This window comes from Odocoileus virginianus, unplaced genomic scaffold (genome assembly GCF_023699985.2).
Source record: "Odocoileus virginianus isolate 20LAN1187 ecotype Illinois unplaced genomic scaffold, Ovbor_1.2 Unplaced_Scaffold_19, whole genome shotgun sequence".
NCBI classification, from domain to species: domain Eukaryota; kingdom Metazoa; phylum Chordata; class Mammalia; order Artiodactyla; family Cervidae; genus Odocoileus; species Odocoileus virginianus.
The window spans coordinates 720,657-792,745 of NW_027224281.1; the positions used below are offsets into that span (position 1 = coordinate 720,657).

General features: G+C 40.5%; 4 protein-coding genes and 1 pseudogene across 6 annotated transcripts; 3 read left to right on the forward strand and 2 right to left on the reverse strand.

The window, feature by feature from the left end:
• Positions 1–4,316: 4,316 nt before the first annotated feature.
• Positions 4,317–5,252, reverse strand: LOC110151974 (olfactory receptor 10D1B). The gene has a single exon (XM_020915450.2). It carries the CDS (start codon positions 5,250–5,252, stop codon positions 4,317–4,319), a length of 936 nt encoding a protein of 311 aa, XP_020771109.2.
• Positions 5,253–14,511: 9,259 nt separating this feature from the next.
• Positions 14,512–40,928, reverse strand: VWA5A (von Willebrand factor A domain containing 5A). 3 transcript variants are annotated; one of them, XM_020915453.2, is made up of 20 exons: positions 40,842–40,928; positions 39,825–39,869; positions 37,956–38,038; positions 37,668–37,725; positions 37,362–37,564; positions 36,593–36,815; positions 36,294–36,469; positions 35,897–36,011; positions 31,196–31,365; positions 30,851–30,939; positions 30,035–30,179; positions 29,282–29,361; positions 24,671–24,785; positions 23,752–23,916; positions 23,374–23,474; positions 22,852–23,120; positions 20,378–20,491; positions 18,019–18,149; positions 16,339–16,465; positions 14,512–15,818 (listed from the first exon to the last, which is right to left on the reverse strand). In XM_020915453.2, the coding sequence occupies exons 4-20, from the start codon at positions 37,708–37,710 to the stop codon at positions 15,739–15,741; spliced, it is 2,346 nt and encodes a 781-aa protein (XP_020771112.2). In that variant the 5' UTR covers positions 37,711–37,725; positions 37,956–38,038; positions 39,825–39,869; positions 40,842–40,928; the 3' UTR covers positions 14,512–15,738. The 3 variants fall into 3 exon arrangements, with proteins under 3 accessions (XP_020771112.2, XP_020771111.2, XP_020771113.2); XM_020915452.2 differs by lacking the exon at positions 37,956–38,038; XM_020915454.2 differs by lacking the exons at positions 37,956–38,038; positions 39,825–39,869 and having other exon boundaries at positions 40,842–40,927.
• Positions 40,929–57,501: 16,573 nt separating this feature from the next.
• Positions 57,502–60,116, forward strand: TMEM225 (transmembrane protein 225). Its single transcript, XM_070463000.1, is given in 4 exon segments — positions 57,502–57,679; positions 58,269–58,415; positions 58,686–58,820; positions 59,736–60,116. Coding segments are annotated over 4 exon segments (702 nt in total). The 3' UTR covers positions 59,978–60,116.
• Positions 60,117–62,932: 2,816 nt separating this feature from the next.
• On the forward strand, positions 62,933–63,877 carry LOC139033578 (olfactory receptor 8B3-like; annotated as a pseudogene).
• Positions 63,878–70,878: 7,001 nt separating this feature from the next.
• On the forward strand, positions 70,879–71,811 carry LOC110148306 (olfactory receptor 8B8-like). The gene has a single exon (XM_070462983.1). It carries the CDS (start codon positions 70,879–70,881, stop codon positions 71,809–71,811), a length of 933 nt encoding a protein of 310 aa, XP_070319084.1.
• Positions 71,812–72,089: the final 278 nt, after the last annotated feature.

The window sequence follows — 72,089 nt, forward strand, 5'->3', positions numbered from 1 at the left end:
CTGCATTGGAGAACAGAGTCCCTAACTTTTTTCTCACTTGTTCCATGTCATTTTATGTATGTTGTTTAGGCTCTCTGGATTCAATTGCCTCACCATATATAAAATGAAATCATTGCTTTATATGATCTTTAAGGTCTCGTAAATTTCTATCTTCCTATGTCTTACAGGACTTAAGAATGTAGCTCTTTGTTTTCATAGAAATGGTTTGTTTATTGGCTTCCCTAAAGGACTTTTATATTCACTTTAAAAATAATGAATTTTATTCTGTTGGTGTATTAACAGAATTATTACCAGTCCCATTGATTATATCATGTGTGTGTGTGTGTATGGGTTGTGTGTGTGTGTGTGTGTGTGTGTGTGTGTGTATTTAAGGAAACTAAATATTCCTTAGTGCTCTCAAAATATCTGAGAATGTAAAATACTTCTAAATTTTGGGTATCAAAATTGCAGGGGATAGCATGAGATACAAATTTTCACAGCACCTACAGATGGAAAGAATTAGCAAGTATCGGATTAATTTAAGCCATGAGAAGTATCAGGGTTGATAAACTGAACCTTCTGCATTCCCTCTTAAAATTCATTCTGAGTGTCAGATTGCTCACCCTGGCCCTCTGTTTGATCTAACTGCTTTGCTTTAATTCTGCTTTTTATTAGGCGCTGGGCAAAGCCAGCTCTGAGCACTGGAATGTGATTGAAAGATTCCAGTGGTGCTTCTTTAAGAAGATTCCATATCCAGAATATGTAGCCATTTGAAACCTGGAATTATTTTAACTGTTTTGCCTAGACCATTTAATTGCATCATAACTGGCAAGTGACATTTTTATCACTAACTCTCACAAAAAGGTAATATCATAGAATCCCTCTCTTTTAATGCAATAATTTAGGAAGAAATCAGTCTTACCTTGGAAACGCTAGAAAAACTGAGGTGAATGAAATTTTGCCTGAGCGTGTGTGTGGAAAGTAGGCTGTATGTTAGTGTGTGTGTGTGTGTGTGTGTGTGTGTGTGTGTGCATGTGCACATATACACATTTGTGTCACACTCACACTTAGTTCTTCCCTGGAATATTAATTGCAGAGAAAACCCAGACCATAAAACTTTAACAAGCCTTCTTGTACTTCCAGTATCAACTCCCAGCCTTATTAATCCACTTGGCCCTGATATGCAGCTCAGAAGTGAGAATTAAAAATTAGAGGGCAAAAATAAAAGCCAAAGTCATAATGAGCAGGAAAAGCATCTCATAAGAGTGGGTACCTTTGAGACCAATTAACTAGAGAATTCTCTTCACAATGACTCCCTTAGAGAAATCTTACAGCTTGGTGAAGTGGTAAGAAAAGTTTTGTAAATGTGTTTCTTATCTGGAACTTTCCATTACCTCCTTTGGGAAAGAAGGACCATTTCTAAGTCTCAAACAGTGATGTTTATAGGGATGAACATAGAAAATGCATACTGTTATCAGCAGCACAAATCATACATTGGATATGGGAGGCATTACAACAGATCTGGGCTTGGAAGTCTCAGTTTTCTAGGACTATGGGGACAAAATACTGTAGCACAAATTGGGTTGCATAAACAACAGACATCTATTTTCTCACAGTTCTGGAGTCTAGGAGTCTAGAATCAAGGAGACAAAAGGGTTGGTTTCCTCTGGGAGGACAAGGGGCCCATTTCAGGCTCTGTCCTTGATGACTTGCCGACCGTCACCCTCTTGCTCGTCCTCATGCCAACATTCCTCCGACTGTATCCCTAGTGTCTCTTTGTGTCTGCAGATTACCTTTCTTATAAGGACATCAGTCATGTTGAATTGGGGTCCACCCTAAGAGCCTCATTTTAATTTAATTACTGCTTTAAAGGTCCTATCTCCAAATTACATCCACAATCTGAGGTATGGGGTCTGGTGGGGGACAGTTAAGACTCCAATATGTGAATGTGGGGGGAAAACACAATTCAGTCTATAACAGAGAGTAAGACAAACATAGGGCCGAATGGCAGCCAAGGTACACAGACATGTATGATTTTGAACAAGTTTCTCATGCTCAATCTCATGTTTCTAAACTGTGAAATACAAAAATATAGTAATAATAAGTATTTAGCTCATAGGGTCATTAAGTGAGTGAAAGTTGTTCAGTCGTGTCTGACTCTTTGGGACCCCATGGACCATACAGTCCATGGAATTCTCCAGGCCAGAATACTGGAGTGGGTAGCCTTTCCCTTCTCCAGGGAATCTTCCCAACCTAGGGATCGAACCCAGGTCTCCCACATTGCAGGCAGATTCTTTACCAACTGAGCTATCAGGGAAGCCTCTCTTTCTCCAGGGGATCTTCCCAACCAGGGGTCGAACCCAGGTCTCCCACATTGCAGGTGGATTCTTTACCAGTTGAGCCACTAAGGAAGCCCAAGAATACTGGAGTGGGTGGCCTACCCCTTTTCCAGGGGATCTTTCCGACCCAGGAACTGAACCAGGGTCTCCTGCATTGCAGGCAGATAGGATCATTATGAGAATAAAATGATATAAGAATGCAAGCAAACTAGTATTAGTGCTTAGTACATGATAAATGCTCTATAAATCTCCATTTATCACATTTTCTTGGTCTCTCCATACCTGGTGGTAGCTTCAGTTTATCTTTTTCTGTCTACAGTTATAATTTAACTATTGTATGTCTGTTTTCTCCAGCAGGCTATGACATCATTCAGGTAAGATCATCTGTGTCTTCTTTATCTTTGCCTTGCCCACTCCTAGCAGAGTTATCTATCAAATGACATCTGAATGAGTGAAAATGAAAAGGAATTGGATTCCATCTTTTATTATTACAAATTGTGCTAAGTTGACCCTCTGAGTTCTTACAACCAGGAAGCTGAGGATTGGGAAGAGATCATGTAGACTCAAAGAGGTTTAGAAGGGTTTGTGTATGTATGTGTGTGTGCTTAGTCATGTCCACCTCTTTGTGAGCCTATGGACTGTAGTCCACCAGGCTCCTCTGTCCATGGAATTCTCCAGACAAGAATACTGGAGTGGGTTGCCACTTTCCTACCCTCCTCCAGGTGATCTTCCTGACCCAGGGATCAAACCCACATCTCTTATGTCTCCTGCATTGGCAGGCAGATTCTTTACCACTGCACCACCTGGAAAGATTTAGGATATATTAAATTTAGAGTCATTTGAAGTGTATTTGAAACTTCCCCTTTAGACTCTTGTTTACTGAGCAACAAAAAAATAAAAAAGGTTTTTAAGAGTTTAAGAGACGAGACCGACAAGAGTCTGTCTCTGATCCAGGAGTGATTTCTAGCTCACACCAGTGCCTGGAGGTACAGACACAACTGTGCTGGTCTGGCCTGGAAGTTTCCATGGCTGCTCTCTGATTATGAGAAGTACAGAGACAGGAATAAAGACTGGTCTCTGTCTCTGCTCCCTTCTCATCCATCACCCTCTTTCCAGTGTCCTTTCATCTCTACATCTCTGTTAGAATAAACTCCATAGTCACCAGATTCCCCAAGTGTGATAGTAACGCTCTATGAGTTCAGCTGTGAAAACAAACTGTACTGAAATAGCACATTTTTCAACTTTCCCATATTTCAGCCAAAGCAAAAAGAAATGTAGGCATGGGGACCAAACGCAAATGCTTTCCATAAACAGAGAAGTCAAAGGTACAAAACAATGACATCTAGGATGTCACATTGCCTCCTGGCTGTGCTGAGGAATACAAAGTCAAGTTCAGATTTTCTGAAACAGCTTCATAGTGCAGTCACGGCTCTGTGGATTCTCCCCATCTGCCCTTCCCACATTCCTCTTCACATGCTACACATTTCCAGCAAAAAGTGACCTCTCTCCTTCCCTTATCAGCAGCATGATAATACACATGTCCCAGGGTCAGAAAGCCAGCCCTCAAGTCTTCTTTCTGCCATTCACTCTTTATGTGTCCTTACATACGTGCATGCATGCTAAGTCGCTTCAGTGTGTCCAACTCTTTATGACCCCATGGACTGCAACCCACCAGGCTCCTCTGTCCATGGGATTCTCCAGGCAAGAATATTGGAGTGGGTTGCCATGCCCTTCTTCAGGGGATCTTCCTGACCCAAGGATTGAACTCTCATCTCTTATATCTCCTGTATTGACTGGCAGGTTCTTTACTACTACTGCTGCCTGGAAGCCCTATGTGTCCTTAACAAGCCATTTTCTCTCTTCCAGTCTTAGTCCTCACATCACAAAATGGATGTAATCATAATAGTACCTGTCCTCCCAAAGATGTTTGTGAATATTACTGTACAGTAATATTCCATAAACTATGAGGTGCAGTTGAAGTAGTAGCTACTGATTTCTCTACCTCTGCTCAGGAAGGAAGTCCAGCTGATATAGGACCTTCCTCAGAGATGACTTCACCTCCTTATTCCTGAGGCTGTAGATCAGGGGGTTGAGCATGGGGGTGACCAGGTTATTCAGGATCTGAACAGTTGCATCCATCCAGGGGCTTGGGGTTGGCCGTAGGTAGATGAGGACCACTGGCATGTAGAAAAGCAGGATGGCGGTGAGGTGGGCGCTGCAAGTGGAGAAGGCGTGCTTCCGGCCGGCTGCAGAGCGGATCTGCAAGATGGAGCAGATGATGCGGCTGTAGGAGGTGAGGATGAGAAGGAAGCAGCTGAGGGGCATGAGACCCACACTGATGAACCCCACCATCTCCAGGGCCGAGGTGTCTGCACAAGCCAGCTTCAGCATGACCGGGATATCACAGAAGAAATAGTCCACCTCATTGGGGCCACAGTAGGGCAATTGGAAGGTGAGCGTAGTTAGAAAGGTGGCCTGAATACAGCCAAAAAACGAGGTGCCCATGGCCAGGATGGCACACGCTCTGTGACTCATGATTATTGTGTAGCGCAGAGGGTAACATATGGCAACAAAGCGGTCATAGGCCATTACCGTGTACAGGAAACACTCCGTGCAACCCAGGAAGTGGTAGAAGAAGAGCTGGGACACGCAGCCTGCGTAGGAGATGGCTCGGCTGTTCCCTGAGAGGTAGAAGAGCATCTTGGGGGAACTCACAGAGGGAAAAAATATGTCACACACAGACAGTTTACACAGGAAGAAGTACATGGGAGTGTGCAGCCGAGCGGAGGAGACAATCGCCAGTAGGATGAGCAGGTTCCCCATAAGGGTGAAGATGTAGAAGGACAGAAACAGGACAAAGAGCATGGTCTCTAGGTCCTCGGTGTGCGGGATGCCCAGCAGAATAAACTCAGTCACCACCGAGGCGTTCCTCATAGCTGTGATGAAGTCAGACCTTGAAAGGGGATCAGGAACACTGAAGTCTGAACACCAATATCAAATAATTAAACTTTTTGCCGATGAGCACATTGGCTGTGTTTTTAACTAGCAACAACCCACCTTCCTATGAATGGCAGGTTCCATATTAAAAATATCATGTATTAAGAAAAGAATATTTTACAGCCAGTCTATCCATCTCTTGGAGGGAATGTCTTGAGAGGCTGATGGTTGTTTATGACAAGACCAGAAGTTTTGAGATCTATTCAAATCATTCTCAGGTCAAGTTAGAAACCACTTTACAGTTGTTTAATTCATGGATTCACTCTTTTCAGGCACATTTATATTTTGAAATCTCACAATAGCTTTGAGAAGCAAACTCCAACTATGTATTACCCTCTGAAAAATAATCAGGAAAAAATTGTGTTAGGAATCAGAACATTTAATATTATTTCTGGCTTTGCCACTTATTAGCTACAGTAGTTCAAACAATTTATACAATACCTTCCATAGACATAGTTTTGTCATACACAAAATGAAAATAATAATTACCTTAGCAAAAACATCAACAACAAAGATACCCTGGTGTCATAGTAAAGTTAATGAAATTTCTATGAAAGTATCTTGGAAAAACATAAATCCTAATGAAAAGCATATTTTTATGTTTCTTAAATATGTGTTTAAATACCTTTCTTCAGTGTTGGCATTCTAAAATTATTTGCAAATACATGTTTTATGAAATGACATTATTAAATAGATTTACATCACATCCTCTTCAGGTTACATCCTTCCAGACTTTGTAGGTACAATGTCGCCAACTCTATCAGGAGATGCTGCTCTGGTTCTTCTGGTCCTCTTAACATTTTCTGAGTGGACTTAGAAGTATTAAGTCCTAAGGTGACTTGAATATTAAGTAAAAGAAGGAATAGCAGCAAGTAGAGTACCAAATACTACTATAACCTGTGGTTCTATAATATTGTTTCATTTTTAAAATCCATTTCAGGAAAAAGAAGCCTCAAGGACCAGGAAGGTCCCTTTGTGTGGCCCCAAGTGTGTGGGGGGCAGAAGTTAAGGATAAGATGCGGGCATAGGCAGAGTTTGAAACACTCACATTCCACCTGAGAATGCAGTCACATTTCCCAGTGTTATAACAAGACCTCATGTTTGGGGCTGCTGAGCAGAGAACAGAGTGCTCCAGCCAAACACACCTTAATTCTCCTACTTATAAAGAATTGAGTCCCTTAGGGTTTGTGCATTTGAGACCTGTACACACTCCTGCTTCCAGGAGTGCTTCCTTCGAAGTGGATTCAGATCCCCTGAAGCCCTATTTGGGAATGAGTGATAGCTCTGAGGGAGCAATCAGTTTGTTGACCTTCATCATCCAGCTATGAAATAATAGTAGTGAGATCATTAGTAAGGAATGCTCTGAAGTGGGAAATAGCTGTTGTTCCTCCAAGAGTATTTGCATGGTAGAATAAGTTCCAGTTCTAACCTTAGATCACCTGCAATGCTATCTCTTTTTTGGTTGTCTTCTACACCTTCAAACTTTTCCTTGTGATATCATTTGCCTACTGTTTTTGAAATTATCGATACATCCATGCAACTACACAGTTCTCTCTAATAAACATCACTTTTCCAGGTAGAAACTTCATCAGTTATTATTTGCTTTATATCTACTATCATTATTTGTCCTTCTGGTCAATACTCCTAAAGACAAATACACACTCATGGAGGGTGATCAGTGTAAATAAAGGGGTTGGCTGCAAACCTTCTCTAAAAGAAAATGATTGACTAAATAGCTAATGTTCAGTTAAAAATTCACAGTAAACATTTGCCACATGCTAAAGAAAAGTGAAAGTGTTAGTTGCTCAGTCATGTCTGACTCTTTGCACCCCATGAACTGTAGCCTGCCAGGCTCCTCTGTCCATGGAATTCTCCAGGCAAGAATACTGGAGTGGGCTACCATTTCCTTCTCCAGGAGGTCTTCCTGACCTAGGGATTGAACCCAGGTCTCCTGCATTGACAGGCAAATTTACTGTCTGAGCCATCATGTAAGCTCTGACACATTCTAAGTGTTATGCTAATTCTTAAAATTTATTATTACATTTAATATCCCAAAGAAACCATAAAACCATATAAAGAAACTGAAAAGCAGATTAAATAACTGATCACACAAGTAGAAACTAATTGCACTGAGACTGTAATTTTATTTTATTTTATTTTGAGACTGTAATTTTAAAGCCAGTGTTTTTAAGCTCAACACTATGATGAATTCCAGAGATTTGAATTTTGTACCCAGACATATAATGTGATTTTTCAAAGGCTTCCAGGGCTGATAGATAAACTTTGTATGCACCCTTCCATGTGATGATTCAGGAATCATGGGCATATTTGGTAGAAAGACAGATTTATTTTCAATGCAGAAAGTTTGATTATTAGAAATTATACATCAATGAAGTAAGTAATCCTTATGATATAGTTATTTCCTTGTCTGGAAATATCCAAGAAAAATGTAAAACAAATAATCTTTCAGGTATGCCATTAAGGCTTTTCTCAATTTGAATGAATAACTTGAGTTCAAGTTCTTACTAATTTTTGAATTATTTTATTTAAACTGGAAAGTTTATGTCCATTGAGTTGGTGATGTTATCTAACCATCTCATCCTCTGCTGCCCTCTTCTCCTTTTGCCTCTCAGTCTTTCCCAGCATCAGGGTCTTTTCCAATGAGTCAACTCTTTGCATCAGTAGCCAAAGTATTGGAGCTTCAATTTCAGAATCCATCCTTCCAATGAATATTAAGAGTTGATTTCCTTTAGGAAGGACTGGTTTGAATTCCTTACTGTCCAAGGGACTGTCAAAAGTCTTCTTCAGCACCACAATTCAAAATCATCGATTCTTTGGCACTCAGCCATCTTGATGATCCAACTCTCATATCCATACATGACTACTGGAAAGACCATAGCTTTGACTATATGGACTTTTATCAGCAAAATAATGTCTCTGCTTTTTAATATGCTGTCTAGGTTTGCCATAGCTTTCCTTCCAAGAATCAATGATCTTCTAATTTCATTGCTTCTGTCACCAGCCATGATTTTGTAGCTTCCACACCCCGAGAAAAGAAAATCTGTCACTGCTTCAACCTTTTCCTCTTCTATTTGTCATGAAGTGATGGGACTGGAGGCCCTGATCTTAGTTTTCTGGATGTTGAGTTTTAAGCCAGCTTTTCACTCTCCTCTTTTACCCTCATCAAGGCTCTTTAGTTCCTTTGTGAATATACGACAGTTTTAATAATAACTAATATTTATTGTGCATTTCCTACATGCCAGAATTCTGCTGAGTGCTCTCCATTAAGTAGGCAATATTATTTCCCTCATTTCTAGTAGAAACTTTAGTCTCAAAGAGTTTAAGCAACTTACCTAATGTAATCGAGTCAATTAATGGATCCAGAATGATATGACTCTTCCCTTTGAGTTGTAAAGAAAAAAATAATTCAATCCTAAAGGAAATCCTTCCTGAATATTCACTAGAAGGACTGATGCTGTTGAAGCTCCAGTACTTTGGCCACCTGATGTGAAGAGCTGACTCATTAGAAAAGACCCTGATGCTGGAAAAGATTGAAGGCAGGAAGAGAAGGGGATGATAGAGGATGAGATGGTTGGATGGCATCACCAACTCAATGGATATGAGTTTGAGCAAGCTCTGGGAGATGGTGAAGGACATCACCATCTCCTCGCGTGCTGCAGTCCATGGGGTCACAGAGAGTCAAACAGGACTGAGGGACTGAACAATCAACTCTGATTTTTATAACTAATATCACCTTATATTTGTGGTGGGTGAGTTTTTCAATGCAATTTCATGTTTTTAATTTTCTCAATAACTATGTAAGGTAGTTCTTATCAACTGCATTTTACAAGTAAAGCCATTGGACTCAGAGCAACTGTGGTTTTCCTAAAGTTAGACAGCAGAATGCAGTCATCTCCAAGCTTAGCCCTCTTTCACTACATCATCACTGCTTCCCAAAATGACCCCATACAGAAAGCAGCTGGCCCTGTGTGAGAGAATTATTAATAGATTCACTTGAGGGTTTTGGAGGAGGGTTGTGTATGCCCTTAGTGTATGCCTTATTACCATTTTTATCATGTATTCCATGGCAAGATTATATGAGAGAGAGAAAGAGAAGAGAACCTGTTCAGAATATGTCTTGTTTCATAGGAATTGAGTCTCAGAAATTTCAGTAGGTATTTCTCAAGGGAGCTGTCTTGCTACAATTTATTTGTAGGAAATTTTGCATTATTTGCATCACTCTTGTTTTAATCAGAAAAAAAAGGCCCTGACTTGTTTAATGCCTTTTTTCCTCTACTCCGAAATTCAAGTAAGTCACTAGCATATTCTTGCAACTGATTTCTCAACTAATCATTCAGCAGAACTATCTGATTATAAATAGCAGGGCTAAGTCCAGGCGTTCTTGGTCCAGTGACAGGTGCTTTATTGTTTGTTGGTAGGGCTGGGGTCTGGCATGAGTAACCAAGTAAGAGTTTCTTCTTTCATCTGCAAAATCTCAGCAGTGAAGAAGTGAACCGTGAGCCAAAACGCAAGAGTAAGATATGGCTACTTACTGGGTCATAAATTTCTTAATCAGTTTTCCCCCTCCCTTTCTTTTTCTCTTTTTCCTTCTGGCAAGAAAGTGTTCAGCTGCTTTACTGGGCTTCCTAACAATTTAATGGTTTCTGTGGAAGAGGTGGAATCCAGTTAATGGAGGAATTAAGTTAATAAATATAGGAATGAAACATACTTTCTGCATTTTTGTTGGGGAGAGATGGGTATGACAGAAATATCAGGGACTTGAATCCTAGGAAACTCTCGAGTGGCTTGGTGTCTAGTTATTACCAGTTCCTAAGCGATTCCTCGCATTTCTTTGTGGTCCCCATTCCCATGATGAGAGCCGGTCAACTGCTGGGATATGGTTCAAGTACTCTCAGCAGTCTACAGTACTGAAACAGCCCCTGTGTGTGATGGAGCAGAAAGATGACTGATCTAGCAGGTTTGAGATATAGCCCAGTCTGTCAAGCAAACTACAATATCCAGTTTCCATGGCACAAGCAGACAAGTAGGTCATGGTTCAGAAAGAACAAAACTTTTAGTAACAACAGCTATCCTGAAAGATAGAGTAGAGCATTCTTACAAAAGAAAAAAAAAATGTATAATAAAGATGCATCTTTGTGTCACATATATGTAAGTATATATGTGTGTGTGTGTAACTATATATATTCAGGGTTCAATTGCTAAGCTTTTTATGATTATATTCATTCCTGTTTTGCTCTCTTTCATTCTAACAATATTAAATCCTGTCTTCACTCACATATTTATATTTCTAGCCCAGATTTCCCCCCTTGAATTCTAGACTTGTTACTCAATATCTCCATGTAGGGGTCTGGATGTTAGGCATCTCAAACTCACTGTAACCGAAGAGGCACTCTTGTTTTTCCATTCCAAGCTTTCCCACAACTAGCTCTAGCTTAGTAAATAAAACGTTACAAAAAACAAAAACAGAGAAAATCTTGAAAAAAGTCAGAGTCAAGCAACACACTTTATCCACGAAGGAAAAAGGATAAGAATTACAGCACATTTCTTGCCAAAAATTATATAACCAAGGAAAAAGTGGCATGAGATGTTTAAAGTGTTGAAATAGTCAAGCACAGAATATTTAATTCAATAGCCAGTGAAATTATCCTTCAGAAGTGAAGGAGAAATAAATACTCTCAGACAAACAAAATCTGAGGAAATCTATTTCCAGGAGAACTATTCTGCAAGAAATGCTAAAAGGAATTCTTCAGAAAGAAGGAAAATAACATAGGTCAGAAACTCAGATATACATAAACAGAGTGTCAGAGAAGGAATAAATAAACGTAAAATAAATATTTTATTTTTCTTAATCTAAAAGGTAAAATTTTAAAGTAATATTAATGCATTGGATAGTTATAATTATAAAGAAATGAACAACAATGCCACAATGAATGGGATGAAAGAATTATGAAAACTCTCTAACTCACCAAGGTCCCTGAACTACATGTAAAGTAAGACAATGCTATTTGAAGGTGGACCTGATTCGTTTTAAATATATATTGCAAATTCTAGGGAAACAACTAAAAAATACATATAAAGAAATATAATTGATATGTTGAGAGTGGAGATAAAATGAAATCACATATACTGCTTAATTTAAACCAAAAAGGAAAATGTTTAAAAACATATGTAAGAAATAGAAAGCAAACTTAGTAAATATTAAGCCAATTAAATCACTGATTACAAAATGTGCTAACTAAAACTCAAAGATGGTCAGAGTAGCTAAAAACAAAAGTGAAGTGAAGTCAGCTCAGTCTTGTCTGACTCTTTGCGACCCCATGGACTGTAGCCTACCAGACTCCTCTGTCCATGAGATTTTCCAGGCAGGAATACTGGAGTGGGTTGCCAGTGGTTAAGACTCCATGCTCCTAATGCCGAGGGCACAGGTTCAATCCCTAGTTGGGATACTAAGATCCTTCATGCCATACAGTGTGGCTAAAAAAAGTGTGTGTGTTTGTGTGTGTGTGTGTGTGTGTACCACTAGAAACCCAATTCAATTATAAAAACTTATGTTAAAAGTAAAGGAATAGAGAAAGTTATATATCAGGCTAACATTAATCAAAAGAAAGCTGAACTAACTATATTCATTTTAGACCAAGCAGATTTCAGAAAAAGGAAAATAATCAGAGATAAAGGTGCTTATTACAACATAATCATTATGTATCATTATGTACATAACGTACATCATTACATAATGATAAAGGGTGCATATTACATAATGATAAAATCTAAAATGTGTATGTGCCTAATAAGAGAACATCAAAATGCATGAGGTAAAAACTGATAGAACTGAAAGGAAAAACAATATATGGGGCATTGCATGGAGTTTTTCTTCTTGTCAACCAAGTACGTCAAGCAGATGGACTGATTTTAAGGGAGCCATGGCTTAGTTGGGAAAGAAACGGCAGATGCTAAATAATCTCCAACATGACTGTGTTAGCCTTGAGGAAAACATGCCACATGCTAAGTCACTTCAGTCATGTCCGGCTCTTGTGACCCCATGAACTGCAGCCCACCAGGCTCCTCTGTCCGTGGGATTTTCCAGGCAGGAGTACTGGAGTGGGTTGCCATTGCCTTCTCCAAGAGGATCTTCCTGACCCAGGGATCCATCCTGGGTCTCCTGCATTGGCAGGAGGATTCTTTACCATCTGAGCCACCAGGGAAGCCCCTGGTGAAAATAGCAATGGGTTGACTAATAAGTCTCTGTAGAACAGCATACCCTGCCCTGAAGGCACTGGGCTCAGTCTGAGTGGGAGAATCTTGAGGCCGTGTTATCTGCCTTCCTTCTGGCCAAGTCTGCAGCAGCCAGGAAACAACTACAGGAAGAGGGTGAGGAAAACCAATATGAGAGCAGCTTCCTTCGCAGGCTCCTTGCCCAGATCATCAGTTCCTGAAAGCACAGATGGTGTTTGACATTGTTCTAAAGCGTGAAGCACCAGCCTTGAAAGTGGGCTTCAGAGCAGGTGATAAAATATCTTTGTTGGTTCTGAAGATCTGAAGAATTGTTGTTTGGATCTGAAGAATTTATAGTTGGGACAACATTCTATTACACAAGAGCACAACTAGAAAAATAAAAGCATGGGCATTTATAGTTTATACTTTAAAATGGGAGTTGATTCTGCAATTTAAAGAAAACATAAGTAAGATTGTCCTTTGTTTTGTTTTTTGGTTTTTGCTCAGTTGCAGTCCTGGCTGACTCTTTGTAACCCCATGGACTATATATAGCCCACCAGGCTCCTCTGTCCATGGGATTTTTCAGACAAGAATACTGGAGTGGGTTGCCATTTCCTTCTCCTGTTTTTTGTTTTAGAAGTTCCTAAGTCTCAAGTCTGGAAGCTAAGGGTGAGCAAAGGAAAGATGAACAATGAATGGAATAGCCAACGTCCTGCACGATAAATGTAAAGGACTGTCGTTTTGTGGGAGAGTAATTGTGCAAGTGTCATGGTCCTTAAGAACCTGTTTTTTCTGTCATTACATTGATAGAGACTATCTAGATCAGGGGTCTTCAGCTTCTGGGATCTAATGCTTGATGATCTGAGATGGGGCTGATATAATAATAATAGAAGTAAAGTACACAATAAATGTGCTTGAATTATCCTGAAACCAACTATCCCTGTACCCACACCCCAGGTCCATGGAAAAATTCTTCCACAAAACTGGTCCCTGGTGCCCAAAAGTTGGGGGACCTCTGATCTAGATGACAAACTTGAATGCAAGCTTATTTTATGAAAAGACTAAGCCCTTATTTCTCTAAGTTCAATGTGTGTACAAATCAGCTGGTGAACTTGTGAAAATGCAGATTTTGATACTGTAGTTTCTGGGGTTGCCTAAAATTCTGCATCTCTAGCAAGCTTCTCGGTGATGTCAGAACCATACTGCATGGGTTGCACTCAGCTGTAGTAAACTTGGAAGAAAGTCTTGGGAGGTGAGCCACCACTGTGCAAGTCGGGCAAATCTTCCCAATGCCAGTTCATGCAAGAGCCAAACAGGACTCAGCTCTGGGCCATTCTCCACCTAAGTGAACAGATATTGTGGTCTTGCTCAGAATGCTTGAATATTCAAGTTGAAAGTAATAGTAGAATTCTAGTTTAATCCCTTAGTTGTAGGATGGGAATTCTAAGATCCTGAAGGTAAACTCCTCACATGACTGTTTAAATGTATGGTCAGGATTCCAACAGTGGTTTTCTGGCCAGAACTCTTTACCTGCTTCATATAAGACAGGAAGCCAGGAACTTCCCTGGTGGTCCAGTGGTTAAGAATCTGCCTTGCAGTGCAGGGGACACAGGTTCAATCCCTGGTCAGAGAACTAAGATCCCATATGCCTCAGGGCAACTGAGCCCATGCCCCACAACTAGAAAGTCCACGTGCTGCAACAAAGATTACATATGACACAGTAAAGACCTTCATACCACAACTAAGACACAATGCAACCAAAAAAAAAATATATATATATATATACATATATATTTCTCATTAAAAAAATGACAGGAAACCAGCCTACAACAGAAGATAGGAGGAAAGGACACAGTGTGAACAGTAGAGGCACCAGAAAAGTTGGCTGGAAAAAACAAGGGATAATAAAAACTGATGCAGATTCAGTGAGTAACTCTATAAATAAAGACCAAATACAACAAAGTGCAGGGTAGAGATGGCCATTTTAATATTGATATGATATCATTTTAGGAGGCAACACATCAAAAAAGGTCATTTCCACCAGGATAGAGTATATGGGACATAAGTTTCAGAAACATGAGGAGCTCCTTCTTCCTCATGAGGTGAGCGGTCTAGGTCGAGGTCTCAGGGGAAGTTGCCCTTCAACTTGTTTTTTCCTCTATTATATGAGGTCAGATCTGGACTTAGAAGCCTCATGAGTTCAGACTAGGACTAAAGAGTCCATTAGTGCTTTCTTACTAAGATGTTTAAGGATTAAGGAAAAACAGGTCTCTATCGGACATAACTCAACCTACGTCACCAAGGCAGTGGGAGGAAACGCATGTAGCAGAGGCCAGCAAAGCCCAAGCAGGATTAATCAAGAAAGTCCCCAAGAAATAAAGCGTGGGATGAATTGGGAGAGGAGCATTGAAATATACATACTACCATATGTAAAACCGATAGCTAGTGGGAAGTTGCTATACAACGCATGCAGTTCACCCCGGTACTCTGGGATAAGCTAGTGGGGTGGGATGGGGTGGGGGTAGAAAGGAGGTTCAAGAGGGAGGGGCCATATGTATACTTATGGCTGACTCACATTGCTGTATGACAGAAACCAACACAACACTGTAAAGCAATTATTCTCCAAATTTAAAAAAACAACATTTTTAAAAGAAAGAAGCTCCCCAAGTGCCAGACCTCACAGTGGACCCCTGAGTCTCCCTCTTTGTGATCTTAAGCTTATATTCATCCCAGTGTTGGCTTTCTACCTCCCCTCCAGCTCTTCTTCCTATCTAAAAATAGAAAAGTGCATAGTTCACCAGTCTGGTCCTGATAAGTACCTAAGAACAAAAATAAACAGAAAAAAAGTGCAGAGAATTCTCTAATTCAAGCATTCCCTGAACATCAACGCTACAATCTTTAGTCTGGAGTCCACATCACCTGTGTTTCATGTGGTCATTCTGGAAAATTGAGGAAGAACATTATAGCCTGGGAATGCTTTGAATTCCTCCAAGAAAGGGAAGAGATTCCGGGACCCGTGACACATTTGAAGAGAAGCTGGCACCATGAGGCTGGAGGGTGTGGGAGCCCACTGCTCGTACAATAGGAAGCTGACAGGATAGGTATAAACTACAGAAACATCAAAGCAGAAGAGAGGGTGAAGGCAAGGACTGTAGCATGGCAGAGGCACTTGGTCTTCTGGACGGTCTCCTCAGGGGCCGAAGATGGCAGGATCCTCAGACGATTTTGTGAAAGCAATTGCAGCTTTCACAAGCTCATGCCTGACGGACCCTGGTGGAAGGAGGAAACACACATGAAGGCTGAGGGACAGTGATGAGAGGACAGGCTCTCCTACCAGGCTCCCCAAAGCTCTTCAGCATCTTCCCTGAGCCCTACTTAGCTGTCTTCAATACCCCTGACTTTTTCTCCCTACTGCCCAGGCTCCCTTTAATCTTCTCCAGCCCCAGAAATATTCAGCAGCAGTGAAACGATAAATACCCAAGGAATAAGGGCCCCACGTCCTGTCCTACACTCAATACAGCACATTTTCACTTCACGTCCTTCTCACAGCTCACACTCCCCACCCATGTCCCCTTCCCTCTACACCCACCTCCTCCACTCCCCCAATTTCAGATCGCACCCTCATCCAACTAGTTGGGGCATCAGGAAAGGTCTGAACCAGGATGGTCGGGGAGGAAATATGGGAACCCTATCTTGGTAACCCTCTATCAGGCTTGGAGGCTCAATGCCTGGGATGATGGCTAGCTTCCTAAACATGGGGAAAGATGGGGTCTTAGGACTGGGTTCCTACCTGCATGGAGGTGAATCCAGGTCACTGCCTTCCTTTCCAGAAGCTCCCACTCACATTCCATGTCCTTAGCGTTGTCATGCAGCCAGAGCACCGCCAGGACTGTGGCCCAGCTTGAAGAATTCGCATCCTATACCACAGAGAAAGACTTCCCTGAGGCTCCCAGGTTAAGTTCAGGGACTCTCCTGGTGGCCCAGTGGTTAAGAATCTGCCTTCCAATGCAGGGACATGGGTTCGATCCCTGGTCAGGGAACTAAGATCACACGTGCTGCAGGGCAACTAAGCCCCCGCACACTGCAGCTAGAGTCTGTGCACTGCAACAAAAGATCCCTCATAATGCAACTAAGACCCGACACAGTCAAACAAATATTTTTAAAAATTCAGATTCCTTATTGAAGGACTCTTCATTCCCCTGACTTATTGATCCAGTTACCATGAGAAGGAAGGAAATGTTAGTCGGACATGTCTTGCTCTCAAGGAAACCAAGTTAGAACTTCATGATTCTCATATCTTCTTCCACTTATTTGTAAATTATCCCTTTAATTATTTGTTTTAGAATAATTATCTCAACAGAAATATAATGCTAGACACATATATAACTTTAAATGCAGCCACATGTAAAAATAAAGAAGTACAATTATTTAATATATTGCATTTAACTTAATATATTCAAAATATTATTTTAACACATAATCAATTTAAAAATAATTATCAAGAATGGTTCACATTTTTATGTTGTCTTTGAAATCAGTTTGTCTTTCACAACTATAGCACATTTCAATTCAATGGAAAATTTAATTTCTCATTTGCATTTGTCACATTTCAAGCTCTTAGAGGCCACAGGTAACTAGTGGATACTATATTAGATGAGGCAATTATAGCATATTTAAAATTTATTTAATCACCTTACACATTTTGAAAATTCAGAATGATGGGTGTACTTCAAATTTTTGGCATTTGTCTCATATGTCTCATTTGGTGTATATCTCAATATTCAACAATTTCTCAATTAGAAGATTCAGTAAGTTACCTTGAAATTCTTGAATGTCATTTGTCCTCATCAGCATACTTGAACACATTTGAAATAACTAAGTTGTCCCTATTGATACTTCACCTATCCTAACTTTAGTGAAATTCTGTTAATTTCTGGACCACCCTGTTTACGAGAAAGAACATAGATTCTGAAGACAGATAGTCCTAGACTGAATCCAGCTCTGCCTGAATCTAGCTGAGTACACTCAAAGATATTATCATACTTCTTTGAACCCTGGTTTATTCATCTATTAAGCACAGCATGAGTAGGATTTACCATATTTAATTGATTGATGAATAAATAAGGTCACGAAGGGAAGTGCAATGCACAGTGGTTGGCACAGAGTAATTGCTCAATAAATATAAGTAATTATAACTAAGATGAGTGGCAGAAAATGTAGTTAAAGAGGATTTTTGCTTTCCCTCTGTCATCCATCAACTCTAAACCATCAACTTCTACTAGCAGATTAATTTCTTGTTCTTTCTGCTCCAACACAGCCAGAAAGATCATCAACTTCTATTTATCAGAAATTAATTCAGTCCATGACCTCTTGTATTCTTGCTCAGGTGAGTCATGATTCACCCGAATTCTTATCATTCACCTCAACCTCACAAAAATATACACACTCTCTTTTCTTCTCTGAATCTCACCTTGTCAGGAAGTGCAGCCTGTATGTCTTCCAACTTCATACCCAGGACCAAGGCCAGACCTTCATTCAGATCCCAGGAACCATCTGCCTTTTGAAGGGAAATCAACTCTACAAGACGATTATCTTCAACGACTGTGGGGCAAGAGAAAAGAGAGGATGGGAAATTATGGCGCTAATGGCCCCTGAGCGTCCTGAGAGACAGGTCTGAATTCAGGGACAGGATGGAGTGAGAGCCCAGCACTAAACAGATACCACAAGATCCTCATTTTAGTCTTGTCCCCTAGGACACATGCCCTCTCTCTGTGACAATGCAGGCCACTCAGGTGACATACGGACTGCACTGAAGCATTCAGTAACAAGGGAAAGATACAGGTCACTAAAGAACCCATACGGTGGTGCTGTTTAAGTCTGACCCAGTCCTGTTTATTTTATTTTTATTTTTTAAATTAATTTTTATTGGAGGTTAGTTGCTTTACAATGTCATGTTAGTTTCTACTCTTCAGCAAAATAAACAGGACTGGGTAAGACTTAAACAGCACCATCATGTGGGTTCTTTAATGATCTGTATCTTTCCCTTGTTAAATTTTGAATCTCCTTCCCATTTAGGTCACCACAGAGCATTGACTAGAGTTCCCTGGGCTATACAGTAGGTTCTCACTAGTTATCTATTTTATACACAGTATCAGTCATGTTTAAATGGGCCTTAAAACTTTAGGAATATTAAAAAAAAATTGTAGACAAATGTAACTTGGGTTTCAATTATCAAAATTTCCAAAGAAAGCAGATATAATGGGAGCTGTCATCAGTCTATCTCAAAGAATGGCCTAGTGTCCAATCCTGGTGGTATGAAAATTGCTTAAAGGCCACAAAATTTTCATAGAAAATATCTCGCATCTGGCTATCTCAATCCTATGAGATGATGTACTTACAGCAACTTAGAAAATTAGTAGGTAAGAAAAACTGTAACCAGAGAAACAGTTCCACCCCAATTGGTGGGGGGTGGGGAATACCTAAGGCTCTGATTTCAACAGTCTTAGTTGGAATCTCAGTACCGTTAACACTCAGAATGTAACTGTTCTTTAACAGGAATCTCAGCCTTCTCTGTAAATTCAAGACAATAGAGCCTAACACACGACAAAGAATGTAAAGTACTTGGAAGGCCACGAATTAGCTCTCTACAAATAGTAATTGCTAATTAATTCATAAAAACCAGTAGCTTATTCTTCTGGGTAATTTTTCTTTCTACTTTGGTAAAAGGATTCATAAGTGAAAAAGCTTAGAGTGGGGATATTCTAAGTTACTGAGGTAGTAGGACACTATAGACAACCAACACAAACTATTGATTTGTCCAAAAAGTTTTCCATAACATCTTATGGAAAAACCCGAATGAACTTTTTGGCCAACCCAAGAAGGTACTTTTGACAACCCAGGGAAGTGAGGAGCTGTGCAGATGAGCGAGCTAAGGTGCTAATAAGTGAACTAATTTGCCTAAAACTCCACAGAAACTTGGAGTACAGAGCTCTGAATCTACCTGAGACCCTGTGATAATCTAATGAGAATGAGTGCCAAATAAGATTTTAAACAATGAAATAATTGTACAGCACAAACTCTGGCTACAAAACTGGAGAGACTAGAAAGAAATGTCCTGCAAATCTATTTTAATAGAAAAAGACATCCCTTCATGGTGAAATGTTCTTAGATTCCATTTGTTAGGTACATGAAAAGCCAGCTACTTGAAACAAAAGGCAGTGACCAAGGAACACTCTTTGGGGACAGACGATCATCAGACAGTATCAGGAAGACCCATTTGTAAACCCAGCCTGTACAAGAATGGCAGTGTAGCAGGGACCCACACATGCTGAGTTGTGCGGGAGGAGGGCCCCAGCTTATAGGCAAGGAGTGTGAGCAGAGATGGCAACGTGGTTTATTTATCTAGGGCTCAACTCAGACTCTACTGGGCAGGTTTCAGGGTCATAAGCTGACCCTGGCAAATACAGGGACTGGACAAATCTCAACCTCTGCCTGCTGCTTTTCAAATAGGTAACTTCCTGGGTAGAGACAGTCACAGGGTTCCCCTGGTGGTTCAGGGGCAAAGAATCCGCCTGCTGATGCTGGTGACACAGGTTCAATCCCTGGGTCGGGAAGATTCCCTGGAAAAGGAAATGGCAACCTGCTCTAAAATTCTTGCCTGGGAAATCCCATGGACAGAGGAGCCCGGCAGGCTACAGTGCAAGGGATCACAAAGAGTCAGACACAACTGAGCAACTAAACAACAACAAAGAAAGCCACAAGATAGCAGAGAATTGAAGATCAGTTCTCAGTTCCCATAGAGAAGAGGATAAGACTGAGGCCCATCTCACCTGGACCGTGAGTTTCCACATTGGTCTTTTTGGCAGAAGCACAAGGCTTTGGCTTCTCAAGGCAGCCCTCTGGTAAGGATGTGCATTTCTTCTCTCGTCTGTGACGTCTTAGTCCTATACAGGTGGTAGACAAACACTGGTCAGAAAAAGTCCCTGGAAAGATGCTCACATAGAGAGCTGTTTAATCACAGGCTTAAAAGGATCAGGATCACTATTCTGCTGGTGGGACACCCCTCAGTAATGAGTGATTATCAGGGAGCCGAGAAGGAGGACGGAAGTGGGACAAGGCCTCTGAATGAGCTGAAAAACACCAGTGTAGAGATAGAGACCAAGGCGCCCTCTATGCTCAGGTGGAGCCAAAGGCCCTGGATAATTTGAGACCCTCCTATCCAGATCAGTTCAGCCACTGTTTCTATTGTGCATTTCTTTCTTCTACGATGAGCCCACTTCCAGCACACAGTGTCACCCTCTGAGCGCTTTGTACTTTGTCTTCTGGAACTCTTGACACAGGACCATGACCTCTTCTGCATCTTGAGTTTCATCACGAGAGGCTTCTTCCGACTATTTATCTTAACTCCAAACTGTTAAAACCTGTTTTTGCCCTACCCCCTCAAATTGCTCGAGGTGCCATATCCCAAGCCCCCAGGTTTGGGAGGTGTGGGTGGAAACCACTTCAGTCCCAGTGGCTGCAGCCAGGTCACCAGTCTGCCAGTCTCACCTGGGTTACCCTCCTCATATCCTTGCTGCTGTCAACCTCCAACTTCTCTGTCACTTCCCGTCACCCACTGCAGTGTCTGAAAGATCACAGCCTTGCACTTCATTGCCGGCTGCATCATCTAGAGATGTCAACAGCTATGCAGGTAACCTGTCCAACACCCTAATGTAAAACTTCTTGACTTCTTCAATTAAACGGCTTCAGCACCCCCTCTACTTCACCACTCCCTCCCAAGTCAGAATCTTATTATCAAGCAAATTGTTCCACCTATACAAAATAAACTTTTAAAACATTCTACTTTTAAAATACAGGATCCAGTTCTTCCAGTTTCTTTTCTTTTTTTATTGATTGTGTTTTTTAATTGGAGAATAATTGCTTTACAATGATGTGTTGGTTCCTGCTGTACAATTCAATTCAGTTGTAACTGTGTGTGTATATGTATATATCTCCATCTGGAGCCTCCCTCACCCACTATTCCACCCCTCTAGGTCATCACAGGGCACCAGGCTGGGTTCCCTGTGCTAGGCAGCAGCCAGCTATTTTACATACATGGTAGTGTATATATGGCAATGCTACTCTCTCAATTGGATTCACTCTCTCCTACCCTTCCTGTGTCCACATGTCCGTTCTCTACGTCTGCGTCTCTATTCCTGCCCTGCAAATAGGTCCATCAGTACCATTTTTCTAGATTCCACATATATGCATTAACAGTGATATCTGTTTTTCTGACTTACTCCACTCTGTATGACAGGCTCTATGTCTTTGACCTCATCTGGATTCTAAATCTGTTTTCTCTATCTTTTTTTTTCTATGTAACAACTTCCTTCCATCTTTACTTTCTTCCCTATTTAGCCTAAATCTCGGATCCAACACTATACCACTCTTATCAATATCAATTCTATGTCCCTAATTTCCTTTTCATCACACCCATCTGACAAAACCCCCACCTCAGTATTAAGCCAACACTCTACCTGCTTCATTCTTATACCAAAGCTCCTGATTCCTTTTAGTAGTTCGGTGCCACTACAAAAGTCAAGGAATCAAAACTAAACTGGACTTTCAACACTGTGCTGGGTCTTCATTGCTGTGTGCAGGTTTTCTCTAGTTGCAGCAAGCAGGCTTCTCATTGCAGTGGTTTCTCTTGTTGTGGATTCCAGGATGAGCAGGCCTCAGCACCTGGGCTCAGTAGTTGCAGCTCCTGAGTTCGAGAGCACAGGTTCAGTAGTTGTGGCTCACAGGCTTAGCTGCTTCACAGCATGTGTGACCTTCCTGGACCTGGGATCAAACCTGCGTCTCATACACTGGCACATGGATTCTTAACCACTGAGTCATCAGAGGAGCCTCACTTATACCCTTTGTCATCCTGTAATATGGATTGTTTCCTGATCCAAGCCAATAAAACTGTTTTTCATTAGATTGGCAAGGGCGTCTTTGATATTTATCCAGTAGCTGTTTTTCAGCTTTTACCTTGACTTTTCTGCAGTATCTAATATTTTGATGACCCCATCTGAATATCCTTTGTTTTGAATACACATTCACTTATTGTCTTCCCACTTCATTTCCTCTTAATCTCACTTGGAAAATCCTTTGCCATCTATCCCTAGATACTTGGGATACCTACTCCATAGGATTGCAAAGAATCAGACATGTCTCAGTGATGAACAACAACAAGAACCTTTCCCAAACTTTTTCTTTAAATGCTGTGTTCAGATGTCCAGAGGCCCTTCTTTTGCATGAGTTTGAATGGGGTAAAACTTACTCCATTGTCCATACTTCTGTTGGGGGAAGGATTGCACCACTGGGGCAGCACGCAGCATCATTGGCCTTGGAACATCCCGAGGAGACAGTGGCCCCTGAATTGGCCTGTTGAGATCTTTGTTGACAGCAACGAAAGCTGTGTGGGAGCTTATGACTCCACACTCCATGCTGACTTTCAACACATCTTTTTTATCACCTGCTGTAGTCTCCCTGAGGCCCATGTCCTTGATCTGGAGAAAGGACTTGGCTGCAAGTCGGTGAATGGTGAGGCTAAAAGAAAAAAAAAAATTCTGTGATTTAGGGACAAGCACACAAAAGTCAGTTATACAGGACCTTCAAAAGTTAAGGATGAAAAGGAGGGGGAAAACAGATTAGGGGGAAGAAAAAGAGATAAATAGGTTAGAAAGGAGAAGTGATGGTAGGGCCACTACTGAACCCCCGAATAAGAGAAGGAAATCACCTGAAGGATGGCAGAGACCAAACAAGAAAGAAAGAAAATAGCAAAGGAATACTGAATTCTCACTTGGCATCAAGCTTGGGTTGTAGGGAAAATGTCACTTTATTCTCCAGGCTCTCTCCTTGGAGTGTGTACTTGAGGCTAACTTCTCCTGTTGCCTCTGCTGGCTACAAATTAGAGAAGGGTAAAAATGACAGAGGAAGAGATTACCAAAAGAAAGGATAGAACTGGGGCAGCTCCCCAACCCAACCCATTAAATTTCTGACAGGGAACCAGGCAACTCAAGAAATCAGAGACTTGAAATGATAGAAGAGGGCCGGGCTGACTCTACCTGTCAAGAGAAATCTCTTGATGAGACTCTACCAGCTTTCATGGAATTGCCCAGAGCAGAGTTTAGGACAATCGCTACTCTGACTAGAGGAACAGACAAGAATGAGAACTCACCGGCATTGTCCCAGTCAACTGGGCATAGAGGATTAATCTCTGACCCCTAAAGAGGACAGTCTGTTCTGGGGAAAGCATTTTAGCAGACAGACCATCAGGCAAATCCCATCTCAGAGAAATATCGTCTACCACGGGCTGCAGAGAACGTTTCAGGGCTCTAAGTGCCTGGTGAAGGATAAAGACCAGAATAAGCACAAAACAGTAACAGCAACAATACCACTACTAACTGAATATCACATACCAAGTGTTATGCAATGTAATGCATGGTACACCTATTCCTTAATGCTATCTACACCAGGACATGAGCATTATTACTCTTCTTTACAAATGAGGAAACTAACATTGAGAGATTGAATGACATAATTATGAAGGAAGGAAGGAAATGTCTAGGAAAGGAGACCCAGGAGAGGTAGGAATTAGATAAGAGATCTGGGAAAGAGGAATTTAGAAATATAACCAGAGGTGGAAGATGCCTTCCCTTCTGTATATGAAGCAAATGGACTATCAATCTACCACCTCTTCCAATCTACCAGACCTATTACTGCTTGCTGTGCCTTCATCTTTACTTTGTAGTATTTGCACAGAGGATGAGGTACAGTACCAAAAGAGGCCCTAAAGCAAACACCTAGAATCTCAATCATGACATTCAAAATTCAGTTTCTCTGTTTCGGGTCTTAAACCCAAAGCCCTAACCTATTCCAGCATCTTGGCTCTGGGCTTCCAACTACTAGAACCAGACACCATTTCTTCCAAAACTATATATTGGGCTCCTTCTGCATAAGGATGATAGTAGTCCCATTACGTATATAGCCCAAGTCCTTGGGGATATAAGTAAATGAATGCTGGCATGGAGTTGTTGTCCCACTCTGCTCCACACTCTCTTATATTGCCACCTCTAGACACAAGGCCTGTCCCTCACCTTGGCCTGCATTCTCTCCTTGCCTGTGATAAATTCTGAAGTGCCCCGTGACACCCGGGCAATGCTTTTTATTAGGCTGGTGGAGACTCCTTCACCAATACCAAATGAAAAACATCTGGAATTATAAAAGAAGATGTTAGAGACAGGCACTAAAAAGTGAATTTACAAAATTAACACAAAATGATCAAAAGTACATAAAAAAATAGTTTTCTTCCTTGACCAAAAGTAAGAGCTACCATTTATTGAGCATATTTCAGGGGACCAGATGCCTTAAATCAATGATGCAATTTAATCATCACAAGGTTCCTAAGAGATAGGATAATATCTCATTTTTGCAGGTAAGGAGCTAAGGCCCAAAGAACTTAAAAAAATATGTCCAAGATCACATAGCTACAAAAAAGCAGAAGTTACATTTGAGCACTAGTCTGACCATAAGATGCCCCTGGCAAATCATTATATGTTACACTGATTCTAGAAGCAGAAAAAAACCAAACTAACAGGACTGCATCCTCATCAATTATTTTAATAATCAATCCAAAGAATTAATCAGAAATGAGAAGTTAGCAAAAACAGACACTGCTATCAGTGTTTGACTAACACTGTACCGAAAGCACATCTGCCCTCAAAAGGCTAGTCTTACGAAAAGTGCAAGTGTCAGTTGTTTAGTCATGTCTGACTCTTTGCAACCCCATGGATCATAGCCCGCCAGGCTCCTCTGTCCATGGAATTCTCCAGGCAAGAATACTGGAGTGGTTTGCCATTCCCTTCTCCAGGGGATCTTCCTGACCCAGGGATCAAACCCTGGTCTCCTGCATTGCAGGCAGATTCTCTACCATCTGAGCCACCAGACAAAAGTGCCTCCTGCTCTTCTAACTGGAGGGTCCTCTCCCCACCCTTGTCAATGTGCACCAAATAGCTTCTAAACCACAAACAGATTCCCAAATAAGACTGTCTATAAACAGAGATAATACAAATACAAGCATTTTTTAAGGGCATAACAAAAATAGTTTTCATTATATGAAAATAATACACTGTAATTTTGGCCTATATATCCATCTCTTTTTTATTGGGTTAACGTGAGTCATCATCCCCATATCTAGTGATATCAACCTCAGGATTAATGCTCTAAACATGGAGAGCTAAGAACCCGACATCCAACTACAGGAACCTAACTGTGATCAAGCCCTCCGGAGACCACAGCCTGCCAGCATACTGGTATTATCTTCTTCAAATTCTCAACAAGATCTCTAAATTGTTTTTTGTTTTTTGAGTCTTTTTGTAAGAAAGAACATATTCATAAACCAGAGACGTGTGAAAAAAGACACAGGAGCAAGTTAAAAGGGCTTCCACTGACCAAACCTAGAAATTCTGGGAATCTAAATAGACAATGAGAGCAATGAATCTTTAAAAAAGGAAAAATAATAGAAGAATCCAAAAGTACACATTGATACTACAACAACAAAAAAGGTGGGGGGAGGGGCACAGAGGTAGTCAGGAAGAGAAAATTCTTCTTTACAGCAGGATGCCAAGCAACAAATATGGAAAAGTTGACAGAACTGAAAAAATCACCATTTTGTAACCACTAACAGCAATCTGGGCAATAATCATTAGTGAATGCTAAAACTACTGGGTAAACATTGGCCGAAAACAAGATGTTTACAAAAATGTCAAAGTTATATGTCAGATAGCACCTTTAACTAAGTGACAAAATTCACAGCCAGGCCCAAATTCACTTTGGAATATTTTTTACAAAAATATTTAATATTAATCTAATCATAAACTTAAATAGTCAAACAAACATAATTGAAATTTTCCAAAAATAACTAGCTAGTACTCTTTTAAAAAGTCAGTGTCATTAAAGATAGTGAAAAGCCAAGAACCTACTCTAGAGGAAAAGAAATTAAAGAGGCATAATAACTACATAAAATACTTATTATTGAATTTCCTCCTGAACAAAAATCAAAAACAAACAAAATTCTATATGACATTATTAAAAAATTGGCAAAATGACCTATTTTTAAATAATGTTTTATATAAAAATTAAATATCCTGAATTGAGCATTTGGTTTTTTTATTTGCTAATTTATTTTTGGCTGTGCTGTCTTTGCTGCCGTGTGTACTTTCCTCTAGCTGCAGTGAGAGGGGGCCACTCTCCAGCTGTGGTGCGTGGGCTCCCCATTGGGGCGGCTTCTTTTGGGGAGCACAGGCCCTAGGGCACACGGGCTTCAGGAGTTGCGGCATGTGCTCGCAGTAGTTGTGGCTCTAGAGCCCAGGCTCTGCAGCGTAGTCTCAATAGTTGTGGCCCGTGGGCTTAGTTGCTCTGTGGCATGTGGGATCTTCTCGGATCAGGGATTGAACCCATGTCTCCTGCACTGGCAGGTGATTCTTTACCACTGAGACACCAAGGAAGCCCAAGTAGTTTTATTCTGACTATTTGTCAGATATTCTCGGTTCTTAGAAGATGAACGCAAAATGATATGCATATGAAAGGTCATGGCATCTGTGGCTTGCTTTCAACTATTTCAGACCAAAAAAATTAAGTGAAATCAATATGTTAAAACGTTGAAAACTGGTGGACCTGGGTGAATAGTATATGAACATCTATTGCTTTATTCTTGCAACTATTTGCTAGGTTTGGTAAATCTTTCAAAGCAATATATAGGAAACACATATTTAGAAAAAATGAAGAAAGACCCAAATGAAAAGAAGGACATATTATGTATATAGAAATGTTTTATACAACAAATACTAAAGTTTTCCCAAAACCGACATAAAGAGAATACAATTCTAGTCAATATCCAAACATGTTTCCTCTTTTGATTAAAAACTGACAAGCTAATTATAAAATACAAAAAGTCCAAGAATGACTAAGTCTTGAAAAAGAACAAAGCTGAGGACTTACTCTACTGGAAATGAAAATTTATCAGAAAGTAACACTAATTTATACAGAGTATTGCTGGCACATATCCAGATAAACAGATCAACAGAATGCAACAGAGGATCCAGAAACAAGCCACACGTGTATAGATGCTTATTTGTGTCCAAATGGCTCTGTACATCACTGAGGAAAGGACAAACTTTAAATAAAAGATAAAAGGTCAACATGATATCCACATGAAAAAAAAAAAAGAGAGAGAGAGAGAAAGAGAGAAAAGAACCCTGACCCCTAACTCATACAATTCACAAAAATAAATTTCAGATCAACTGTGATTCTAACTGTGAAAGAAAATACAATAAATCTTCTAGAAAATGACAAAGGCAAGTAGCTTCAAGACCTTGGATAATGGAAGACTTTTTAACAGAATACAAAAAATACTAACCATAAAGCCAATGACTAAAAGAAACCTATATCAAATTAAGAACAATTATTAATCAAAAGATACCATCTCGAGGGTGAAAAGGAAAGCCATAGAACAGAAAACTATATTTCTAGAACATATCCAAAAGTGTTTGTACCTACACCATAGAATGAACTATAGATCAGTTTAAAAAAAAGAAAATCTAATAGAAAAAAATTGGAAAGAGACTTGACGATCACAAAAGGATATCCAAGTGGTCAATAAATATGAAAATGTGCTCAACTTCATTAATTAGGAAGATGTAAATTAAAACCATGATGAGATACTACTACACACACCCACAAAATCTGTTACAGTTTTAACAGACAAATAATGCCAAATTTTGGATAAGTAACACGGCAACTGGAACCCTGATACAATGCTGGTATGTATTATATTAGCACAATAACTTGGAAAACTATTTGGTATACCCCCAAAAGTTCACATCTATGTCAGTGTGTTTGAATTCTATATTATATGAGCATAGATAATGTATATATGTATGTATTCATATATATGTATATACATGTTCATGTCCAAAAAATTCATGTACAAGAATGCAAAAATGTTCACAGAAGTATAATTTTTAGCAACTAAACCAAAGACTATCATCTGTAGAATCAATAAATAAATTATGGTATAATCACCCTGTGGAATACTATATACCAATGAAAATTATGGCTCCAAGGAAAATATGCATGAATCTCAACATATAGCTGAGGGAACAAAGTCAGATACACAGAAACGAAAACATACTGCATAACTCATTTATTTTCATTCAAAAACAAGCAAAAATAAGCCACAGTGTTATTTTATTTCCTCTTTGGAGAGGAAAAAAATGAATAGAGATTAAAACTGGGATGTGATAGAAATGGATAGAGATAAAGAAGTCGTAAACATTCTGGTTCTAGACTTGTGTAGTAATTACACATGTGTGTCACTCTGATAATTCACCCAGCTATATATTTAAAATTTTATAGTTTTCTGTATTATTTTGATCACAATGTTTATAGTAAAGAAAAATTCTTACTGTTCAGTTTTTGTTTCCATTGTGGTTTAGAGACACCACAGGATAATGATTTCATTGTGTTGATACTATTTAGAAAATTACTTTTTTCTTTTAGTAGGAAGTGGAGATATACAGAAAAATATTTTCAATATTAAAACTAAAATACTTGAATCATTCTGTTGTCTGAAAGGAATATGAATACTGTTATCAGGTGGCACTAGATTACATGTGACATTATGTGAGTCCAGGCACATTAACTCATACCTGTGCCTTAGATAGTGGCTCTTAACTTCTCTAACGACAGTAAATGTATCAGTAACTTCTCCATCTGTGAAGACAAAAACCTGTAGAAAAAAAACATCCATCAAGTCTCTGAAGTATATTTAAAGACACCAGAACTTGCCCTTGAAAAACCCCAACTATTTCATTTCAGAGACTCATGTCGCTTCAGACAGGCATGAGGTTTCTAATGTTCACCTCTCTCACATGGTCTGATCAGAACCCTGAGAATATTCAGCATCTCCTCTGATAATTTCATGCAGGGCTTCTGTGGCACCTCCCAAAAGAGCTACGTTCATCCCTGGTCCATAGCATGGAGCTGAGGGAGAGGAATGCCATCAAATGCCTCATCTTAGTCTCTTCATTATAGGACATAAAGCTAAATTTGTTGCTGTTGTTCAGTCATTAAGTCATGTCCAACTCTTTTGCAACCCCAAGGATTATAGCCCGCCAGGCTCCTCTGTCTACAGGATTTTTCAGGCAAGGATACAGGAGTGGGTTGCTAATTCCATCTTCAGGGCATCTTCCTGACCCAGAGATTGAACCCGAGTCTCCTGCATTAGCAGGCGGATTCTATACCACTGAGACTATACCACCAATGATTCTATACCACTTCACCTGGAAAACGCACAGCTAAATTACTACCACATTCAACAATCCTGTGATGAAGCCCAGAGCTATGTATTCTTCAACAAGGGTTCCATTCCATCCCTCTTTGAGCTCTGTTCCAATTCTTACCTGCAGGGGGTGGCCTGGGACAGAAGGCTGCTTGTAAATGTGTTGGAGTGGTATCAAGATTTCCGTACCCCCGAGGTTAGCCCTCATAAGCTTAACTCTCCGCAGTGCCTCCTCCATGGTACTCTGAGCATACTCCACACTATTCCTGAGAAAAACAAACACTCTCCAGTGAAATGAAGGCTACTAGACATAGCCCAGTATTAAGTCCCTGAATTGTAAACGACTTTAACTTGAAATCTCCAATGCCAAAGTCAATTCTGCAGCAACCCCTTTAACAATCTAGTCCTTTCTTTAAAGTAGCCTTTTAAAAATTTTTATTTATTTTTTAATTGATGGAAAATTGTGTTACAGTATCATGTTGGTTTCCAACATATGACATGAATCAGTCATAGTTTTATACATATATATATATCCCCTCCCTCTTAACCTACCCTCCCCTGTCTCCATACCACCCATTTAGATCATCACAGAGGGCCAGGCTGGGCTCCTTGTGTTGCACGGAAACTTCCCACTAACTATCTATCTTACACATGATGCTGCATATACTGTCAATGCTACTTTCTCAATTCATCCCACCCGCACCTTCCCTCGCTGTGTCCACAGGTCTATTCCCTACTAGGTTCATCAATATCATTTTTCCAGATTCCTTATGAGTCAATATATGATACTAGTTTATCTGACTTACTTTACTCTGTAGGGGAGAGAGGAGGGAGGAGTCACTACAACTGACTCAAATCTGTTCCTTTTCATGACTGAGTAATATTTCATTGCATAAAGTAGCTTTTTAAATTCTCTATGGACTTTCTGGAAACTTACGGAAAGAATGCCTCATAAGTAGATCCAAATTCATAGATGTTGAAATAACACCCTAAAGGCAAACTCTTCAGAAGCAAAATCAGTGTTTCCTGAAGGAAGACCATGTGAGAAGACAGTGAGAAAGGATGCTCTCAATCACATGACCCTGCTAATCTAACTCTTAGGAATGGGTCTTCATCCCTTCAATCCACCAGGCCCTTCTATTCCAAGACTAAACTCAGAGCAGTCATGATAACTGTAACTCAGATGGGGAACAGACCTACAGCTCCAATGGACCCTAATTTAATCCCCAAGATTCACTCCCACTTGAGCAAGTGACCAGGAAAAGAAAGAAACTACTTTTACCTTGGCCACCTCTATGCGCAGCGGAGATTTCCTCTGTTTATTCATGGGGCTCTGCATGCTCCCTGAGCAGTCCATGAGGAAGATAAATTCTCCACAGGCAATTGATGGCTGAGCTTCTGGGATATTCGGGTAGAAAGTCACCATTGCAGCTGGATCTCCCAACACACCATCTACTCAGAAAGAATACAGACGTGGTAAGAAAAAGGGAACTCAAGACTCAATTGTAGTGCGTTGTCTAAGAAGCTGGGAAAACACAAATCTAAAACAGTTTAATCTTTATACCATATCTGCTGGCACAGAGTTTGAGGTGAGTTACCAACATATAAAAGATACAGATATATTACAGATATAAAGGAGAAGAAAGAGGGTAGAATTTACTATATACAAGCAATATTAAAATACTATATCTGGATGTTAATCTCCTAGCAGTTGGGAGTGAAATACATGGTTAAAATGTCCCAGCATTTGCCAGAGGAATCAAGCTAATTTATGTGACATCTTCACATCAAATCAAAGGGAAACGTATTTACATGGAGTCCTTAATTCTATTTTTTCTAAGTAACTTTTTATTTATTTTTTGGCTGTGATGGGTCTTGGCTGCTGCACCTGGGCTTTCTCTAGGTGTGGTGAGCAGGGGCCACTCTCTAGTTGCGCGTGGACATATTGCGGTGGCTTCTCTTGTTGCACAGCAGGGCTCTAGGGTGTGCAGGCCCAGCAGCTGCAGTTACCAGGCTCTGAAGCACAAGGTCAATAGCTGTGGCACATGAACTCAGTTGCTTTATGGCTTGTGGGATCTTCCTGGACCAGGAATCAAACTGGCATCCTCTGCCTTGGCAGGTCGATTCTATCACTGAGCCACCAGGGAAAAGAACCTGTTTGTCGCTGAGTTGTGTCCGACTCTTTGCAACCCCAAGGACTGTAACTTGCCAGGCTTCTATGTCTGTGGAATTCTCCAGGCAAGAGTACTGGAGTGGGCTGTCCTCTCCTTCTCATTTCCTGGTTGGGGATCTTCCCCATCTGAGCCCCCAGGATAGCCTGTCCTTAATTCTTAATTACAACTTTGAAAAAAAAATGATGACTGTGTGGATAATTTTTATGCTGACAATTTATAAGAGCTGAGAGTGTAATGAGTGTCGTACAGGACAAGGAATCCATCTGTGCTTTATTTGGGTACGAAGCACTTCTGATACTCTCCAGAACAAAGAAAGAGAAGTACGTAAATGTGTGCTGCACTCTAATACTAGCATCATCCAAATAATAGTATGGAAGAGATCATGGGTGTCTAGCCTATGTTACCAAGTTGCAAAGGCCAGAGCTGTGATTCTATTTTGAGGAACAAGTGAAAACAGATACAGGAGATGAAATAAGAATGGCTGGGTTATATCAACTCTACCTTGACTGTTCAGAGAATATAAAAGACACAGAATTAAATCCCAATATCCTATTTTTATAAAGTGATTCTAGGATTACAGTTTTAAATTACCAGTACCCCTGGGATTCAGAATGATAACAAGATCTGCTTCAGTTTAACCTGTTACCTCTGAGATATCTCAATAACCAAAATGGCTTCCAAATAAAATGGGTGTGGCTCAGCAAATATTTGATAGAACATTGATTCAAAAATAACTTTTAAACAATCCAGGATCTCTGGATATAAATGAGTAGCTTTTTTTTTTTTTAATGAGCAAGGTAGATTACTTTCCATTCTGAGAGACAACTGGTTACAGTGGGACTGGCACTGTATTAAGAGGTCAGAGAGGTTGCCACAACAATGACATGAGTTAATATATAATATGGCTAAACTTTAAAACAATGCCAGACACATAGGAAACACTATATATGTGTCATTTGCCATTATTCTTTTGTCATGGCTCAAACTATTTTCATCTCGAGTCTCAACTTCCTCTTTTTTAAATGAGGCATTTCAAACCCTAGCTCCTCTGCTTGTCAGCCTGTTTCCTGCGAAATCAAAGTATTAATACCTGCCTCAAGATTATTTTAAGAAACAGAAGTAGAGTCACGGATGTAGAAAACAAACTTATGTCTACCAGGGGATAAGGTGGGGGAGATGGATAAACTGGGAGACTCGGATAGACACATACATACTACCATATATAAAGCAGACAGCTAATAAGAACCTGCCGTACAGCACAGGGAAATGTACTTAATACTCTGAAGTGGCCTATATGGGCAAAGAAGCCAAAAAAAGAGTGAATACATGCATATGTGTAACTGACTCACTTTGCCATATACCTGAAACACAACAATGTAAATCAATTATACTCCAATAAAAATTTTTTTTAAATATTACTTTAAGAGTTAAGTGAGGGAAGTCTGATATAATACCCTTAAGGAACTCAGTTTATGGCTCAACTTAGATTAAGAATAGTTTTATAAAATTATTTATAAATTGTCTTATATGATTATTTTTATCAAATTATACATACTATTTTTTTAAAATATCATGTTCTTAATATGGAAAGTACAGTCTAAGTTTTTGAAAGACAGACTATGCATTTCTGTCATGTAGTGGTATGCTTCATTTGGTTGAACTACAAACTGTTTTAGTGAGTCAAGCAGTCAGTTGTCACCTGCTTCCTGGTATGGATGGAAATAGCAAGTCATCTTGATCAAATACATAATATAGAAAGCAAGATGTGAGGGGTGCTACTGGAAGGGATTCTCTAGACGTGTAAAGAGTTCTCTGAAGTCCTCCTGTGGCTAATAGAGCTTGCAAGAAGAGGGCTGGACATCTCAATCCTTACCACTTGAGATTCAACATCATAGAACTTTCTCCAGCGGATTAAAATAACTGAGTAAAGACCAGGTCCAGCTTCCCAGGTGGCTCACTGGCAAAGAATCCCTCTGCCAAAGAAGGAGTCATGGGTGGGTTCAATCCCTGGGTCAGGAAGATTGCCTGAAGAAGCAAATGAATTTCCCAGTATTCTTGCCTGGGAAATTCCATGAACAGAGGAGCCTAGTGGGCTACAGTCTCTGGGGTTGAAAAGAGTCAGACACGACTGAGCATATGAGTACACACATACTCACACAAAGACCAGGCCACTGTTGCAGGAGAATTTCAGGGGCACTCGAGGGGAACTCCCCAGAAGGAAAGGACACAGCCAGGCAACTAACGTACAAAGACAGAGCACGGGGCTTCCTGGAAGAGGAGCTGTTGTAGACCTCTTTGAGGTCCCTGCAAGCCAGTGTGGCCTGGCAGCCCAAGAAGGCCCCACAGAACAAGAGATGGACATGGGTTATACCAGTTATAATTATAAGGAAAAGTACACACATATTAAAAAAAATTTAGAAAATAAGATAAATTGCTATTAATATTTTTTAAAGATTTTTTTTTTTTTGATGTGGACCATTTTAAAGACTTTATTGAATTTGTTACAACATAAATTCTGTTCATATTTTTGTTTTTTGGGCACAAGGCATGTAGGATCTTAGCTCCCTGACTAGGGGTCAAACCCACACCCCCCTACATTGGAAGGCAAAGTCTTAATCACTAGACCACCAAGGAAGTCCCCCAAAAAAGACACGTTAAAGAAATTACAATAATAATTTGTATATATTATTATAATATCTTATAATATAATAATAATCATCTAAGCATTAAGAAACTAAACATAGTCTCAGAAATTAAGTAACTAGGACAAGATGAAAAATATCTGCAGACGGATGGTGGTGATGGTTGAACAGCAAAGTGAATGTATGCAAGGCAATGGGATTTTATACTTAAAAATAGTTACAAAGGTAAAGTTGATGTATGTAAATTTACCGCCCCCAAAAAAAAAGAATTCCAGGTGAGATTACATGAAGGTATATGAATCAAAACCAACAGAAATTGTTAGATCTAAAAAGTAAACTTACTTTTAAACTAATCACAATTACTTCTTGCATACTTTCTCTGTTTTAAAATGGTTTTTCCCAATGCATAGATTATTTCCTATCGGTAATCTACTTCTACAACTCATTTTTACTTTAACAATCTTTGGAAACCTTTTTCCCATATTATTTCAATCTGTTAATGTACATTATTTTAGTAGTTACATAGTAACTAATCAAATATACCTAGCATAGTGAATTTAACCACTGTAAGACATTTTGATTGCTTACCGGTCTTTGATATGATTAAACTGAAAGAGAAGAGAACTTTTCAATCCATATTTTTACTTATATTTAGATTTATTTTCACATGCAAAATTCCCAAGCCTAGAATTACCAAAATAAATATTTATTTTGACGCATATGGCCACATTTCCCCTCAAAAGCTTGATACCAAACTATTTTGTTTCAGGCAATCTCTGAGTACCAAATTCGCCACACCTTTTAAAGCATGATTTGGAAATCTCTGGTAACTTGAAAAGTGAAAATGTCACATTATTACTTTTATTTTTATTTGCCTTTGTAAAGACTGCTCATTGTCACGTTTGTAAACTAGTGTTTCCTCTTGTGAATTATTTGTTCATGTCCTTGGTTCAATTATCTACTGGTGCACTTAGATTTGCCTATAAGATATAACCACAAGATATTCACTGAACTTAACCATTTCTTTCACATCATAATGTAAACTGTTTCAGTGTTTTACCCACTACTGAATAGTTGTGGAAGGAAATAAAACAGGATAATTTGAAGATAATTCCAAATCAGAAAGTTACTCCGCAGGAGGTAACCTCAGAGGGAGAAAGACAATACCTGGCTTTGCTGCAGGTTCTCCCATCTCCACGACTACACTAGGGGTGTGCACTGCACTGTAGTAAATCAGAAATTCCACATCCCGATCAAACTTGTGTCCATCGGCCAAGGAGACCTGAGTTGGGAACAAAGAAGCCATGTTAGAGCTATCGGTGCCTCTGCCCAGGGCTGAGGTCAGAGCTGACGGCTACAGGCTCCTTCCACGAGGGAGAATGGCCAAGAGCAGTAGCAAGAACAGAGAGAAGGCTGGGGAGACTAAAGTGGGGATGAGGAGGGAGCACAGTGTGATCCCCTCTGGGTTAATAAGAAAAAATAAGGAGGAAGAACTGAGTGAGGACCAAGGTCAGGATCTAAAGGAAAAAGGTACCAGCAATGATAATGCTCTCTGGTGAATTACCTGAGCAGAAGTCTTATTATCTCCAAGGTATTCAATAGGACTCAGGGAGCAGTTGGATTGAATCCTGTCAATGCCATGCTGGGAACTGACGGTGGCCACCAAGCTGATTGTGTAGGGCAGGTCCTCCAACGAGACTACAGGAGTCTTCGTATTAAGGCAACTGTCCTCAGAACATCCTACAAAAAGCTATTTTAGTTCTAGTGCTCCCTTCCCACACTTTCTAGCACCCAACAGCTTTGAAGGGGTTTCCCCAATTACACCAACTCCCCAAGTAGTGTTTGGAGGGAGAGGAGACTGACCAGAGAGTTGGTACCGAGGGTTCAGGACAGCTGGGAGCACGTAGCGCACAGCCCCATCTGCTTCCAGGGGCAGCTCCTGCACATACTTCAGGGTGATCTCCGCCTGCGACCCGGGCAAGAGGTTCCCCACGCTACAACAGAACACATCCCGGGAGCACATGTCCTCCTCCAACAGAAAGGCTTGGTGGCCACGGATGATAGCATTCTCATAGCTGGTGTGTGCCTGAGAACAGAGAAAGCAAGCCGACATGGTTAGTGAGGGTACACGGGGTACAGAAAACAGAGACGAGCGGGGAGAAACGGGGGCTGGTATTGCCAAGTTCACTCCTCTATTTTAAGTTTTACTCTCTGCTTTTATTTTTGGTTTCAGTGGGTCTTTGTTGCCTGCTCGAACTTTCTCTAACTGTGGTGAGCAGGGACTACTCTTGTTGTGGAGCACAGGCTCACATGTGGGCTTCAGTACTTACAGCTTGTGGGCTTAGTTGCCCTGTGGTGCGTGCAATCTTCCCAGACCAGGGATCGAACCCATGACCCTGCATTGGCAGGCAGATTCTTATCCACTGTGCCACCAGGGAAGTCCCCACAGCTGTACTTTGAGTGACTCTGATTGACTTTCCCTCCAAATGATTTTAGGAAAATAGCAGTTAGAGGGGAGTAGAGGAAAGAGCATTCAACCACAGCATTTTTTTGTGAAGTTGCATTTGCTAGAGATTCTGAAGAGTATGCATTAGGGAAAAGAAGAAGGAGGCAATGTACTTATCCGCAGTACCGTCATCTTGTCCTGTAATTCTGCTTTAATTTTCTTTCCATCCACCATGGCCTCGAAGCTGTAGACAGCTGAGTCTTCATCCATGGGGAATATAAAGAAAGCCTCCAAAGGAACTTCCTCCTCATTCTTGTAGTTTAAGGTTGCAGACACACCAGCCACAAACTCACAGACGGACAAGGTCACAGAGATGCTCTTCAGTGGCACTGGAGACAGACCAGAGTACAAGAGTTCAACAGAATTTAGATGAATGCCTCCTGTAGGCCAGGTTAGGTATGAAGGCAAGTAAGAGTTATGAGTCAGACTTACCTGACTTCTCCCGGGGAGTTAGGAGGCCTCCTGAGTGCACCATGGTGACACAGGGTTACTGTGGAAAAAATACACGATGAACAGAGTAACATGCTGGCAACTATTCACTCAGAAAATGAAAGTGAAAGTCGCTCAGTCATTTTTGACTCTTTGCGACCCCACGGACTATATAATCCATGGAATTCTCCGGGCCAGGATACTGGAATGGGTAGCTGTTCCCTTCTCCAGGGGATCTTCCCAATCCAGGAATCGAACCCAGATCTCCCACACTGCAGGCTGATTCTTTACCAGATGAGCCATCAGAGAAGCCCAATCACTCAAGTACCAGCATTTTATTTGCTTCTCTCTGGCATAATGGTGGAGGGAGGAACCTAGAAAAAGACCGGATAGGTGAAAAAGTTGCTAATAGTAAGAAAAGCAGAGAAGGCAATGGCAACCCACTCCAGTACTCTTGCCTGGAGAATCCCTTGGACGGGGGAGCCTGGTCGGCTGCAGTCCATGGAGTCGCTAGGAGTCAGACACGACTGAAGCAACTTAGCAGCAGCAGCAGCAGTAAGAAAAAAGTCAGCTGCTCAGTTGTGTCCAACTCTTTGTGACCCCATGGACTGTAGTCCACCAGGCTGCTCTGTCTATGGAACCCTTCAGGCAACCCCTTCTGGAGTGGGATGCCATTCCCTTCTCCAGGGGATCTTCCTGACCTAGGGATGGAACCCAAGTCTTCTGCATTGCAGGCTGATTATCTACTATCTAAGCCACTGGAGAAGACCCGGTAGTAAGGCTCCTTCAAATGCCAGACCCAGGTGGGGAAGCTGTAAGATTCAGTAAGTACATACTAAATAGGAAATCTCTGAAAAATCCTGAGGCTTGTTCAAAGGTTGGCTCCAATTTTTTCTAAAGCATATTTAATACACCACTTGTTAGATACATTGAATCAGTGTAATTAGTTTAACCCCTCTGAATCTCAGTATTCTCTTGCTAAAATGAAAACCATATTACCTGTATATCATATATGCACATATGAATTAGTACATGTGAAGTTCCTAGAACAGTGCCTGACTTACAGGAAACAGTTAATCAACGTTAATAGACATGAGTATTGTTCCTCTTATTGCTTTTACTATTATTAAATAGACCTCTGCCGTTACTTGGATCATACTACTCAGCCATCTGCAAGTAGGAACCTGCCAAATCCAAAATGGACCCCCTTACAATTTGGAGCAATTACCTTGCAGCTTTTCTTTTGAGGCTCATAATTGAAATTGCTGATGGATTCACCTGCTGAGGATATATTTATGTATGTGTGTGTGGTATGTACACATGTATGTGCCCAGGTGTGTCCAGCTCTTTGGACTGTAGCCCGCCAGGCTCCTCTGTCCATGGAATTTTCCAAGCAAGAATACTGGAGTGGGTTGCCATTTCCTTCTCCAGGGGATCTTCCCCACCCAAGGATCAAACCCATGTCTCCTGCATCTCCTGCACTGATAGGGGATCCTTTACAAGAGAGCCACCCAGGAATCATATATGTGTGATTTACTATAACCTTAGACAACCATTTCATGTGACATGTTAACAAATCAATGTATGTACATACATTATGATTTACATTATGATTCCTTTATGTGGAGAAGTAACAGGTGGAGCTGGTCCTACCCATTGAAGATGCCCTGGGGCTTTTCTGAACCCAAGCATTTGTGAGATTGTCTGTAACTATTCGAGGCCATCTATGCTCATCCCAATGACCATTTAAAGCATATCACACACTACCCCCAATCCAGAACAAAGTCCAGATTCCTCCTCCAGCTGATGGCAATCCTGTTTCTTATCACAGTGCCCCACCTCACAGATCAGAGCCAACAAGACAGGCTCTTCCGTCCCTGTCTGTTTTTATTTTGAGCAGCTGAGTAAAAACTGAGTGTGGTAAAATGGCACAGTGACAGAGAATCCGAGGGCAGCCGCAGCTGTGGGGGAGGAGAGGTTTGCATGCAGACCCCTGACGGGCTAAGTTCCCTAAGCTCCTGAACAGGCTGGAGCTGGGGGCGGGAGGAATTTCCAACCGCACCAGCAGGGAGCTTAAAGCAGGAGGACACTGGGTACAACAGCTGAAGAAACTGCGTCAGGTGTCAGGCAACCCATGCTCCAAAATTAGGTAATACTCACCCAGGGTGGTTTTCAGATGGGGTGAGAGAAGCAGAGGGGCGTCTCCTATAAAGAAACAACCTTATTTCCTGATTATGACCCCAGAACAAATCCCTCTTTGCTGGACATTTGATTTCCTGAACTCTCTCCCCCACCCTTCCCCAAACAAATGAAGCTGCGTCAGAATTAGTTCTTCCTTCAAGAAGGCACTTCAGAAATACACCCAGCAACAGGTAGGCAGACTGGCCACAGCGGCTGGCCAAGGTCAAAGCCTTGAATCCCAGGCAGCAGGGAGAGCAGAGGATGGCTCACTGACTCAGGGGAGGCCTCAGTGCTAGGCGGACCCTCAGGAATGCAGGAGCCCTGGCATGGCGGGGGCGGGAAGGAGCAGCTGGCGCCGGCGCAGTGGGTCACACCCCTGCAGCCTGCTGCAGGGGAGAAGTGGAGAACCCGGAATCCGGAGGGGTGGGTGAAAGCGGGCCTCCTCTAGAAACGGAGAGCGACTGAGTCCTTATTCAGTCCTAAAATTTCAGCATCCAAATACTAACGGGAGGGATCTGAGACAGTCCTGAATTTCTATATAGAAAGCTTTAGGGGCTGCAGTCCGACTGGGGCGGGGGTTGTTGGCGGGGGAACTTGGAGGGAGAGGGCTTGAAGCTCCATTTCCCCAGCATAAAATCACATAAAACTGAGAAAGCATCAAGTGTCCACAGGAAAGGAAGGAAGGAAGAACGAACGAGAGAAGTTGATCAAAAGTAAAATGAAGTAAAAGAGAAGTGAAGCAGAAAGAGGGGTCTTGGGATTACCCGGAAATGGCTACATCCCCCTTCCACATTCAGCAGGATTCTCCTGAACTGCCAAACCCGCAGAAACCCTCAGGGCATCGCACTCCAGGACTAGGTTCCCTACCCTGGGCTTGCAGTTAAAACGAGCCCCGAAAGATTTAAAGATGCGGAAAGGGAGTTGAAAGAGGCAGGTCTCAATCCTCAGGAGCATGGGGTGCCATTCAGCCCCGACGCGGGCAGCCTGGTCACTTACCTCCAGCTGTTCCCAGCACTCTGCGTCGCTGCAGGCAGAAAACAACTGCAGACAGAATTTCCAGGAAGCCACGCCCCCTCCTAAGGACCGGATGTAAGGTATTGACTACGAGACTAAGGGATCGACGGAAAATTCTTACACGGAATATTGGAACTTTCACTTCTCTCTGGTTCAAGTCATCAGCCCTAGAACGTTTGCTTTTTTTTCCCTTTGTCTCGTCTCAGTTAAGGAACAATCAGAGGAGAGGCAAAGAGAAGGGAATTTTTTTTTTTATGAAAACACTGTAAGGAACTACATTAACGTCAAAAATTGCATGCTTTTGTAATAGACTGAATTACCATTTCTTCATTCTTACTGTACTAAGCCCCGAACTCTATTGGCTTTATATCATTGATTTATTTTGCATTTGAGTCCTTTGTTCCAAGATTGTATCCCCCATAGGTGGGGGAAATGAGGAGCCAAGGAAAAGGCACCCACAGACCAAGTCTTCCAGTCACTTGTAGGTTTTCATTCTGACTATAAAATCAAATGTTGGGGGCTAACAGTGCAAATAACTGAGAATATTTGTGCTCATTCAGGCCTTAGGTGCGTTTTGGAATTCAAAAGCAATTTAGCAATTTAAAATTATGTTTTTAAACATTTCCCTGTACTACATACTACTATTAAAACTATGAGAATTGAAAGTATTTTTTAAAAGTGAAATCTAGATCAGCATTATTCAATAGAAAGATAATGCAGGGCCTTTCCTGGTGGTCTAGTGGTTAAGACACCACCCTTCCAGTGTTAAGGGGTGCAGGTGTGAACCCTGGTTGGGGAACAAAGATCCCACATACCACATTGCCAAAAAACTAAAAAGAAAAAAGAAGTTTCAGAAAAGGAAAGATAATACAGTCACATGAGTAATTATAATGTCCTAGAAGCCCATTTTTTAAAAGCAAACACACAAAAAAGTAGCTGAAATCAATTTAATACTGTATTTAATTTGGTATATACAAAAACATATTTTAACATATAATGATGCAAAACTCCTTATGAAGCATCTTGCTTTTTTTGTACAAATTTTTGAAATTAATAATGTATTTATATTTACACTACACCTCAAATCATACTACATTGCAAATGCTCGGTGACCACACATGGCTAAGTGGCTATAATATTGGACAGCACAGGTCTAGAATATAATTTTTTAAAAATCAAAGTTGATTGTCAGATAATTGCCCCCTTTTAAAGAAGGGAACTATTAATACGAAAGTGGCAGAAACAGCACCAAATCACGAGTCAAGTACATTTTGTTTCAGTGCCAGCTCTAACACAGGGTACCATCTGATCTATCAGAGAGGCTCTCTGAGCTTATGTTTTAATCTGTAAAAAACAATAATAACTACTTCTAAGAATTGCCATACAAATTAAATAAGACATTTTGTGCATTGTCCATTGTGTGTAAAAATATTTCTAGTATTAAAATTCCTATTTTAGAGGCCGATGATGTCAGACTAATTCACACATTAGACACTTTGTGACTTGACTAAGCATAAGTGGACACCACACATCTGAGTCTATGAGAGGCATCCACAGGCTCTTCTCTCCACTCCTGAGGCTCAGTAGCCTGCAAACATCAGCACCTCTAGCTTACTGGAAAATCAGGAGTCAATTTAGAACCCATTTGTTTTAATTCCTATACAACACGAACACTGTGACTGTGAAACTCACCTTCCCCCTCTGAAACTAGCTGAGTATCTTTTCTTTCCCTATTCTCATCACTTTAAGAGGAAAGATGTCAGTTATTCCTTTTCATCTTTACAATAAGAAGAAGCAGGTTTAAATGAATGTGACTTCTGTTCTCAGTTCAAGTATTTTATGCTGAGAAAGATAAAAGCAAGTGTCCTTCAAGGGATTCTGATCTTTGGGGTTTAGTGGCCTAAATATTTGTAAGAATATATCCTATAATATTCTTTTTACAAGTGGAAACCTGTGTAATATCATATTTCCAGAACAGTGCAATTAATATACCCTAATATCAGATACATATTTAGAACACAATGATGAAGAAACAGAATGTGTAAAGGAAAGCATGTAATATTCTCTTAAGAAGTGTTTTAAAGTATAGTGGTAGATTTCCAGTCATATTTTTAATTAAGACATGGATAAAGTTTTAATTTAAAAAATATAAGAATAATTCAAATATTCCACAAATTTATTCCTACCCCAAAATTATATAACTACTCTTCCTCCCTTAAAAATTTTTGACATGTAGTTGATTTGCAATGCTGTATCAGTTTCAAGTGTACAGTAAAGTTATTAAGTTATACATATGTCTGTATATATATGTATTCTTTTTCAGATTCTTTTCCTTTATAAATTATTACAAGATATTGAGTATTGAACATAGTTCCCTGTGTTATATTGTAGGTCCTTGTTGTTTATCTATTTTTATATGTAGTATTGGGTAGCTGTTAATCCCAAAATTATAATTTATCCCTCCCTCCCTTTTCAAACCTTTAGTAACCATAAATTTGTTTTCTATGCCTATTTCTCTTTTGTAAATAAGTTCATTTGTGCAGTTTTTTTAGATTTCACATATAACTGATATCCTATTTGTCTTTTTCTATCTGACTTACTTCCCTTAGTATAATTATCTCTAGGACCATCTATGTTGCTGCAAATGGTATTTTTCATTCTTTTTCAATGAATGAGCAATATTCCATTGTATATATTATATATACCACATCTTCTTCATATATTCATCTGACAATGGAAATTTAAGTTGCTTCCATGTCTTTTTGTTGTTGTTGTTTAGTCACTAAATCATGTCCAACTCTTTTGTGACCCCATGGACTGTAGCCTGCCAGGCTCCTCTATCCATGGGATTTCCCAGGCAGGAATTCTAGAATGGGTTGTCATTTCTGCTTCCAGGGGGTCTTCCTGACCCAGGAATCAAACTCACATCTCCTACTTGGCAGTCGAAATTACCAATGAGCCACATCTTGGCTATTTTTAATAGTACTGCTATGAGCATGAGGGTGCATGAATCTTTTCAAATTAGTTTTTGTCTTTTCTGAATATATGTCCAGGAGTGGAAAAAATTTGGTCATATAACTTTGAGTGACAAATGATGGAATCTTTTAAGTTTATTTATTAAGTATTTTGGGGAGTTCTCTCACATTCCAGTGATTAGGACTCAGGGCTTTTACTGCTATGACTTTTGGTTTCAATCCCTGGTTGAGGAACTGAGATCCCACAAGTCACAGAACATGGGCGTAACAAGTACTGAGGGTTTCTACTGCAGATGAGCACATGGAAAGATGACGCAGCATCAGTCCCTTCACAACCCTGCAGTCTAGTGAGGAGCGGACGGGCCAACACGTGCCTCATCCTGACCAACTGCTGAATGAATGAAGCACCGTATTCAGTGCTCTCCTTGGCTTAGAAGCGTCACTCCTCATATATCAAACCCTTCCCTGAGGAGACCAGCAGTCATTATAAAAAGCAGTAGGAACTGGTTGAGTTTCAGAGATGAGGCAGAACACTGCTGTCTATAGCGATAATAGCAGTCTTTAGGGAAGGGTAGATTTTAAACTGTCTTCAGAAGTAGGGAGAATTCACTTAGGCTGAAGGACACAAAGGGCTATTCAGATGTAAGATAAGCTAATCACCACCAGATACCTAATTCAATCAGAATACTTTGTTTTTCTCCAGCTTAGAGATCCATGGCCTGAAAAAGAGGTAAGATACACTACTTTATACAAGAAGTTTTTCATTTCCTAGAAAAATCACAAAATGAGATTAGGTGTGTCCCCCAGATTTACTGATGTGTAACTGACAAATAAATATTGTGTATGCTTAAAGTGTAAGCTTCCCAGGTGGCCCTAGTTTAAAAGTATCCACATACCAATGCAGGAGATGCAAGAGTCAAGGGTTCAATCTACAGTTTGGGAAGATCCCCTGGAGAAGGAAATGGTAACCCACTTCAGTATTCTTGTCTGGAAAATTCCATGGACAGAGGAGCCTGGTGGGCTATGGTCCATGGAATCTCAGAAAGTCAGACACGACCAGGCAATTGAGTACACACACACATACATACACACTTACACTATAAAAACTGATGATTTTATATATTTTGAGATGATTATCACATTAATACATCAACCACCTTATATGGTGACTGTTTTAAAAAATTTTCAGTTATAAGATAAATTCCTGGAATCTGATGTACAGCATGTGAATCTTATTCCTAATACTATTCTGTATACTTGAATTTGGCTAAGAGATCAGCTCTTAATGAAAGGAAATGAGTCCTCAAAGATATGGTTTATGGTACTAGAAGAGTAGATACTTGATACAGTGTTCTTGCTTATCCTTAAAATAAAATATTACAGATAAACACCTGTTCTCCTTATATATGTTCTAGCAAAATTATTGCATAAGGTCTACTGGAGTCAATATTTTATTTTTTATTTTTATTTAAAAAAATTTTTAGAGTTAAGTATTTTAAACTGAAAGTTTCAAGCATACCCAAGACATATATGAGCCCTCTACCAGTCCACAAATCACGTATATTGTGAATAATGTTTAGTAAAATAAACCTCAGATCAGACTATTATGATCCTGTGAGTGTGTGTGTATATATGTGTCACTGTCTCACCATGCAAGTGGCTTGTTTGGAACTAAAAATTATTTGTAATTTGCTGCAAAATTATCTTGAGGGGTGATACCAGATTGCAAAAAACAATAAATGTAACTCAAAGGCAAGGAGAAGTGTTCAAACTATCTCATATTCTTTTTGTAATGTGGATAAGTCAAAGTTAAATGAGCTAGAGCAACATCTTCACAGTTATGCCAGGCATCCCTCCCAATGTGGAAGGAGATAATCTAGGTGACTTGCTCTGTGTTCTAGCTTATGTTTGTTGAATTAAAGGTGAGCTGAGTCCCTGTACATAATCATTAATGTGTTATTTGACTCAGAATAATTATTTCAAATATATCAAATCCTTCTCTGTGGGGCAAAGCAAATCATTGATCTTATTCTCATACAGATAATTACATAATTTATTTTGGAAATAAATAAATAAATTTCCATCACAGTTGGAAATTCTTCTGGAGGAGGGCATGGCAATGCACTCCAGTATTCTTGCCTGGAGAATCTCCATGGACAGAGGAGCCTAGTGGGCTACAGTCCATGGGGTTGCAAAGAGTCAGACACGACTGAGCGACTAAGCACATATTCCACCACTGGCATGGTGCAGTCATCCAAAAAAATACTAAGGTACACATGTACCTCTAGGAGATACTTTTCTTTAATCCTTAGACAGAAAATAATATAGGACTTGGGTTACTAGGATTACGTGAAATAACACGTGAAAATCAGCTCGTCTGCTGCTTTGGGGATATCAATATAGAAGATTTTATTGACTTTATACCTGTCACTCTCCTTTGCTTCCTTGGGGAAAATTTCTGAAGTGGAATAAAACAGAGATCAAGAAGTTACACAGAGAGACAAGCATTAAGAGTAAACACAGAGAAGGACTTGGATGCCATCTCTCTTCTTCCTCTTTTCCTTTATCCAAAAGCCATGGTTTAGGTGCTGTCTCAAGATAGAGGAAAGAAGAATATTTAAAGTCATGTGAGCTAGTGAAAAGCCTGGACACTAGAGAGATGATTTTTGTTTTTTCATCTTGTTTTTCAACTTTTTAGCTCTTTTTAAGCTATGACTTTCTGAAGCTTTCTGTTGGGCATTCAGGTTTGGAAAGAACCGCTGCTCCCTCCAAACCCCGCTCTCACTGTCTAAGTACAAGCCACCGGGGAAAGTCCCCGCTCCACCACCACGCACAGTGCCTGGCAGCCCCCGTGGGCACGCTGGGCTTGCTGCTGCTCCTCCAGACACGGCTGCTTTAGCCTGAAGGGAGCCCTGGTCGGTGGAGTGGAGGCGTGTTCTTACCCTTGGTCTGCATGACTGTTATGCTTTGCTGGTGTTTATCCAACAAATGGTAACGTGAAGCAACATCTTGTAGAGATTTCTACCAAAATCAAATGTGGGTTTTTATATCCCTCAGATACTATGAAAATGAAAAAAAGGAAAATGATCCAGAGTCCAATCTCAGTGAGAGCTTCACACTGTCCTCAGGTTTTACCTCTCGGAGGGAAGATAAAGCCAAAGTGGCTCCCTCTAACCCCAATTGTCTGATTATGCAAATCTGGGGTTGGAAAATGAAATTTTTAATTTCAGTAGCATTCCAATTCAGTTCAGTCACTCAGTCGTGTCCGACTCTTTGAGACACCATGGACCGCAGCATGCCAGGCCTCCCTGTCCATCACCAACTCCCGAAGTTTACCCAAACTCATGTCCATTGAGTCGGTGATGCTATCCAACCATCCCAGCATTCCAGAGAGGTACATAATCAAGAAATCCTGGGCTAGAATGTAGCGAAATGCCACTGCCCAGTTCTGCAGATCAGAATCTGTCCTGAATGTCAAAGTCCACACCTCAGAAAGACATCTGATGAAGAAGGGGATGGGGAAGCCAAATGACATGAAAAGTGTCTGAGTAGAAGTACAGACATAGGGGGGAGGAGCCAAGATGGCGGAGGAATAGGACGGAGAGACCACTTTCTCTCCTACAAATTCATCAAAAGAACATTTGAATGCTGAGCAAATTTCACAAAAGAACTTCTGATCGCTAGCAGAGGACATCAGGAGCCCAGAAAAGCAGCCCATTGTCTTCGAAGGGAGGTAGGACAAAATATAAACGACAATAAGGGAGTCGAAAGAGCTACGGACGGAGACCCGTCCCGGGAAGGGAGTCTTAATAGAGGAAGTTTCCAATCACCAGGAAACCCTCTCACTGGCGGGACTGGGGGAAGTTTTCGGCACTGTAACTGGGAGGAAAAATTAAACAAGGCCCACAGATTACGTGCCTAAAAGCAACTCCCAGCAGAAAAGTACCCCAGACGCCCGTACCCGCCAGCAACAAGCGGGGCGGAACGGAGAGGAGCGGGCGGCATTGCTTGGGGTGAGGTCCGGCCCGAAGACCCTGAGAGCAATCGGAGGGAGCTTTTTTAAACTGTGGGATAGCAAGGGACAAAATTAACCGGCCCGAACACACTGCCGGCGGTTCGCAAAACAAAGGGACTGAGAATCTCCAGAGAAGAGCCGGCCCATCCCCGCTGGAGGTAGGAGGCAGGGGGGAGGGGAAAAGGGCAAACTCAGCCCCTGAGAAGCCACCCCCTCCCACACTGCAAACAGGCCCCCGGTTCCTATCTAAAGACTTCCTGAGACCCGACTGGCGGCGCGCTGGGGCCGCGGAGGGAAAAAGCGCGCCGTACCCGGGGAGAGAGGGCGCCCAAACCTCTGGCTGCCTGGGCCGCTCGCCGCGGAGGGAAAAGGCGCGCCGCACCTAGGGAGAATACGCCCAAGCCTCTGGCTGCCTGGGCCGCTCGCCGCGGAGGGAAAAGGCGCGCCGCACCTAGGGAGAATACGCCCAAGCCTCTGGCTGCCTGGGCCGCTCGCCGCGGAGGGATAAGGCGTACTGCACCCGGGAGAGTGCGCCCAAGCCTCTGGCTGCCTGAACCGCTCAGGCCGGGGAAGGCACAAAACGCAGGAGCAACCGAATCTGCGCTTTTGTGGAGTACCCGAAAACTGGAACCGCACTCAACGCAGGGCCCGCTCCATATAGGAGCGGCCGGGAGCCTGAGCAGTGTAGACGGCGAAAGCACAGACACCCGTGAGCGGGGCAAACCCAGTGTGGCCGGAACACGGTGAGCGCTATCCACACAGAGCGGTATCTGTCTGCAGCGCCCCGCCATCCCTGTAGCAGGACTGAACTAAACTAGAGAACCTAAATAAGAGATCACCTCCGCCCGCCTGTGTCAGGGCGGAAATTAGACACCAAAGAGACAGCAAACAGAAGCCAAATAAACAAAGGGAACCGCTTCAGAAAGGACCGGTGCAACAGATTAAAATCCCTGAAGGTAACACCGGCTACACGGGAAGGGGCCTACAGATATCGAGAAGTGTAAGCTGGAAAGAGGAGCTATCTGAAATTGAACTGAACCTACGCTGACCGCAACAACCTCAGAGAAATTCCTAGATATATATGTACATTTTTTTTTTAATTTAAAAAAAAAAATTTTTTTTTTTTTTTTCTTTCCTTTTTTTTTTTTTTTAAATTTTTAAATTTTTTAATTTTTTCTCTTTCATTTTCTTTTATAATTCCCTATTACTCCCCCATTACTCCTCAACTTTCATTTTCATATATTTTTACGATTTTTTTATTTGGGGGAAAAAAAAAATTTTTTTTTTTTTCTTTTTCTTGTTTTTCTCTCCTATTTCCTTTTAGAGTCCTCTAATACTCCTCTATTATTCCTTAACTTTCATTTTCATTTCACTATAGCCACAAAAAAAAAAAAAAAAAACTTTGTGATTCTCCCTCAGAACACCTCTACTTCCTCCATTCCCCTTCTCTTCCCAATCCAACTCTGTGAATCTTTGTGGGTGTCTGGGCCACAGAGAACACTTTGGGAACAGATAACTGCGTAGATCTGTCTCTCTCCTCTTGAGTCCCCTTTTTCTCCTCCTGCTCACCTCTATCTCCTTCCTCCCTCTCCTATTCTTCATGTAACTCTGTGAACCTCTCTGGTTGTCTCTCACGGTGGAGAATCTTTTCACCATTAACCTAGAAGTTTTATTATCAGTACTGTATAGTTGGAGAAGCCTTGAGACTATTAGAAGAATAAAACTGAAATCCAGAGACAGGAGAATTGAGCCCAAATCCTGAGAAAACCAGAAAACTCCTGACCACACGGAACATTAAGGAATAAGAGACCATCCAAAAGCTTCCATACCTACACCAAAACCAACCACCACCCAAGAGCCAATAAGCTCCAGTACAAGACATACCACGCAAATTCTTTAGCAACGCAGGAACATAGACCTGAGTGTCAACATACAGGCTCTCCAAAGTCACACCTAACACAGAGACCCATCGCAAAGCTCATTACTGGACACTCCATTGCACTCCAGAGAGAAGAAATCCAATTCCACGCACCAGAACGCTGACACAAGCTTCCCTAACCAGGAAACCTTGACAAACCAATCGTCCAACCCCACCCACTGGGTGAAACCTCCACAATAAAAAGGAACCTCAAACCACAAGAATACAGAAAGCCCACTCCAGACACAGCAATCTAAACATGATGAAAAGGCAGAGAAATACCCAACAGCTAAAGGAACATGAAAAAAGCCCACCAAGTCAAACAAAAGAGGAGGAAATAGGGAATCTACCTGAAAAAGAATTTAGAATAATGATAATAAAAATGATCCAAAATCTTGAAAACAAAATGGAGTTACAAATAAATAGCCTGGAGACAAAGATTGAGAAGATGCAAGAAATGTTTAACAAGGACCTAGAAGAAATAAAAAAAAATCAATTAAAAATTAATAATGAAATAAATGAGATCAAAAACACTCTGGAGGGAACCATGAGTAGAATAACAGAGACAGAAGATAGGATAAGTGACTTAGAAGATAAAATGGTGGAAATAAATGAAGCAGAGAGGAAAAAAGAAAAAAGAATAAAAAAAAATGAGGACAACCTCAGGGACCTCTGGGACTATGTGAAACGCCCCAACATTCGAATCATAGGAGTCCCAGAAGAAGAAGACAAAAAGAAAGGCCATGAGAAGATACTCGAGGAGATAATTGCTGAAAACTTCCCTAAAATGGGGAAGGAAATAGCCAACCAAGTTCAAGAAACCCAGAGAGTCCCAAACAGGATAAACCCAAGGCGAAACACCCCAAGACACATATTAATCAAATTAACAAAGATCAAACACAAAGAACAAATATTAAAAGCAGCAAGGGAGAAACAACAAATAACACACAAAGGGATTCCCATAAGGATAACAGCTGATCTATCAATAGAAACCCTTCAGGCCAGAAGGGAATGGCAGGACATACTTAAAGTAATGAAAGAGAATAACCTACAACCTAGATTACTCTACCCAGCAAGGATCTCATTCAGATATGAAGGAGAACTCAAAAGCCTTACAGACAAGCAAAAGCTGAGAGAATTCACCACCACCAAACCAGCTCTTCAACAAATACTAAAGGATCTTCTCTAGACAGGAAACGCAGAAAGGTGGTATAAAAGTGAACCCCAAACAACAAAATAAATGGCAACGGGACCATACCTATCAATAATTACCTTAAATGTAAATGGGTTGAATGCCCCAACCAAAAGACAAAGGCTGGCTGAATGGATACAAAAGCAAGACCCCTATATATGCTGTCTACAAGAGACCCACCTCAAAGCAAGGGACACATACAGACTAAAAGTGAAGGGCTGGAAAAAAATATTCCACGCAAACGGAGACCAAAAGAAAGCAGGAGTCGCAATACTCATATCAGATAAAATAGACTTTCAAATTAAGTCTGTGAAAAGAGACAAAGATGGACACTACATAATGATCAAAGGATCAATCCAAGAAGAAGATATAACAATTATAAATATATATGCACCCAACATAGGAGCACCGCAATATGTAAGGCAAACGCTAACGAGTATGAAAGAGGAAATTAATAGTAACACAATAATAGTAGGAGACTTTAATACCCCACTCACAACTATGGATAGATCAACTAAACAGAAAATGAACAAGGAAACACAAACTTTAACGGACACAATGGACCAGCTAGACCTAATTGACATCTATAGGACGTTTCACCCCAAAACAATCAACTTCACCTTTTTCTCAAGTGCACACGGAACCTTCTCCAGAATAGGTCACATCCTGGGCCATAAATCTAGTCTTGGTAAATTCAAAAAGATTGAAATCATTCCAGTCATCTTTTCTGACCACAGTGCAGTAAGATTAGATCTCAATTACAGGAAAAAAATTATTAAAAATTCAAACATATGGAGGCTAAACAACACGCTTCTGAATAACCAACAAATCGTAGAAGAAATCAAAAAAGAAATCAAAATATGCATAGAAATGAATGAAAATGATAACACAACAACCCAAAACCTATGGGACACTGTAAAAGCAGTGCTAAGGGGAAGATTCATAGCATTACAGGCCTACCTCAAGAAACAAGAAAAAAGTCAAATAAATAACCTAACTCTACACCTAAAGCAACTAGAGGAAGAAGAAATGAAGAACCCCAGGGTTAGTAGAAGGAAAGAAATCTTAAAAATTAGGGCAGAAATAAATGCAAAAGAAACTAAAGAGACCATAGCAAAAATTAACAAAGCTAAAAGCTGGTTTTTTGAAAAAATTAACAAAATTGACAAACCATTAGCAAGACTCATTAAGAAACAAAGGGAGAAGAACCAAATTAACAAAATTAGAAATGAAAATGGAGAGATCACAACAGACAACACTGAAATACAAAGGATCATAAGAGACTACTACCAGCAGCTCTATGCCAATAAAATGGACAACTTGGAAGAAATGGACAAGTTCTTAGAGAAGTATAACTTTCCAAAACTGAACCAGGAAGAAATAGAAGATCTTAACAAAATGATCACAAGCAAGGAAATCGAAACTGTAATCAGAAATCTTCCAGCAAACAAAAGCCCAGGACCAGATGGCTTCACAGCTGAATTCTACCAAAAATTTAGAGAAGAGCTAACACCTATCTTACTCAAACTCTTCCAGAAAATTGCAGAAGAAGGTAGACTTCCAAACTCATTCTATGAGGCCACCATCACCCTAATTCCAAAACCAGACAAAGATGCCACAAAAAAAGAAAACTACAGGCCAATATCACTGATGAACATAGATGCAAAAATCCTTAACAAAATTCTAGCAAACAGAATCCAACAACATATTAAAAAAATCATTCATCATGACCAAGTGGGCTTTATCCCAGGAATGCAAGGATTCTTTAATATCCGCAAATCAATCAATGTAATACACCACATTAACAAATTGAAAGATAAAAACCATATGATTATCTCAATAGATGCAGAAAAAGCCTTTGACAAAATTCAACATCCATTTATGATTAAAACTCTCCAGAAAGCAGGAATAGAAGGAACATACCTCAACATAATAAAAGCTATATATGACAAACCCACAGCAAGCATCACCCTCAATGGTGAAAAATTGAAAGCATTTCCCCTGAAATCAGGAACAAGACAAGGGTGCCCACTCTCACCACTACTATTCAACATAGTTTTGGAAGTGTTGGCCACAGCAATCAGGGCAGAAAAAGAAGTAAAAGGAATCCAGATAGGAAAAGAAGAAGTGAAACTCTCGCTGTTTGCAGATGACATGATCCTCTACATAGAAAACCCTAAAGACTCTACCAGAAAATTACTAGAGCTAATCAACGAATACAGTCAAGTTGCAGGATATAAAATTAACACACAGAAATCTCTTGCATTCCTATACACTAACAATGAGAAAACAGAAAGAGAAATTAAGGAAACAATACCATTCACCATCGCAACAAAAAGAATAAAATACTTAGGAATATATCTACCTAAAGAAACAAAAGACCTATACATAGAAAACTATAAAACACTGATGAAAGAAATCAAAGAGGACACAAGCAGATGGAGAAATATACCATGTTCATGGATTGGAAGAATCAATATTGTCAAAATGGCTATACTACCCAAAGTAATCTATAGATTCAATGCAATCCCTATCAAACTACCAACAGTATTTTTCACAGAACTAGAACAAATAATTTCACAATTTGTATGGAAATACAAAAAACCTCGAATAGCCAAAGTAATCCTGAGAAAGAAGAATGGAACTGGAGGAATCAATCTGCCTGACTTCAGACTCTACTACAAAGCCACAGTCATCAAGACAGTATGGTACTGGCACAAAGACAGAAATATAGATCAATGGAACAGAATAGAAAGCCCAGAGATAAGTCCACGAACCTATGGTCACCTTATCTTCGACAAAGGAGGCAAGGATATACAATGGAAAAAAGATAACCTCTTTAACAAGTGGTGCTGGGAAAACTGGTCAACCACCTGTAAAAGAATGAAACTAGAACACTTGCTAACACCATACACAAAAATAAACTCAAAATGGATTAAAGATCTAAATGTAAGACCAGAAACTATAAGACTCCTAGAGGAGAACATAGGCAAAACACTCTCCGACATAAATCACAGCAGGATCCTCTATGACCCACATCCCAGAATTTCAGAAATAAACAGCAAAAATAAACAAATGGGACCTAATGAAACTTAAAAGCTTTTGCACAACAAAGGAAACTATAAGCAAGGTGAAAAGACAGCCCTCAGATTGGGAGAAAATAATAGCAAATGAAGCAACAGACAAAGGATTAATCTCAAAAATATACAAGCAACTCCTCCAGCTCAACTCCAGAAAAATAAATGACCCAATCAAAAAATGGGCCAAAGAACTCAACAGACATTTCTCCAAGGAAGACATACAGATGGCTAACAAACACATGAAAAGATGCTCAACATCACTCATTATTAGAGAAATGCAAATCAAAACCACAATGAGGTACCATTACACGCCAGTCAGGATGGCTGCTATCCAAAAGTCTACAAGCAATAAATGCTAGAGAGGCTGTGGAGAAAAGGGAACCCTCTTACACTGTTGGTGGGAATGCAAATTAGTACAGCCACTATGGAAAACAGTGTGGAGATTTCTTAAAAAGCTGGAAATAGAACTGCCATATGACCCCAGCAATCCCACTTCTGGGCATACACACCAAGGAAACCAGATCTGAAAGAGACACGTGCACCCCAATGTTCATTGCAGCACTGTTTATAATAGCCAGGACATGGAAGCAACCCAGATGCCCATCAGCAGACGAATGGATGAGGAAGCTGTGGTACATATACACCATGGAATACTACTCAGCCATTAAAAAGAATTCATTTGAATCAGTTCTAATGAGATGGATGAAACTGGAGCCCATTATACAGAGCGAAGTAAGCCAGAAACATAAAGACCATTACAGTATACTAACACATATATATGGACTTTAGAAAGATGGTAACGATAACCCTATATGCAAAACAGAAAAAGAGACTCAGATGTATGGAACAGACTTGTGGACTCTGGGAGAAGGAGAGGGTGGGATGTTTCAGGAGAACAGCATTGAAACATGTATATTATCTAGGGTGAAACGGATAACCAGCTCAGGTTGGGTACATGAGACAAGTGCTCGGGCCTGGTGCACTGGGAAGACCCAGAAGGATCGGGTGGAGAGGGAGGTGGGAGGGGGGACTGGGATGGGGAATACATGTAAATCCATGGCTAATTCATATCAATGTATAACAAAAACTACTGTAATGATGTAAAGTAATTAGCCTCCAACTAATAAAAATTAAAAAAAAAAAAAGAAGTACAGACATAGATCATAGACATGCTGTATAGAGACTCCCCACCCGTAAACACTGCAATCATCACCTTCGCTAATTTCCAACAGGCAGAGGGGATCTTCTGCATATATATGTGAGCCCCAGGGTTCGGGTTGACCCTCTATTCCTTTCTCTTCAGGAAGATACCAGGAAGAGCTATTTCAGCTACAAGGATCATGATAAAGAGCTATGTATTCAGTTGCCTAGAATACATATCCCACAGGCAGGAATCAGACCATCCAGGTCTCAGGTAGTGAGGACTGTTAGCCTATGGTCTCTCACTCCTAAGCTGAAGGGTATTCCAAGTAGAGTAGAGGAAGGTAGCTATCATACTTTCATTTAGAAGTAAAGGAAAATAAGTATCCATGAGAGAGACCCAGAAACAACACAGTCCGAGACTTGTCCATGGTACCCCAACCTGGGGGACAGAGTCTTAGAGGATACTCTTGTCTTAAAATTGTTTGGCTCAGAGAGGCACTTAATCAAGCTGATAAGTGACACAGACACTGCTTTAGATGAATAATTATTCCATTTTTCTTTTTGGTCTCCAGTGTTCCTGGTGTTTAGGAAAAGATTCTGTTTTTTGAGGGGAAGTGGGAGGGGAGCTCAGCTCCAGGGAGGTGGGGGCGAGGGACACAGAGATTGGCAGAGAAGGGAGGCCCAGGTGGACTGGGCACTGAACTTCCTGTCCTGCTGAGAACCTGCATTCATTTCTGCCCTCAGGTGTGTGAGAGGAGCTGGTTTCTTTCTTTTTTAAAAATAATTCATTTACTTTATTTATGGCTGTGCTGGGTCTTTGTTGCTGCATGCAGGCTTCTCTCTAGCTGCGGTGAGCGGGGGCTACTCATCGTTGCAGTGGACAAGCTTCTCAATAAAATGGCTTCTCTTGTTTCAGAGCAAGGGCTCTGGGTGCACGGGCTTCGGTGATTGCGCTACACTGGCTCAGTAGTTGCAGCTCACAGGCTCTCAAGGGCAGCCTCAGTAGTTGGCTCACAGGCTTAGTTGCTCCTCAGCATATGGGATCTTCCCAGATCAGGGATCAAATCCATGACCCCTGCATCAGCAGGTGGATTCTTAATCACTGTACCACCAGGTGAGTCCCAGGAAAAGCTTTAATTGTCCCAGATGGGACTATGTTCATTATCTACTAGTGAATCTTGCAATCATGAATGCTACAATACTATAGTTCCTACTTTCCAAGATACGTTCAAGTGGGAAACATTTGTACATGTGAACACAGTCCCAAATAGATTTCAATGGTGAAGTCAAAATTAACATTAAGAACTGTCTAGTGTGGAAATAAATGAGACATAAGCCAAGAGTGAACCCAAACATAAACCATGGATTTGGACAATAATAATACGTCATTGTAGGTTTATAAATGTAACAAATGTACCTCTTTGGTGGGGATGATGAGAACAAAGAAGACTGTCCCTGTGTGGGATGTACAGTGAGTATATGAAAAATCTCTGCATCTTCTACTTAGCTTTGCTGGAAAAACATAACTGCTTTTTAAAATATTATTTTCTTAAACTTGTTTAAATAGGAAAAATTATATGAGATATAGCAAACTCTGTGCACAGGTAAACATGGGTCTCCTTAAATCCTGGCATATTAAAGAAGTTTTAACTGATTTAAGAAATTTGAGGGATAAAAATTAATTGGAAAGGAAATAATTGAGGTAAAAACTTGACTCCTGTTTTCCCTAACTACATATATCATTTCTTCTCTGACCTGTGTCTCACTAATCCTTCACCTATCTTCAAAACAACCCAAATTATGAGAGGGCATTCTCTTTTGTGATGCTAGCTAGCTGACATCTCACATAGTGATCCAATTACCTTCTTCATTTCATTGATCCCTATCTAATGTTCATCAGTCCTGGAACATATAATGGTAATGTCTTCCATCATACATGTCTAACCTCTTTCAGGACCTCTAGTTGCTCCTATAGCTGATAATGTTCTCTGTGTGTAACATCATATCTCCTTCTGTATCTGGTTCCTCTTTCAGGGCCTCTAGGCCACCCGGTGATTCCACTGTAGTAGGTCTCGGAGTCAAGGGTCAGACCAAGCTGATTCCATGGCAGTTGGCAGCCGTGAAAACAGACTAGCCCAAATGCAGGAGTGGGAAACAGTAGGATTTCTCTTCTCTGTTCCATAGACTATTTCAGCTTCTGCCACTGCCATTGCATCAGCAGTCACTAAAAGATTTTGCCCTATTTCTTGTGACTAATCCTATCTGAGAAGAAGCATGTGAGATATTGGTGATGGTCTCCACTTGAAAACCCCAATCACAATGGTGCATATACTGGTCAGGAAGGTCGAGGCCACCAACATGTTCTTCTCCTCCTGGGTCTTAGTATTCTTGGTGGTAGGACTCATCATAGAAGAATGAGCTGAACTGAAGTTGGGACCCCAAAAACCTATGATAAGCCACAATCCATGGATATGTTTTACTTCCCTGTGGCCATCCAGTCAGAGCTATTATATGGAAAGAGATAGGTAGAGAATGAGGGTTCATCCTTCCTTGACTTCCATTCATCTCACCAGTATCCTCTAGTGCAACCACCTGTGGTTGCAGTGTGCCCACTTCCATAATCAACACAGTCAAGGCCTACCCCAAAAGCTCAGTATTAGCATGTTTTGGAGAAAAGTTTAGAAACTCACAGACTTAACTGATGAATCTCTGAGAAACCCTGATAGTAACAACAGGGTATCTAGCACATCTAGAATGTGAGGATATAAAAGAAAGGTGACTGGCAGCAAAGAAAACATGTTACATTGCCATTAGAAGAAGACAAGAGTGTTAAGCAAGAAATGCATTTTGAAAAAATAGAAGAGAAAGAAGTTTACAGAGATACAAAGATAGAGAAGAGTTGCTTTTGGTTCCATCTCCCATTTAGCTTAAGACCCCTGCCTCTTTCTTTCCCTACCTCTGCTCTTTATTACTTAATCAAATGTTTCACCTCATTCATGTTTACCTAGAGATTTGTGTGCCCCAAGTAGAAATGAGCCAGAAGAAATATCTGTCCTCCTCTCAATACAGCTTCTTCTTTTCAACAGATGGCCTGGAAGTGGTCAGGAACATTCTGATTGTGGTGTTCGGCCTTTCTTTCATGCATAGCTTGCTCCTGGGTTTTGAATTCACCTATACGATTCCTCAAACCAAATATACTCTCATTATGACTGCCTGCTTCGCTTTCCTCACAGGTAACTTCCTGTCTTCCCTAATATAGGATTAGAGGCATACTGGTTTGTAGGTCCAGGCTGTGGTCTCTGACTAACTCAGCCTTCCCAGTTCTTTGGCTTAGATACACAGCTGCCAAATTGGATCCACCACTCAAGTGGCATGGGCCTTTGGACAAGGTGCAGTTGTGCATGCTAGGGGTTTGGAAGTCAAGCACATCTCAGGTTAAGACAAGTACGAGAGCCAGGGTCTGTCAGAAGGAATTTTTCTTTCTCCTTTTGTCCGGACATCAGGCATCCTTCTGCTCAGTGCACTCCTCCTGTATCACCACATGCTAACTCAAGGTGAATCCGTGTATTTTTCGAGTTACAAGGTCTCCTGGATCAGTTTCACTGCGTACTTAAACATTTTATTGTTATTCACCTCTGGTGAGTGTCTTCAGGGCCCTTGATGGGTGCTAAGAACCAATCCATCTTTGAAAGGTGGGAGAGTGAGAGGATGGGAAAGAAAATAGAGGGAAATTTTACCAACCTTTGCATTTTACAGCCTGAGCTACCAGGGAAGTCTCCCAACCTTTGCATTTTAAAGGGCCAGTGGGGGAGTTAGACTCACTCTGAGGATGGTTCCTGCAAGGATGTGGGCTGAGTGAGATGTTCAATATGCTTGCCTCCAAGGGAACCCTTCCTTTCCACCTTTTCTTTCATACCTGCCCCATTCAGAGTGCAGATAACTGCTAACTTTAAGACTAAAAAGAGTGACTGATAGGGAATGTTCACTCATGTGGAGGCAGTGGCCCTGGGGGCATATTGGCATGCCAGGACAGCCTGAGGGCAGACAGAATCAGTGTCTAATGCACAGTGACCACCTACAAACACCAGGGACTCTTCTAAGAAGTCTTTAAAGTTTCCCTTGGAATTAAACTTCCTAACTCAGAAGCATGGCCTCTGTTGGAAAGAATTCTCAACTGTGTTGAGTTGAGCACTGCCTGTGTGTGCTCAGGCACTCAGTCATGTCCAGCTCTTCCAAGACCCCATGGACTGCCAGTTTCCTCTGGCCATGAGATTTTCAGGCAAGAGTACTGGAGTGGGTTGCCATTTCCTTTTCCAGGGAAGCTTCCCGATTAAGGGATTGAACCCGGGTATCCCGCATTGTAGGCAGATGCTTTTACTGTCTGAGCCACCAGCACTCTCCTGCTCAAGCATCCCCCTCCTGAATGGCTTGGGCCAGTTCAAAGGGAACCATTAGGCTTTAGGTCTGGGCCTCATGGATCACAGGGAGGGAAGTGTTTCTGTGACTTTTCTATTGTTCCTTCATCACCCTCCCCTGGCTTCTCTTTTTCCCAGGATTCCTCTCTCTCTTACAGTACAAGCAGTCCACCAATGGTTCTGGCAGCCTGATCACCATCCGCAAATCTGCCAGAGAAAGTCAAGTTATGGAACAACATGTAGTTTCTATCAAAGTTGTCTCATTACCAGCAGGTACTGCAATGCCTCGTAGTATTGTCCGGGTACACTCTGCCCACGTGAAAGAAGATTCTCCAAAAAGACCACACGTCCAGGCACGTCGTGTAACCTGGGCTCTATGATTTGACAATTTATCTTTCAGTATATGTTCATCTTAATGGCAACAGCTTGTGCATATGTGGTGTGTGAAGGTCCAGCTGTATGGTCTGGTTTGGAATTATGTAAATGACTATAACTGGATTGGGGTTTATAAGAAGATCCAGAAGAAACTTTAAAAAAATTGTTTTACCCTGACCAGCTTTTATTTGTTCTCACCATTTAATAGCATCTGTTACTAATATAATAAATGTCATCATATAACTGACATTTGTTGTATTATTAACTTTATATATCACAATGATTTGGAATAATGTATATTACCTTTAGTCTCATTGATTTTATTGTAAAATATTTAAACCCTTCAGAAAAAACACAAAACAACATGATAAATACCTGTGTATACATCACCCAACTTTCACATTATAGACATAACTGATATGCCCCTAATTGTTTTTCTAATCTTAATTCCCTCATTTGTTTCACTGTAAAACACCTTTAATGATGCATTGTTGATAATTTTACATTCATGTCATCTTTCCTACAACTTTATGCATCTATAAAAATTGTAGAGAGTAGCTATCCAAGCATTCAAAGATCATTAAATATTGTACTGTACAGATCATTTTTAGCAACTAGCTTTTTTCACTTGACTCTATGGTTTTGTGATTCATTGGTAAGTTTTGTTCTACTTCATTCATTCAGACTACTGTTAAGTTTTCCCCTTTAGGGATATAATGTGAAATACTCATTTTCCAGTTGATGAAAAACTAGCAGTTTTCTTTTGATGTTGTTTTGTCACTAAGTTGTATGCGACTCTTTTGTGACCCCATGGACGGTAGCCCACCAGTCTCCTCTAGCCATGGGATTCTCCAGGAAAGAATATTGGAGTAGGTTGCCATTCCCTTTTCTATGGGATCTTCCTGACCCAGGAATTGAACCCATGTTTCCTGCATTGGCAGGCAGATTCTTTACCACTGAGCCACCAGGACAGCCTTATTTTCTTTATTCTGTTAAAAATAGTGCTGCTATGAATATTCTTATACACAGTTCTCTCTGACCATGAGTTAGAGTTTCTCTTGGGTGTTTAGGACTAGACCAGCTGTATCAGAGAGTTTTCAATATGATAACTAACTGTGTTATTGCTCATTTGCTGTCAAGTCTGACTCTTTGCAACCCCATGGACTGCAGCACACCAGGATTCCCTGTCCTTCACTATCTCCCAGAGTTTGCTCAAACTAATGTCCATTGAGTCAGTGACACTATCTAACCAACTCATCTTCTGCTGCTTCCTTATCCTTTTGCCTTCAATCTTTCCCAGCATCACGGTCTTTTCCAATGAGTTGGTTCTTCACATCAGGTAGCCAACGTATTGAGCTTCAGCTCCAGCATCAGTTCTTCCAATGAATATTCAGGGTTGATTTCCTTTAGGATTGACTGGTTTGATCTTCTTGCAGTCCAAGAGACTCTCAAGAGTCTTCTCCAGCACCACAACTCGAAAGCATCAATTCTTCCACACTCAGGCTTCTTATTTGTAACAAATACTAAAGTGTTTCTTTATATATGTGTACTTTTCTTGAACCATAAGCTCCTAGAAGGCATAGGATTGTCCCCTAATAATTCCTCAGCATCTGAAATAGTACTTATCAGAAACCCACAAAAGTGTAGGCCCTAAGAACTGAGGCCCCCAAGCATAACATGATGTTTTCCCTGCCCTACACTCAGGTCTACAAAGAAAAACATTGACTTAATTGCCTGTGGGGTAATAATTCTATTGTAACATCTAAAATTGGTCCCAATAAACATGGGAAAAGGGGATTTTCATTCCTTCAGTGTTTATTAAGCAAATATTTTTCAATACCTACTGTATATGCCTGGTGTTACTCTAAGTTGCTACAAAAATAGCCTTGAACTAAATAGACAAAATCTCTGCCCTTATGGAACTTAGATTCCAATGCACCTGAGCATATCAATGTGTGTGTATGTGAGAAATGTGAGAAAACAAACTAAGTGAACAAATAAGTGACTAGTATTTCATAGATGGGTAGGTGCTGTGCATTCAGGAAAGGTCACCTGCATTTCTATTTGAGGATGTGCCCCATTTGTCAACAAACAAAAATGTGTGCAAAATGGTTTACTTCCAATACATCACTGTTATAGTGAACTCAACTTAAATGCAGAGTAGGTAATTTCTCTTTGCTACAAATCATGATCTCTGGGGAAAACACAGTGAAAACCTAAGATTTCTAAGTTTTAATCAGGTCCCCAGGATTTCCCAATTCACAATAACCCCTGGGTCATATTAGCAGGTGGCTCCCTGGGCACCAGCAGATGCTATTTCCACCCCCTAGACTGGAGAGGACACTCTGCAGAGCCACCATCAGAAACCACGACCTGTAACTCATGGCACCTCAGAGCCTGAGGCTCTGACTCTCTCAGTCCAAAACGCACTCAAAACAGAAACAATAGCAAAGAAGAAGAATCTCTGTTCTGGGGTGTTCATCTCTAAAATTCATCAGAGCCACTTGCTCTTCCTTGAGAATAAGGAAGCAGAGGTAGCAAGTCCCAACACTGAAGTCTCTGTGCAGAAGGGTGAGTGTTGAATTTTATCTGTCCTGTTATCCATCTTCCAAATGTCATCTGTGGAAGTCGAGGATTCCCTGAAATGACAGCTTCCTCTTTGTTGAGATGACCACTGATCATTGGGTGGGCCTGGTAACTGTCAGAGCAGAAGCGGAGCAGAGATGTTGCTGTCATGAGTCCTCAGGTTACAGAATTTTATCCCTGTAGAACTTGCCCATTAGTGTTTTTGATACACTTCTTTAAAAGTTTCCTCAGCCTTTATACAGAGGAGAAAACAAAGGCACAGAAGGGTGGGCTGGGGTTCCTTCTCGCGTTCTGGGTCTCTCTCACTAGAGTGGGGCTGGGTGGAGAGAGCGGGGCACTCATTTTAACGTCACCCTCTGTCCTGCTCTCCAGGTATGTCCTAGGGAAGAATGGCCCCAGAGAATGACTCTTCAGTGATCGAGTTCATCCTGCTGGGTTTAACACAGGAGCCAGAACTCCAGCTGCCTCTCTTTTTCATTTTCTTAGCAATTTATGTGGTCACTGTGGTGGGGAACGTTGGCTTGATTATTCTTATTGCTCTGAACCCTCACCTGCACACTCCCATGTACTACTTTCTCTTCAACCTTTCTTTCATTGATCTCTGCCACTCCTCCATCATTACCCCTAAAATGCTGATGAGTTTTGTGAGGCAGAACATCATCTCTTATGCAGAGTGCATGACTCAGCTCTGCTTCTTCTCCTTCTTTGTTATTGATGAGTGCTGTATTTTGACGTCGATGGCCTATGACCGATACGTGGCCATCTGTAAGCCCCTGCTCTACAAGGTCTCCATGTCCCATCAGGTCTGCCTCATGCTGATGGTGGGTGTATACGCGATAGGGCTTGTGGGTGCCATGGCCAATACTGGGTGCATGCTACAACTGTCGTTCTGTGATGGAAACATCATCAATCACTACATGTGTGACATTCCTCCTCTCCTCCAGCTCTCCTGCACAAGCACCTCCATCAGTGAGTTGGAGATTTTCATTGTGGTGGGTGTCAATGTCATAGTGCCCAGTGTCACCATCTCCATTTCTTACACCTTGATCCTCTTGAACATCCTTCACATCCATTCTGCAGAGGGCAGGTCCAAAGCCTTCAGTACCTGCAGCTCCCACATAATTGTGGTTTCTCTTTTCTTCGGATCATCTGCATTCATGTATCTTAAGCCTTTTCCTGCTCGGTCTCTGGATGAAGATAAAGTGTCCACAATTTTTTACACCATTGTGGGGCCAATGGTGAATCCTTTCATCTACAGTTTGAGGAACAAAGATGTCCAAATTGCATTGAGAAAGACCTTGAAGAAAAGAGTATTCTGAATGAAAATTTTGTTAGTTATTGATGCCACATCTTAGCATGGACACACAATGTATAAAGACATGGAGAACATAGAAATTAAAGTAGAAATGCAAGTGATTTAAATCATAGCATAAATTAAGCTCATTATATAAATCACTTCATAAGAAAAAACACTGTAAGGAAAAGGAGGATCAACTCTTCATCCTTTCATAGAAAATAGGGGAAGTTGTCATTGTTCAGCTTATTTTCAGAGACTATAACGTTTTAAATTGAGAAAGTTGAATGGTAATATATCAAGTAATGGTAAGATTGTCAGATTTTTCACGGGGAGTAGAGAAGAAGAGGGTAGGGAGAATTGAGACAGTAGCATTGACATATATACACTACTGTGTGTAAAATAGATGGCTAGTCGGAAGCTGCCGTATAGCACAGGGAGCTCAGCTTGATGTTCTGTGATGACCTAGAGGGGTGGGGTATAGGGTGGAAGGGAAGCTCAAGACGGAGGGGATATATGTATACACATAGCTGATTCATGTTGTTCAGCAGAAGCTAACACAACATTGTAAAGCATTTATACTCCCATTTTAAAAAATAAATAAAATGAAAAAATTTTAAATAAAGATTTCAAAAGTTTCTCTTTAGGTGTCCCGGGGACATCAGGTACAAATAATATAGTTTACTTAATCAACAGATTGAAACTGAGCACCTATTCTTTATCAGTTTGTGTTTTTAAACAGCAGAGATTTCATGTTGAACAAAGCAATGTTTGTGCTCTCATAACGCTAATTGTCTATGGGAAGGTGGAGGTGGGGTGCAAGTGGGCAGCAGGAGGAGTCAGATTATGAGCAAATAAACAGATACATGTGTATAGAAGGGGAAGGCCATGCAAAGTCTTGAATTAAGGAGATGGTACAGGAAATAACCATGGTTACTGCAGACTGGGTGTTCAGGAAGGATTTTTATGAGAAGGAGACGTTTTGGCTGAGAAGAGGAAAATTGGACACACAGAGAGATAAGAATATTCTTCACAGGGGAAAATCCACATGGGGACACTGGTACAGAGTGGCCATCTGCAGGCCAAGGAGAAAACAAACCTGCCAACACCTTGATCCTGGACTTAAAGCTTCCAGAACTGTGACAAATAAATTCCTATTTTTTAAGCCACCTAGTATAGCATTTCTTTATAATAGCCCTAACAAACTAATGCATGGACTATTTACTGAACACTATGAAATATTTTTAAAAGAGTTGGGACTTATGATATAAACATCTTTTTTTAATGCTAAATATAGTCACATCAAATTTAATGGTCAAAAAGCCGTCCCTAACAAACTTACTTTTACTGAAAGACTAGGCTCTCTTTACTTGAGTCTCTTCCTTAATTCACTGAATTTCAAGACTGTATTAAAAATGATATTCATCAAGATGTCAGGAAGTGAATAGTTTTATGTTTGTACAGAGTTAGTACTTACAGAGCAAATTTTCCTGGAATTCAGGTCATAGGACAAGTCTTGGAAAGGTCAGGATGGAGGAGGCAGGCTCCTCTCTGCCCCGGATTTCCTGGGGGGAAGGCACAGGAAGGCCAGTCTCAGAGCCAGCAGGCTGCAGCAACTGCTTTCCTCTTTCTGCTGTTCTTAGCTACCACAAGCATCCAGGCTGTGGGTGAAAGAGAAACCCGTTCACTGTTCCATGTGAGCTTGAGAAAAATGTACATACTGCTGTTGCCAGATGCTATTTCATCTCCCAATTTCAATAGGATCCTTACAGTGTTTCTGCCTGCTTAATTATTATCATTCTGTAATACCTCTTCTTTATTAAAGATTAAATGTCCCTGGTAAGCTTCCTATGTCCTTAAAGTATGTTTTCTGAAATTAATATAGTGACCCCAGATTTCTTTCGAGTGTTACCATGGTATGTATTTCTCCATCTTCTTACTCTTAACTTAAATCTTTACATTTAAAATGAGTTTCTTCTAGACAGTGCATATTTGGTGTTTCTTTCATTATCCACTATGGAAATTTCTGTCTTTTTATTGGTATATCTGTACGACATACATTTAAAGTGATTGCAAAGCTTTCTCAACTCACGATGGGGTTCTGGGGCTATGTCATGGCTTAGCCTAGCCTCCCTTAAATGTGCTCAGCATACTTACATTAGCCTACAGTTGGGCAAAATCATCTAACATAAAGCTAGAATGTTGTTTTGATTAAAATATGCAAAGGAAAAAAGCTAGTTATAATAAAGTATTGCATACCTCATGTAATTTATTGAATACTGTGCTGAAAGTCAAAGGCTTTGCAATCGGAAGAGTATGGGCTATTTACCCTCATGGTCAAATGATTGATGGGGAATTGCAGCTTGTGGCATTTGACCCATATTTGCTTTAGACCCATGGTGAAGTTGAAAAATCATAAATCAAACAGTCCTAAGTCGGGGACCATCAGTATTAATAAACCTGAGTTAATATCATGCTTATAAGTGTTTTCTACTTGTGCACATGATGCATTCTTTGTTTCTTAATCTTCCCCTTTGTTTTCTTATTCTCCAGATTTAATTGAGCATTTTCTGTTATTCCATTTTATCTCTATCCTAATACATCAATTATCCTTCTTTTAAAATATTTACACTGGTTATACTAAAGTTTATGATACATGTTTTAATTTAATCAAATCCACTTTCTAATAACTCTATATGATACCATCTGTAGTGCAGGGAGCTTGGACGGTTTCTACTTATTTCCTTCTGTGCTCTTGTGACATTGATGTTATTCATTTCACAGAACCAGATTGTAATTACTAGTGCATTGTTGCTACTATTATTTTAAACACACAATTATCTGTTAGATAAATTAAGAAGAATAAGACAAACTTTTTGAGACTACTTTTTCCCTCTGATACTCTTTCTTAAATGTCAGCTCAAGCTTCTGACCTATATTCTTTTTCATTTGCCTAAAAAACTTCTTTTAGTATTTATTTTCTGCAAGGCAGTTCTGTTGACAACAGACTCAGATTTTGTTTGTCTGAGAAGGTCATCATTTCACTTTCCAGTTGAAGGATAATATTATTGGATTTAAAATTACAGATTGGTGATTTTTTTCAACACTTTAAATATTTCACTCCATTCTTTTTGATTGCATAGTTTCCAGTGAGAGTCCCTCTGTAATTCTTGTCTCTGTTCCTTATGGGTAAAACACTTCTTGCCCTTGGCTTCTTTAAGATTTTCTTGTTGTTGCTGTTTGGTTTTGTTGAAATATACTTGATGTAAATATTATGTTAATTTCAGGTGTACAACATAGTGATTCAATATTTAAACACATTATGAAAGTGTCACCATAATAAGTCTGGTAACCATCTGTCCTCATACAAAATTATTATAGTTTTATTGACTGTTTTTCTTATGTTGTGTATTCTCATGACATTTACTTTATAACTGGATGTTTGCACCTTGTAATTCCCTTCACCTATTTCTCTCATCCCCCACACCATCTCCTCTGGCAACTGCTCATTTGTTCTCTGTATGTGTGAGTCTAATTTTTGTTCTGTTTTTTAGAGTTCACATATGAGATCATACATTATTGTCTTTCTCTGACTTATTTCAATTAGAGGTATCCATAACATAAGTGGCAATATTTCATTCTTTTTTATGACTGAGCAACGTTGCAGTACTCCATACCAATATTTATCCACTTGTCTGTCAGTGGACCATCTTGTCCTTTTTTCTATTTTAAACTTCTTAATTTTATATTTTACGTGAGTACCTATGATTCATTTTGTGACAATTTTGTTACTGTTGTGAGGTACACATTGAGTTTCTTTGTATATTTATTTGCTTTTTGTGTATCTAATTATTCCTGCCTCACTTTGTAAAACGCCTGTCATTTCTTCTTTAGATTGCCTTTGTCTTTTTGTCAAAATTATTGTTTCTGATGTATGTGGATCTATTTATGGACTCTGTATTTCAATCCATGGAACTATGCATTCTTTGGACTATTGTATGTTTTATTATTGAGTGAAAGAGTGGTCTATGCATTTTGGATGCTAAAAACATGTGCATGCTTGCTCAGTTGTGTCCCACTCTTTGCAACCCCATAGACTACAGCCCACCAGGCTCCTCTGTCCCTGGGATTCTCCAGGCAAGAATACTTGAAGGGGATGCCATTTTCACCTCCAGGGGATCTTCCTGTCCCAGAGATTGAACCTGTGTCTCATTTAAAAGAAAAAAAAATGTGCTCCCCAGGTGACACTAGAGGTAAAGAATTTGCCTGCCAATGTATTTTGGACACCGTGGTGGCTTAGTAACTAAGTCGTGCCCAACTCATGTGACCCCATGGACTGTGGCCCACCAGTCTCCTCTGTCAATAGGACTTTCCAGGCAAGAATACTGGAGTGAGTTGCCATTCCCTTCTCCAGGGGATCTTCCTGACCCAGGGATCGAACCCAGGTCTCCTATACTGCAGGCAGATTCTTTACCAACTAAACTACCAGGGAAGCCCATTTGGATACTAGGTCCTTATCAAACATATTTCTCTCATTCTATTTGCTGTTGTTTTTGTCTTTTTTTTTTTAACCGTCTTGATGATGTGTTTTGGAGGCACTCGTATTTTTAGCAGTGTGAAAAGTTAAAGAGCCTGGCACTTTCAGACTAAGAAGGAAACCTTCTCACTTGACTTTATAGTTTCTTTACTTTTATCCAAAACTGAATCATAGTTTTGATAGTTATGTTTTTATTGCAGTGTTCCAGTGTGCCTTTATTACGGTGTTTCAATTGCCCATTGGGTAGCTTAAGATCATGGAACATTTTAAACTAGGAAGGAACAGATCTGTGCTTTCAGAACTTATTCTAACATCTGTGTCCATAGCCATATAAGAGGGAGTTTGTGGGAAAATCTAGAATAACAGCTGGAGTCACCATATTTCAGCATGTAATTCAATAGTTCAATAAAAAACTGAAGTCAGTGTGGCTGTAGACCCTAATGCTGAGCATGTGAGAAACATGAGAAACACTCAGAAGGCTTTCACCAAAGAACAACGTAACTTACAGAGTTATTTATGCATGCCTGCTGTGTACTCTGCACTATGCACAGCACTGTGAGAAAAGTAATAAGATAGAAGACATGTTTGTCCTTATAGATCTTATAGTGTCTAGGGGGACACAGGAATTAGGGGGGGAAATGAATGCCTGGTGAGTGTTATGACAGAGGACCTATTGGAAGTTTTGACAACATATGTATTGATAGCTGATATTGTTTGACTATATACCACTTAACTGGTACTGTTCTAACCAATTTTTGTACAGTTTTTAATTTCATCATCAAGACAGTACAATGAAAAAGATGCTATCATTATCATCATTATTTTAGAAATCATGAACCTGAGGTGTGGAGTTTAAGCACTGTGCCCAAGTTAGTAAGCATGGCGGTAGGACTCAAAGCCATGTGATAAGAAGGAATTGATGACCTCAGTTAATGAAATAACTTAATACATTTAAGGACTCAGCTAGATCCTCAGTTAGAAATTTCCAGTAGGGGTTTAAACATAAAAACTTTAGAACGGAGAAAGTAACTCAAAAATTTTTGAGATAACTCTTGAAAGATAGTAACAGAAATCAGTTACTAGGGTCTTTGCAAAATCTATAGTAAAGATATAAAGAAACCTATAAGCAATCTCTGGAAATTTACCATTTAGGATGTGGAAAGACAGAGTAAGAATCTGTAAATAGATTTTTCTAAAGTGATGAAGATGATAGAAAAATGGGAGTCTACTTTTGTCTCTGCCTTGGGGAATGTACAGTCCCTGGAGTGATGTGTAAGCTGGATTCAAATACTGGGTCCCTAAAGAACTAAACAGAGATTGTGGTCCAGACTGTAAACCCAACTCCCTTATTTCTTTGCACACACATACACTGTATTCCCTGGGGAGAGACTGAGTAAGCTTCCGCCCTGTTTATAATCAAGCATGCTGCATCATTAAATCACATTCAATCTTCTGTGTTTTATCAAGTGGCAAACCTGATAACAATGCTGTAAATTTCCCCCTGCTTCTTAAGAAGACTTGAAGTCATAATCTGAAATTAACATTTGTGTGTGTTGTGTGTAGGTCAGAAAGATTTCCAAGGCATATCTGAAATTTGGTCTGGGCTGCATCCTTTTAGAATTTAAGGAACCTCAAACCTGAAACTTCCTTTCCAGAACTACAGGGTTAGCACCAAAGAGGGTGAGTTTCTGAATTCTGCTGATTTAATGCCTGTCCTGTTCTGAGATGGAAGGCCAGAGGTATAAGATCTGCCACTTTCATTTCCGTTGTGTGCAGTCCTGAGATTCAAGTGAAACTGTCAGGGGAGTATGTTCACAGGAGATCAAAGAGGGTTCAGAGATTAAGAGACTCAGAAAATGCAGTATCTCAGTCAGTAAGTTCCTTCTCTCTGAATGGACTCTCACTTTTCTACATTTATGGATTTTATTCTGTGAAATGAAGCAGTAACTTAACCTTCTCTAGCCTTTTCTTCCTTAGTTTTTGTTTAGAGACACCGTGGTTCCCACTCCACCATGTCTATAATGTACTAGAGGTCAGCACCAGGGAGCTAGGGTATCTGCCTTCTAATTTTACTGGTGATCACTTCTCGGCCTTTTGGCTAAGATCAAGTGTAATTTTACTGGTGAGGGGAGGGCTTAAGTGAATGAAGAAATGATGAGATGTGAGAAGGAAGATTCTGTCCTGGCACATCCATGTCTCTTCTCTTTAGTTTTCTCTGGCATGTTTTGCATATGGCAGCACTTCCCTCTCTCCGTAGGCTGTTTGCGATGTTCATTGTGTAATTAATGTCTTAAGCCTCTGGTAAGGGAATGTCTATGTCACTGACTATCATGATAATGGTAAAGGCAGATTCTATGGGTCCAGGTTGGCTAGTCTCAGACATGCTCAGTATGTACACTTTCATGTAGGATGAGATAATTGTCAGAAGGGCTGAGTTGTTCTCTAATGTTACCCTTTTCTCCTGTGTCCACAGATTCCCTTAGAGAAGAATGGCTCCTGGAAATGGTTCTTTTGTGGCTGAATTCATTCTGGTGGGGTTAACAGACCAACCAGATCTTCAGCTTCTCTTGTTCTTCCTGTTTCTAGTAATGTACATGGTCACTGTGTTGGGAAATTTTGGCTTGTTAACACTAATTGTGCTGAGTTCACACCTACACACTGCCATGTACTTTTTCCTCTTTAACTTGTCCTTCATAGACCTGTGTTATTCTTCTGTATTTACACCCAAAATGCTGGTAGATTTTTTATCAAAGAAGAATATGATCTCTTATATGGAGTACATGACTCAGCTCTACTTTTTCTGTTTTTTTGTCATTTCTGAATGCTATGTGTTGACATCAATGGCCTATGACCGCTATGTGGCCATCTGTAAGCCACTTTTGTATAATGTTGCCATGTCCCCTAAAGTGTGTTCCAGCCTTATGCTTGGTTCATACTTGATGGCATTTTCTGGTGCCATGGCTCACACTGGATGCATGCTGAGACTGACCTTCTGTGATGCAAACTCCATCAACCACTATTTCTGTGACATCCTCCCTCTGCTCCAGCTCTCTTGCACAAGTACTTACATGAATGAACTGGTGGTTTTCATTGTGGTGGGTATCAATATCATTGTGCCCAGTCTCACGATCTTTGTCTCTTATGGCCTCATCCTCTCCAACATCATCCAAATATGCTCCACAGAGGGCAGGTCCAAAGCCTTCAGCACCTGCAGTTCCCACATGATTGCTGTTTCTCTGTTTTTTGGTTCAGGGGCAATCATGTATCTTAAACCGTCATCTGCTGGGTCCATGCATGTGGGCAAAATCTCTTCTGTCTTTTACACCAATGTGGTTCCCATGATGAACCCCTTAATCTACAGCTTGAGGAACAAAGATGTTAAACTTGCTCTGAGGAAAACCCTGGGGAGGAGAAAATTTTGATTAGAATCAATGTCTCTGTGCAGGTTGTCATAGGACAGGAGATTCCATGTGTTTATTTTTAATAGTTTTAGTGGCAGCTTTCTCATCCTATTTCTCACCACGGAGAAGGAAATCTGAGTCTTCTCTCAAATTGTTCCAATGTTTAGGTCTTTTTGTCACCATTTTCACAATTTTCTTATGTTTTCTTTATGTTTCTCATTTAAGAGAAGCATTAAGAAATAAATTATTCTCTTTTAAAATTATCATTATGGATTTTTTCACTTGGAAGATGAACAGTA

Excerpts from the sequence above, each read along its gene's own strand:
- LOC110151974 (XM_020915450.2), bottom strand. The coding sequence starts at position 5,252 with ATGAGGAACGCCTCGGTGGTGACTGAGTTTATTCTGCTGGGCATCCCG.
- VWA5A (XM_020915452.2), bottom strand. The coding sequence starts at position 37,710 with ATGGTGCACTCAGGAGGCCTCCTAACTCCCCGGGAGAAGTCAG. Across the intron at positions 36,816-37,361 it reads AATTACAGGACAAGATGACG|GCACACACCAGCTATGAGAA; the intron begins GTACTGCGGATA and ends CTCTGTTCTCAG. Across the intron at positions 16,466-18,018 it reads AGGCTGCACTTCCTGACAAG|GATGCGAATTCTTCAAGCTG; the intron begins GTGAGATTCAGA and ends TCTGTGGTATAG.
- LOC110148306 (XM_070462983.1), top strand. The coding sequence starts at position 70,879 with ATGGCTCCTGGAAATGGTTCTTTTGTGGCTGAATTCATTCTGGTGGGG.